This window comes from Aquarana catesbeiana, linkage group LG09, assembly GCF_042186555.1.
Source record: "Aquarana catesbeiana isolate 2022-GZ linkage group LG09, ASM4218655v1, whole genome shotgun sequence".
Lineage (NCBI taxonomy): Eukaryota > Metazoa > Chordata > Amphibia > Anura > Ranidae > Aquarana > Aquarana catesbeiana.
This window is the reverse complement of record NC_133332.1, coordinates 35,934,564-36,006,652: the sequence shown is the minus strand read 5'-3', so window position 1 is coordinate 36,006,652 and position 72,089 is coordinate 35,934,564. Positions and strand designations below refer to the sequence as shown.

The window sequence follows — 72,089 nt, the reverse complement described above, 5'->3', positions numbered from 1 at the left end:
TTAAAGGCTTAAATGCAAGTTATTGTCATAAAAAGTGTTTGGGGACCCGGGTCCTGCCACAAGGAAAAAAAGCCATTTAAAACTACTCGCGGCTATTGCATTGCTGGTCCGACAATACACATAAAAGTTCATTGATAAAAACGGCATGGGAATTCCCCAAAGGGGAACCCCACGCCAAAATTAAAAAAAAAAAAAAAACGGCGTGGTGTCCCCCCAAAAATCCATACTAGACCCTTATTCGAGCACGCAACCTGGCAGGCCGCAGGAAAAGAGGGGGGATGAGAGAGTGCCCCCCCTCCTGAACTGTACCAGGCCACATGCCCTCAACATTGGGAGGGTGCTTTGGGGTAGCCCCCCAAAACACCTTGTCCCCATGTTGATGAGGACAAGGGCCTCATCCCCACAACCCTGGCCGGTGGTTGTGGGGGTCTGCGGGCGGGGGGCTTATCGGAATCTGGAAGCCCCTTTTAACAAGGGGACCCCCAGATCCCGGCCCCCTCCTGTGTGAAATGGTAAGGGGGTACAAGTACCCCTACCATTTCACTAAAAAAAAATTCAAAATTGTTAAAAATGACAAGAGACAGTTTTTGACAATTCCTTTATTTAAATGCTTCTTCTTTCTTCTATCTTCCTTCATCTTGTGGTTCTTCCTCCGGTGTTCTCATCCAGCATCTCCTCCGCGGCGGGCCGCTCCGCACCCATGGCATGGGGGAGGCTCCCGCTGTGTGACGCGTCTCCTCTTCTGACGGTTCTTAAATAATGGGGGTCGGGCCACCCGGTGACCCTGCCCCCCTCTGACGCACGGGACATGATGAGACTTCCCTGTAGCATTCCCCGTGACATCACAGGGAAGTCCCGTCAAGTCACTGTGCGTCAGAGGGGGGCAGGGTCACCAGGTGGCCCCCCGTTATTTAAGAACCGTCAGAAGAGGAGACGCGTCACACAGCGGGAGCCTCCCACCATGGATGCGGAGCGGCCCGGAGAAGAAGAAAGAAGAATTTAAATAAAGGAATTGTCAAAAACGGTCTCTTGTCATTTTTAACATTTTTGACAGTTTTTTAGTGAAATGGTAGGGATACTTTTGTACCCCCTTACCATTTAACACAGGGGGGGCCAGGATCTGGGGGTCCCCTTGTTAAAGGGGGCTTCCAGATTCCGATAAGCCCCAAGCCCACAGACCCCCACAACCACCGGCCAGGGTTGTGGGGATGAGGCCCTTGTCCTCATCAACATGGGGACAAGGTGTTTTGGGGGGATACCCCAAAGCACCCTCCCAATGTTGAGGGCATGTGGCCTGGTACGGTTCAGGAGGGGGGGCGGTCTCTCGCCCCCCCCCCCTCTTTTCCTGCGGCCTGCCAGGTTGCGTGCTCGGATAAGGGTCTGGTATGGATTTTTGGGGGGACCCCACGCTGTTTTGTTTTTTCATTTTGGCCGGGGGTTCCCCTTAATATCCATACCAGACCTGAAGGGCCACGTCTTTTTTTTAAAATTTTGGTTTGGTTATGTGTATTGTCAGACCGGCAATGCAATAGCCGCGAGTAGTTTTAACTGACTTTTTTTCCTTTGAAATGTCATTTTGCTGTCAGACTGTTCTAAACATGGGATACATGCGCCCCTTTACAGGCATACTATAGACACCCCCCAGCTACGAAATTTAAAGGGATATTACACTTTTATTGTTTGACTTTAAGCATTATTAAAATCACTGCTCCTGAAAAAACGTCTGTTTTTAAAACTTTTTTTTGCATTGATCCATGTCCCCTGGGGCAGGACCCAGGTCCCCAAACACTTTTTATGACAATAACTTGCATATAAGCCTTTAAAATTAGCACATTTGATTATTCATGTTCGTGTCCCATAGACTTTAACGCTGTTCGCGTGTTCTTTCCTGTTCGCATGTTCTGGTGCGAACCGAACAGGGGGGTGTTCGGCTCATCCCTAGTGTCCATATTTTAAATGTCAGCAGCTGCAGTATTTGCAGCTGCTGACTTTTAAAAAATAAAATAAAAATTGGCGGAACTCTGCTTCAAAGCTGTGGTTGATCCAGGGGAAGGCAAAAAAAAAAAAAAAGTTTATGCCCCTGTCTTATCCTCTAAGTAAGGTCTCATTCAGATGAGTGAATGAGGGTAGATAGACTGCTGCTTTCAGGTGCAATTAAATGAAGCATCACTCTGAGCCATGGATGCATACAAACTAAACATTGAGCTGCAGCCAGTTTGTATACATCCAGAAATGCCAACCCTGGACGCAAACTGTTTCCAGCACCAGTCCTCAGTTGATTGGCAATTTGTGAATAGCCCCAGCAATTCATTTGTACAGGGTACAAATCTGACCTTAGGCGTTCACATAACCCGAGTTATCAATCTATCATGCTATTCATTATGAAAAAATTAGCAGCCAGTTACATTGTTGTGCATTTAGGCCTCATTCGCACAGGCAATGAGGCCTATAGTCCGTGAATGGGTCATGTGTTTATGCAGATATAACCTTATGGTGCTGTATGCAGGCAGCCCATTTGTCTACGGGGACGCAGCGTCTGCACAGACAAGCCACTAGTCCAAATGTGACAAGCATGTTGGATATGGTTGAGGGGCCCCAAACATGGACAGTGTGCATCTGACTTGAATGGGCTACCTGCAAGCAGCACCTGGCTGAACACACATACAGTAAACACATGGCCCATTCACGGATAACGGCCTCAGCACCCGTGTGAAATAGGCCTTGGAAACACACCCAGCCAAAACAATCTACCGAGTTGGCTACAGTAGAACTAAATCTTTGTGGAAAACTGTTGCACATTCACAGCTCTTACTTTAAAGAACCCATGACATACATATACTGTATGTAAACTGTTCTACCTGCCATTTGTGATTTACACATTTGTCTTGATTAGTTCCACCATGGTAATATCAAGTATTTGCAAATTTTGCAGTTTTAACTGATGCGGTTTCAGCTATAGAATTGAAGGTGGGTGTAAATTAGCCAGGTGTGAATGTTCCAGCTTGTTCTAAGAACTGTCTGATGATGTACGTAGCATACTGATCCATGACATGTTCAAGTTGAAATATTTGCAAAGCAACCAGTGTCATACACATGTTATGGAGGTATCAGTTTTTTGCAATCTGTAAGAAAAGAAAATGCTGTGATTAATGAAATACATTTTTGTTTGGTTGGTACGTACGTTGGTAAGGCCGTAAGTGGTCAGCCCACAACCTCCCACTGTACTGATACTTTGCAACAAATTTAGATAATTTAATTTAGATCATTTTCATTTAATCTCATTACTTAACTATACCTTAGTTTTTCAGGGTTTCTGTGCCAGTTGCTGGTTATGCGGTGATTAGCCTGTGCAAAGTTTACTGTGGGATAAGGGCTTTTTCTCTAGTCATCTTCCAGGACGGCATAACCTGAGAGATGACTGGTCCACCTGACAGGAAACACAATCAACATACAAGGTTAAAAGGCCCCTCCCTTCCCCCTGCACCTCAGTTCTTGATTGTGTTTCCCGGCAGCGAAACGTTTGTTGTTTTTTCTCAGACCTGAAGCTAGGAGCGGATGGTCCCCCCCCCTGAGGGCTGGACGCCAAAGCCGGGGAGGGTGGCGGGTCCAGCCATGGCCCTGTCCTTCTCAGGGGGTCCCCCCAATGTCCGGGGGAGAGAGTCTTCCCCGGCAAGGAGCCTCCCGGGTACAGAGGGGTAGCCCGGAACTCCTGTGAGCACATACCTCATGCTTTTTCCTTCCACCCAGCCAGGTACTGAGGTGATGAAGGAACTGGAGCTCAGGCTGGTGTCTAGGCCACAGAGGGGGTAGAGGACGCCAGCCAGGTCGGTACCTTGGTGCCTTGTAGGGCTGGTGGAGGTCCTGGACTTCATAGGGAATGCAGAAGCTTCTGTGTTTGGAGCAGGCTTCCCAGGGTGGAGTAAGATGGCGGCATTTCCGGTTCCAGGCGCTGTAACTTCCGACTTCCGGTCTATGCCAAAATGGCGGATTCAGACACTAGAGGCCAAAATCCTCCCTCAGACAGTGGCTCTCCAACAAAATGGCGCCGATCATCGGTGTATAGGAGAAGACACTCAGCGCTCCAGGGAAAAGCAGGAGGCCTCACGATACTCCTCTCTTGAGGTCGGAAAACCTCACAAAGCAGCAGATATGGATGGAGAGGAGGTAACAGCTGCAACCTTAGCCCAGGAAGAGGCCAGTGGTGGTGAGTCCTCTTCCGTTTTTTTTGTGGTGAAGTAAGAGGGGTCTTACCTACACCATAGGGGGGGGAGTGAGAAAGAGAGAGACACGTTTGGACTTTGTCTTTTTTGTCTCCCTAGATCCTGGCAGCTCTGCTCAATGGGGCTCACAAGATGAAGGGCAAAAATCCCCCCCCTCCCAGGTCAAAAAGATGTGGGAATTGTAATGATAAGCTCCCACAGGACCATGGGAAACCTTTTTGCTATAGGTGCATACAAAAACTGTCTAGTAAGGAAACCTCACAGGTTATGAGGGACTTCCTTGCGGTACAGTCGGAGATGCTTTCTACCCTCCAGTCTATTAAGACTGCTATAGCACCTAAAGCGGAGGATAGAGAAATCCTGTCCTCTAGAGAAGGCACTTCCTCTCAGGAAGGTTTTTCAGACAGGGGTTAGAAAACCTTGCAAGGACCCCCTTCCTCTGTCACTTCAAGAGTTGAGGAGTTTGAGGACCCAGAGGAGTCAGAGGAGGATTCATTAGAGGAAGGTGTAGACACAGACGCTGACAGCCAGGATAGTGACACTCCTAGAGCTAGTAGCCACTTCTTTCCCGTGGAAGACATGGGGCAGTTACTTAGGGCGATCTATGCCTCTGAGGATATCCCAGAACCTCTGGTTCAGGCGTCGGCCCGGGACAAGATGTACAGGGGGTTGGGAAAGCCTCAGTCCAGGGTGTTTCCAGTTCATCAGGCTCTAAAGGAGGTGATTTTGAGAGAGTGGAAAGACCCGGAAAGAAAGGTTCTTAGACTCAAAACTTGGAAGAGAAGGTTTCCTTTTGGGGAGGAAGAAGAGCAGAAATTCTTTAAAACCCCTAAGTTGGACGCAGCCCTGTCGCAGGTTTCAAAAAAATCTGACTTGTCTTTTGAGGATTCAGGGAACCTAAAAGACCAAATGGACAGAAGGGCGGAGGCGCTTTTGCGCAGAGCATGGGATTCCAATGCGGCTGCCATGGCTCCTGCTTTGGCATCAGCATGCGTGGCAGGAAACGTGGACGCATGGTTAGGCAGACTTTCTAACCATGTTTCTAATGGCAGTGATTCCAAAGAAATCACAGACTCCTTAGAAATAATAGGTAAGGCTGTGGCATATTTGGCAGATGCGGCTGTGGAGTCTGTCAGGAACACAGCCAAATCTGCGGCCCTTCTTAACTCCGCAAGAAGGGCAGTCTGGGTCAAATCATGGGAAGGGGACCATATGTCTAGATCAAGGCTATGTGGTTTGCCCTTTGAAGGTTCACAACACTTTGGACCTGGCCTGGATCAGGTGCTGTCAAGGTCAGCAGAAAAGAGAAAAAAGTTCCCGGTCAAAGCTAAAGGAGCAAGGGGCAGGAAGTTTTTTCGTCCCTCCGTTAACCAGGGTCAATTCAAAGGAAAAAAGGATGCGAATAGGAGGTGGGGAAAGGGAAAGAGCGCACAAAAAGGTAGTCTGTTCTTTTCTGGACCTAAAGACGCCACCAAACAGTCTAAGTGACGCCAGCATCAGGGTAGGGGGGAGATTATCCCACTTTGTCCCTCAGTGGAAGAGAATCTCCGAAAGCCCCTATATCTTGCAGATTGTAACAGAGGGATATCGTTTGGAGTTGCTGTCCCCTCCCCCTCAAAACTTTTTTCTGACCCGTCTCCCCAAGGAAACTTCAAAAGCTGCAGGGCTGTTGGACAGCTTGCAGGGATTGGTGTTCCAGGAGGTGATCATCCCCGTTCCACCGGAAGAGCTTTACCAAGGGTTTTATTTCCATATATTTGTCGTTCAAAAACCGTCAGGGAAATTTCGCCTGATGTTAAATCTCAGGAAGTTGAACAGGTTTTTGCGACAAAAGAGCTTCCGGATGGAGAGTATATACACGGTGCGCAGGCACCTATTAAGGGGTGTGTTCTTAGCCACGATAGATCTAAGGGATGCTTACCTTCATATCCCGATCACCAGGGAACACAAGTCCCTGCTGAGATTCGCAGTCCTTACGAGCGAAGGGATTCAGCATTGGCAATTCCGAGCTCTTCCCTTTGGATTAGCTGCAAGCCCAAGGATCTTCACAAAGGTCCTGGCAGAGGTTGTAGCTTACCTACAGGGGGTGTCCCTTATACCCTACCTAGACGACCTTTTGGTATACGGGCAATCCCTAGAGCAGGTGGAGATAGACGTAGGCAGAGTGATTTTCACTCTGGAGTCCTTGGGCTGGATAGTAAACAGAGAGAAATCTTCTCTGGCACCGTCCCAAATAAAAGTGTTCCTGGGATATCTGGTGGATACAGAGGTTCAGAAACTTTTTCTTCCAGAGGAAAAACGATTAAAGGTGGTTACAGCAGTATCCTATTTAAAAGAAACCAGGGAGTGCTCTCGCAGGCATATCATGAGGGTCCTAGGTCTAATGACCTCGTGTATTCCAGCGGTTCCTTGGGCTCAGCTCCACTCCAGGGAGCTGCAGTTCTTCCTTTTGTCCTCCTGGGACAAAAGGAGAGAGTCATTGGATGCAAGGGTGTCTATTCCAACAAGAGTAAGGACCTCCCTAGATTGGTGGCTGGATCAGGACAAGCTCAGGGTGGGCTTACCCTGGAACCAGTGGAATCCCACAAGAATCACTACCGATGCAAGCGCTTGGGGTTGGGGCGCTCACCTGGGGGACATCCAGGCACAGGGGGCCTGGACGCCTTCTCAGGCAGGGGCATCCTCCAACCACAGAGAACTCTTGGCGGTGGGCCAGGCGTTAGTATCCTTTGGAGACAGGATTCAGGGCTTAGAGATCCAAGTCCTGTCAGACAATGTGACAACGGTCTCTTACCTGAATCGTCAGGGGGGCACCAGATCCAGGAAACTACTGAGTCTAGTCCTGAACATCCTAAACTGGGCCGAAGAGAATCTTCAGTCCATATCGGCGGTTCACATAAGAGGAACCGCCAATGTGGTAGCAGACTTCTTAAGCCGGCAACCCATCCTTCAAGGGGAATGGGAGTTAAATCAGGAGGTCTTTCTCCAGATAAGTCAGATGTTCGGGACGCCGGATATAGATCTTTTTGCCCACAGAGGGAACAAAAAAGTGGATCGTTTTTTCTCTCTCAACAGAGAAGGGGGATCCCAGGGAGTGGACGCTCTGTCTCAGGACTGGGACTTCCATTTAGCATACGCCTTTCCCCCACTAGTCTTAATTCCACGGGTCTTACAAAAATTGGCCCGCTCAGATTGCGGACTGATCCTTATAGCCCCATGGTGGCCAAAAAGGACCTGGTTTGCCACTCTGAAAAAGTGGTCAATTTCTCCTCCGCTGAGGATTCCGGGATTCCTCAAACTGACGGCATGGTTCTTGAAGAGGAGATCCTTAGGGGTAAGGGGTGCTCTGATAGGGTAATTGAGACCCTCTTGGGCAGCAGGAAGCTGGTCACCAGGAGGATCTACTCCAAGGTGTGGAATTGCTTCTCACAGTGGTGCCGTGATAAGGAGGTGTCTTACCCTTCAGTACCAGTGGTACTGGAATTTTTGCAAGCAGGGGTGGATCAGGGGATTTCCCCGAACACCTTGAGAATACAGATAGCAGCGTTATCTGTATTTTTGGATCAGAGGCTAGCACTAGAACCTCTGATTAAGAGATTTCTTCTGGCAAGGGAGAGGGTAACCCCTGTCAGAATGAATGTATTTCCTCCATGGAATTTATCTCTGGTTTTGGAGGCGCTGACGAAAGCGCCCTTCGAACCAGCACAAGAGATTTCAGTTAAGTTTTTGACTCTTAAGTTAGCGTTTCTGTTGGCCATAACCACGGCCAGAAGGGTGAGCGACCTACAGGCCCTGTCAGTTAAGGAGCCTTTTCTGTTGATTCTGGAGGATAGAGTGGTTCTTAGACAGGACCCACTATATCTTCCCAAGGTCGCATCTAAGTTTAATAGATCTCAGGAGATCACTTTACCCTCCTTCTGTGATAATCCTAAAAATGAGAAGGAGAGGAAATTTAATTTATTAGATGTCAGGAAATGTTTATTGACATATCTAGAGTAAAGGACTACAGAAAGTCGAATCATCTTTTAGTTTTATTTAGCGGCCCTAGAAAGGGAGGGCAGGCATCTAAATCTACTGTGGCTAGGTGGATTAGGCAGACAATAACATTGGCCTATGAGCAGACCGGTTCCCCAGTACCAGGGAACCTTAAGGCCCACTCAACAAGATCCTTGGCGGCCTCTTGGGCAGAGAGAGCTGGGGCCTCGATAGAACAGGTCTGTCGCACAGCCACTTGGGTGAAGCAGGATACCTTTTTGAAACACTATAGAGTGGAACTGCTGTCGCCCCAGGATCTGACATTTGGAAGGAAGGTGCTACAAGCGGTGGTCCCGCCCTGAGGTAGGCCTTGAACTCCTTGTCCATCCTCTCAGGTTATGCCGTCCTGGAAGATGACTAGAGAAAATTGACAGTTACTTACCGATAACTGTTTTTCTAGGATATCTTCCAGGACGGCAGGCCTACTTCCCACCCATGTTTTAATATAAGTACTACGGGAAGAGTTTCTCTCTGTCACCCGGATAACCTATTACTTTGGGAGAACTGAGGTGCAGGGGGAAGGGAGGGGCCTTTTAACCTTGTATGTTGATTGTGTTTCCTGTCAGGTGGACCAGTCATCTCTCAGGTTATGCCGTCCTGGAAGATATCCTAGAAAAACAGTTATCGGTAAGTAACTGTCAATTTTTGTGCTATGTCCAATAAACACTGTGCTCTCCTTCTCATTTTGATCTTTGTATTTTGAAAGCATTATTAATATGTACTTTTTGTTTGTTGTTTATATTTTCATGTCTCTATCTCCAGAATTGTAGAGCGTTTGATATTAATTCTCGGCCTGCACATCCCTTAAGGAAGCATTTCAGCGAAACATGTCGGGCTAATGTGCGGCCTTATCATCTGAAATATATCTGCGCTTTATGTGAACACCGTAACTGTAAAAACACTGCAATACCTGTGAAATATTTGTTTTTCATGTGTCTTTTAACCTTGAATGTATATTAAAAATTATATTTTTTTATTTATTACCATTCCTTTTTTGTGGATTCTTCTGCACCGTTAACCACTTGACCACTGGGCACTTAAACCCCCTTAATAACCAGACCAATTTTGAGCTTTTGGTGCTCTCACATTTTGAATGACAATTACTCAGTCATGCAACACTGTATCTATATGAAATTTTTGTTCTTTTTTTCACACAAATAGAACTTTCTTTTGGTTGTATTTAATCACCGCTGGGCTCTTTATTTTTTGCGCTATAAAAAGAAAAAATACCGAAAAATCTGTAAAAAAATGCATTTTTCTTCATTTCTGATATAAAATTTTGCAAATTAGTAGTTTTTCTTCATATATTTTGGCCAAAATTTATACCGCTACATATCTTTGGTAAAAATAACCCAAATCGGTGGATATTATTTGGTCTTTGTGAAAGTTATAGAGTCCAAAAGCTATGGTGCCAATATCTGAAAACTGATCACACCTGAAGTACTGACGGCCTATCTAATTTCTCTTAAGTACAAATACCCCCCAAATGACCCCTTTTTGGAAAGAAGACATTACAAGGTATTTAGAAAGATGCATGGTGAGTTTTTTGAAGTTGTCATTTTTTCCCCACAATTCTTTGCAAAATCAAGTTTTTTTTACTTTTTTTTTTTCACAAAATTTTCATATTAGCAGGGTACTTCTCACACACAGCATATGCATACCACAAATTACACCCCAAAACACATTCTGCTATTACTCCCGAGTATGGCGATATCACATGTGTGAGACTTTTACACAGCGTGGCCACATACAGAGGCCCAACATGCACGGAGCACCTAGGCCAATTCTGACATTTCTCTCCTACATGTAAAAATCATCATTTATTAGCTAGAAAATTACATAGAACCCCAAAACATTATATATGTTTTTTTAGCAAAGACCCTAGAGAATACAATGGTGGTCATTGCAACTTTTTATCCCGCACGGTATTTGCGCAGAAATTTTTTGAACGCTTTAATTTAAAAAAAAAAAACAGTTTTGTGCTTTAAAAAACCCAAAACAGTAAAGTTAGTCCAATGTTTTTGCATAATGTGAAAGATGAAGTTACATCGAGTAAATAGATACCCAACATGTCACCTTTCAAAATTGCACGCGCTTGTGGAATGACACCAAACTTCGCTACTCAAAAATCCCCATAGGCGACTCTTTAAAATTTTTTACTGGTTACATGTTTTGAGTTACAGAGGAGGTCTAGGGCCAAAATTATTGCACTCGCTCTACCGATCGCAGCGATACTTCACATGTGGTTTGAACACCGTTTTCATATGTGGGCGGGACTTACGTATGCGTTCGCTTCTGCATGCGAGCACACAGGGACAGGGGCACTTTAAAAATTATTTTTTATTTATTGTTCATTTTACTTTATTTATTTTAGTTTGATGCTTTTTTCCGAGTATTGCAGAGTATGGCTGGGTATGGCAGAGTATTGCGGGGTATTGCAGAGTATTGCAGGGTATTGCGGGGTATTGCACAGTATTGCGGGGCATTGCAGAGTATTGTGGGGCATTGCAGAGTATTGCAGAGTATTGTGGGGTATTGCAGAGTATTGCACAGTATTGTGGGGGTATTGCAGAGTATTGCACAGTGTTGCGGGGAATTGCACAGTATTGTGGGGGTTTTGCACAGTATTCTGGGGCATTGCAGAGTAGTGCAGGGCATTGCAGAGCATTAGGGATGGCTGAGCATGAATGGATGGATGGCTGGATGTCACTAAGCAGCGCTGTGGGCACTACACATCCAGCCCACAGCGCTACTGCCATCCATCCATCCCCCTCTCCACTCACAGTGTACCGATCGGTACAGAGAGGGGAGGAGAGGAACCGGCGTCATGAGATGACGCCGGTTTGTTTACATGTGATCGCTCCGTCATTTGACAGAGCGATCACATGGTAAATGGCCGCGATCAGCGGCCATTTACCGGGATCCGTGATGCGCCGGGTCCTCTGGACCCGACGGTCACGGATGTGTTCGGGTGCGCGACCCAGGGGGCGTGCGAGAGGGGAATTCTGGGAGGACGTCATAGTACGCCCTCCCAGAGTTAAGCAACCGCCCTGCAGCCGTCATTCAGCTATGGGCCGGTTGTTAAGTGGTTAAAATCCCTCGCTTCTCGCCACTTATGCCCCGTACACACGATCGGACATTGTTTGGACATTCCGACAACAAAATCCACGGATGTTGGCTCAAACTTGTCTTGCATACACACGGTCACACAAAGTTGTCGGAAAATCCGATCGTTCTGAACGCGGTGATGTAATACACGTACGTCGGGACTAAACTGGGCAGTAGCCAATAGCTTTCGGCTCTTATTTTTTCTGAGCATGCATGGCACTATGTGCATCGGATTTGTATACACACGATCGGAATTTCCGACAACGGATTTTGTTGTCGGAAAATTTTATAGCAAGCTCTCAAACTTTGTGTGTCAGAAATTCCGATGGAAAATGTGTGATGAAGCCTACACACGGTCGGAATTTCCAACAAGGTCCTATCACACATTTTCCGTCGGAAAATCCGATCGTGTGTACAGGGCATTATTAATTTTTCTTTAGTAATGCGGTGCCAACTATTTTGGGCATTTCACCATTAATCGGGACCAATTTTCTGTAGTGATAAAAGGACTGGTGTTTGGGTTGTTGTCATGCATTTCCAGCCTATTCAAAATGATGGTCAATAATAATGTACAGTACACGTTAATGCTGTAAGGTTCTGCAATGGATCACAAAGAACTGAAGGAAATCTGTCAAGAGAGGAATGAGTAGGGTACGGAGACTGACAGAAAAGTTCTTAGTTTCTGTTAAAAAAATTTTGCAAATAAGTAATTTTTCTTCCTCACTGATGGACGATAATAAGGCTTCACTGATGGGCGATGATGAGACTACACTGATGGGCACTGCTAATCTGCACTGATTAGCAGTGATGGGGCTTCACTGATAATCAGGGCACTAGGCCACAACACCACTTATGTTTTTTTCTGCACGCCTACTGTATTTTTCGCTCCATAAGACGCACTTTTTTCCCCCCAAAAAATGGGGGGAAATGTCTCTGCGTCTTATGGAGTGAATACTGGCCAGGCCCGACTCCATGTTACAATACCATGCCGGCGGCCGTCTCCTGCGAGCGCCAGCCAATCTCCCACTGGGCCTGTCACTCACTCACAGAAGACAGAGCAGCCAAATGGAGTACGGCCACGGCGGCCACTCAGTCTTCAGAGAGACAGGCGGATGCATAAGAAATGTCAGCCTGTGCGAGGTGGCACAGGTAGGGCTGCATTTCATGGCATTAATCAGGCTGCATTTTATTGGAACATTTCAGGCTGCATTTCATGGCATTGATCAGCCTGCATTTTATGACACTGATCAGGCATTTTATTGGCACAGGTCAGGCTGCATTTTATTGGAGAATTTCATGGCACTGATCAGGTTGCATTTTATTGGAGCATTTCATGGCACTGATCAGGCTGCATTTTATCGGCACTGGACAGGCTGCATTTTATTGGGACTGGTAAATATTTTAGTACACCATTTGGTTCAGAATATTGTTTTTCTTGTTTTCCTCCTCTAAAACCTATGTGCGTCTTATGGAGTGAAATATACGGTAATAGGCTAGGCCTTTTGGCCAAGATCATGGTAATTTCTATTACCAGGCTGCAAGGCTTAGCCAATGCACATGCACTGGCACCTTTATTATTTTCTCTTTCAATATTTTTCTCTCCACATGATTTGTCACTTGTACTTATATATGTGTCTTTTTCATGTGGGTGTGGGTCTTTGGGCCTGCCATGAAGTCTAGGGGGAGGAGGCGTAGCCCTTAAGTTTCTTCGACCCCTGCCTCTTTTTGGGAGAGCCCCTCACACAGTACCCATTGGTCGGCTGTAGCAGGGTCTGCAGGGCCTTTTTACTAGACTAAAGTGTGCCTTGCAGCCCCATCAGGAGTCTTATGCTTCGCAGACATCAGGGAAAGGTTCTTACTCTTTGGGAAGGGTTTGCATGACACACCGCAAGTGTATGCTTTTCTATCTGCTCATATGTACTTTTTGGATCACTTCTGGTGTTTTGGAAAATGGCTATAGAGCAAGGGGGTAGTGATGTGTGTGCCTGACAAAGGAAGAACAATAAATTGGATTTTAAGGCACATAAGAAAATCTATGGATTGGAAAAAGCTGCGCTAAAAATAAAGTCCAAAACAGTTGACATCAAAACAAATGCGTGTTCTTAAAAGTATGAAGGGTCATGATAACACCACAGTGTGCATCCACAAATAAAGTGCCCGACCACCGTAGCTGTAGATTAAGCTTACTGGACGGCAAGCTTTAAAGGGCAGGTGGCTTTAGCCCAGCCTAGGCCTTTAAGCTTACTGATGACCACAATAGGAGCCGTATTCAGATGGTGAAGATCGCTCCCCTGCTGACAAGGCGTGTTGCTTGCTGGACCATGGACGGGATCTGATAGCCACAGGGAAGATGGCAAGATGCTGCTGTGACCTGCTGCTTACTAGACGGATCTAATGGCTCGGGCTCTCAGCTTCAGCTGGGGAGGTCTGGATTCTGGAAGACTGTGTGGACACAGTGTGTAACAGCAGCCGCCCCCACACTGTATGATGACACAGCCCAATTGCCAGCTGGCACTGACCCCTGTGTGGGTCTTGTCCCAATGCTGTGGCAGGTTTACTGATGTTTGTCTGTTTGTATGTCTTATACTCAATAAAAAGATTTTCAAAAAAAAGAAGAGGTACAGTGGTATAGGATAAAGTGAACCAACATACCATGTCATAAACAGAGTTGTTATATACAAGTAAGCATAGCATGTCATGCACTTCCTTAGTTCTTCACATGTAACATCATCCTGTTGAAAAGTCAGTGAAAAAGTGGTTGAAAGCCTCTACAGCTGAGCAATTAAACATCTATTTCACCGGGATTCAGTGCACTGCAATGGGTGGTTCCGTGTATCCTGCCCCAACTTTTTCAAACATTGTAGAACAGTGGAAAAATATAGATCTATAGTGAATATACAATGACATAGCAATAGAAAAAGGAAATTCATAGAAACATGAAAAAGAAAAGAAGGGAGAGGGGAGAGTGAGAGGGATGGGAAGGGAAGGGAAAGGAGGAGTGGTGGGGGGAGGGTTGGGGGAGAGGAGTGAGGGTGGGTCACAATACAAGCAGGAAGGGTAGGTGGGCAGCGTCAACAGGCCACTGACGTCAATCATGGCCATACTAGGGTTGCATTAGTCTACAGTGTTGCTTTCAAAGAGGGCACGTCCCTCGTCAGAGAGCGCAAACATGTTTCAAATTGTCCACGTCTTAGTGTAGCGTTCACGTTGATGGCGGGCCGTGAGGATAAGATCCTCCATTTTACTGATTTCCTCCACTTTTTTGAACCATAGGCCTATGGATGGGGGTTGTGTGGATTTCCAGCATAGGGGAATGCACGCCTTGGCCGCGTCAAGGAGATGGCAGATTATTGATTCTTTACAGGTTTTGATGGAAATGTTTGAGGCGTGGAGCAGGAAGAAGGCCAGATCATCGGGGATGGGACGTTCGGTAAACTTTTGGGCAGTGTGCTGGATTGTCTTCCAGAACTGCTCCAGCTTGGGACAGGACCAGAAGATTTGGAAAATTGTTCCCCGGTCCTCATGGCACCTCCAGCAGCGGTCTGAGGACGAGGGGAAGAACTTTTGGATTTTTGCGGGAGTATTGTACCATCGGATGACAATTTTAAAGCTTGTTTCAAGTATCCTCGTACATATGGAGGATTTATAAGTGAAGTAGAGAATGTTTTGTCTTTGATGTGGGGTAAGTGTACACTGTAGATCCTTCTCCCATGTGCTGAGACAGCGCAGATGGTAGCTAACTGGTGGCGTTATTAACAATTGATAGGTGGCCAAGAGGGTGTGAGGCATGGTGCCTTCCTCTGAACAGAAAGTCTAGAGAGTGATAAGGTTTGGAAGAAGCTGTCCAGGGGAGGTAGAGACTTTAAGAAGTGGTTAATTTGAAGGGCCCTCCAGTGGTCCAAAGGAAACGAACCGTCTGGGTTTGTGAGCTCAGATAGAGACAGCCATCTACTGTGAGTAAGGAAGTGGGATACTTGGAAACAGCCAGAATTCTTCAGGGAACGAAAGACAGGATCTTGAGATCCTGGGGAAAATAGTGTGTTTCTGAGTATTGGGTAAAGTGGGGAACGGGCTGATGTAAGAGAGGATCGGGTGAAAAGGAATGAGCAAATCTGGGTAGTTAGACCAACCAAAGGGTGGTTTTTCATAGCGTGTGGAAGCGACTGGTGACACCAAGGTGCTCTGTCTAGTGGTATGGTGCACTGGGACTGTTCCAGGCGGGACCACAGTTTAGTAGCCTGGTGGCGATTCCAGTTGATAAGTCTGGTTAGGTGGGTTGCTTGATGGTATTTACGCAGATCTGGTACCGCTAGGCCTCCATATGATTTGGGTAGCGAGAGCTGTTGTCTGCTCAGTCTTGGTCATTTATGTGCCCAGATAAAGTCGGAGAACAGAGCCCGTACTTGGTCAAAGTAGTTAGACGGTATATGGATTGGCAGGGCTTGGAGGAGGTACAGGAATTTGGGAAGAATGCTCATCTTGAGAATATTGCACCTGCCGAGCCATGAATGTAGGCCCGTGTGCCATGTGCAGTTTTCGAACAGTTTTCAGCAGTGGTGGGAAGATCAGGACAAATGTTTTGGACAATTTAGGGGGGGGATGTATGTTCCTAGATATTTTAAAGCTAATTTTGTCCATTTAAAATTAAAACTAGCCTGGAGGTAGGCAAGAAGGGTCTGTGTTATACCCACTCCCATCGCTTCGGATTTGGTGAAGTTAATCTTCAAGTTTCGACAGAGAAGATTTGGAAGAGAGATTGCAGGGTTTGTGAGTGAGAACAGCATGTTGTCCGCGTGCGCAGAGACCTTCTGCTGAGTATCGCCGATCACCACCCCTGTTCTATCCGGGTTTAAGCGTACAGTGCACAGGAACGGTTCCAGTTACAGGGCGAAGAGGAGACATTCCTGTCACGTCGCATTCGTGACCGTGAAGGGTTCTGACAGGACTCTGACTCCTGACTCCTTTAGCTCTGACTCGAGCCAAAGGATCAGAGTAAAGTGTAGTTATCCAGTTAAACATAGTGTTGCCAAATCCCGTATATCTTAGGACAGAGGACATGAAATGCCAGTTCACCCTGTCAAAGGCCTTCTCTGCGTCCATACTCAGGAACACGCAGGGAGTACCGTTCTTATTGACCACATGTAGCAGGTTCAGGACTTTGATTGTGTTCTCCCTGGCGTCCTGAGTCGGAACAAAGCCAACTTGATCCAGGTTGATCAAAGTTGGTAGATGTTGTTGGATTCTGGTGGCCAAGAGTGTTGTAAATATTTACGAAATATTTGAGTGTTGAGCAACTAAATCAGTTGGTAACTTCCACAAGAGGTGGGATCTTTGCCTTCTTTGGGAATCACTGCTATGTGTGCTGAAAGAGTGTCTCCTGGGAACGTTGTATTGGATCCTAGGGCATTAAAGAATTTGTGCATGAATTTACAGAGGGATGGCAGCAGGGTCTTGTAGTATTCAATGGTAAACCCATCTAGACCTGTGCTTTCCATAATTTAGTGGTTCCTATCGCGCTTTGAATCTCATCTAACCGAATAGGTTCATCTAGTAGTTTGCTTACCTCAGAAGGTATTTTTGGCATTTGAGAGTTGGATAAGTAGTCCGTCACTTGTTTCTGTGAGGGAAAGTCCCTTTGAAGGTTATATAGGGATGCATAGAACCCTTGAAATTCCCTCGCTATATGTTTGGGTAGTGTCCTGAGGGTGACATTATGTGTGGTATGTAGCTCGCAAGCATCTATTCTCTCAGGGATCTGGCCAGGAACTTACCGCATTTGTTGCCATGTGATAGGTACGATCAAGGCGACTCGGACTGAATGTAATTGGGCGTGGGGGATTAGAAAATAGTCAATCTTAGAGTATTGTTTGTGAGACAAAGGGTAGAAAGTGTAATCTTTTTCAGAGGGGTGAAGGAGACGCCAAGCATCTATTAGTTGTGCTTTGTGCAGAGATTGCGCAATTTGTTTCCGAGGATCAGGAGATAACGAGGAGCATCCTGAGGAAGTGTCCTCAGAAGGGTTCAACAGGGTGTTGAAGTAGCCCCCAAGTATTAGTTGGCCTCTCGAAAACTCGAGCAGTGAGTCTAGGGTCTTGTTGATAAAAAGGTCGGTGGTGGGTATTGGGAGCGTATAGGCTCGCCAGAGTAACCTCAACGCTGTCAACCATGCCCCTAAGAAACAAGAATCGTCCCTCTGGGTCTGCTTTTACGTCCACACAACTCCATGGTACAGTTCTTGAAATGAGTATAGATATGCCCCGTGACTTAGTGGACGCGTTGGTGGAATGATATGCCACCGGGAAGAATTTGTTTTTCAGAACAGGTAGTTTGCCGTCTCTAAAATGAGTTTCCTGAACGAAAGCAACATCTGTCTCAAGGCAACGCAGGTCTTGTAGTAACATGCGTCTCTTTTCAGGGACATTGAGGCCCTTTGCATTTCCATAGCCCCTAGGTAAAAGGGGGGAGGGGAAGGAGAGGGAGGGTAGGGAGGGCAAGAAGGGAATAAGGGAGGGAAGAAGGAAGAAAGGGTGGGGGGAAAAAAAAAAAGGAAGGGAGAGAGAGAGGAGCACGAGTGATGGGAGAAAGAGAGTGTGGGGATAAGAGTAGAGGAGAGGAGAAATACCCCTGAGAATGGTATTCCCAGAGAGGAGAGTCAAGAAAGCAGGTCACTGCTGAGAGGAGCAACCTGAGAAGAAGAAAAGAAAACTACAAAACTAAAACGATAGCAAAATAATGCTAACACGCTCCCCAGTTCTAAACTGGTGATCGAGCGCAGGCCTATGAGGGAATGTGGTTATAAATAGCCTAGAGGGGACTCACCAGCCACCCCTGACCACTCCGACTATAGTGAGCAGTTAAAATGTGAATTAAACAAGAACAGGTATAACTGACTGGCATGTGTGAGTAGAAAACAAGTGTTACATAGAATACACAGGTTGAAATGAACAACAACAATAGGAAACAAGAGGCCCCCCTATGAGTTACAGATACCTCCGGCCCCTACCTTGGATCTCCAGGTATAGGGTCACTTAGTAGCAGGAGTAGCCTGAGTGCGGAGGGTGTGGGATCCACCGGGACAAAGGAGAGCCCTCCTGTAGCGGGGGATTGCCCCCCCGAAGTTTGGAGGGTGAGAAGCGCACCCCTGTCTACTCCACGGGATCCGGCCCCACCATCCCTCCCCCGTACCAGGAGCGCTTGTCCTCCCGTCTCCACCAGAATATGGTGCGTTTCACAGGGGGGACCCTCCAGAATGCAAGATAACGGTGTCAACAGTAGCTGTCGCTCAAGTACAGGTGCGCCTCCTGCAGACATTTCACTCACCGCAGTGCTTGGAAACATTAAGGCCCAAAATCCTTTAGAAAATTAGGAGATACCCCCGCAGCCCCCTGGGGAGTCTGGATTTAACCAGCCCCCCCCCCATGAGCCCCACGGGAGCACCCTCAGTGTAAGTAAAAAGAGGCGCCTGCGCCAGGGCATATCCGAGCTGAGGGCCATCAGTATATATAGCTCAAACATAATATGTGCCCAGCATCAGAGAGATAAACATTAAGGCTCTAAGACTATGAGGATATATAAATCTTGTAGTCTTATCCGGGTATTTCCTATACTAGAAATCTGCTATCAGGAGATATGTGTCATTTAGCTACCCTGCAGGCACCGGGAAGAAGACATTTACAAGTATGGTTAAGCTCTCACAATCGGTCATGTCACTTGTTGCTGGGTCATGCAAGATGATTATCACAGAGCTCCCGGCCACGAGGAATCAGTAGCAGGGACCTCTGCCATGACATACATGAAAAAACATTAGAGAGCAAAGCCACTGCAAACGTCAGTGGATAATCCTATGAGGTGAGGCAAGCACTCAGGTAATCAGGGAGAGACCCTGTAACGTTAGTGTAAAGCAAGGAGGTGGATCTGATTGTTCTGCAGGCTGAGAGATCCAAGATCAGTGTCACTAAGCAGTTCAGTGGGGAGGCCCTCAACATCTGCAGGCATGTTAGGCAAGGGGGGCAACATGAAATAACAACTGGGGGGATAAACAGGTAACCTGTGTGGTTTAACAACATGGAGCAGCAGCAGTAAAGGACATTCAGGACTCACGTGACCCTTCCATAGAGGGTGCCCGATTGGGATTGTCTGGAGCCAGTTTTTCACCTGCACGGGATCCGCATCCATGAATGTAAAAGAAAGCAGGTAGATCTGCCGGGGAGCGTAGGGTGAAGGATGTGAGGGCTTTCCGGAACGTGACAGCCAATGGATATCCCCATCTGTAGGTGCAATTGTGTTGTCTAGCCATGTCCAAGACAGGGCGTAGTAGGGCTCTCCTATGCAGCGTTGCTCTTGAGAGGTCTGGAAGTATTTTGACAGTGGCTCCATCGAATTTCACATCTCCATGTTCCCAGGCTCTGCGGATGAGAAGCTCCTTTTGTGAATAGTGGTACAGTCTGCAGAGGATGCCTTGCGGTCTTACAGGATCAGACAATTTATGCTCAAGGGCCCTATGGCCCAGATCAAATTCCATTGACGGTGGTGGGGTTTCCAGTAATTTGTGAAAGATGCCGGTAACCGTCGCTGCCAGGTCTTCTGCTCCAGTAGCCTCTGGGAGGCCCAGCAGCTGCAGGTTGTTGCAGCGGCTGCAGTCCTTCAAGTCCTCCAGGGAGGTCTGGGATCGCTCCAAGGCAAACACCATGTGTTCCAGGGAGGAGAGCGAGGCCTCACCGGAGTCCATTCAGGTCGAGAGAGAGTGCACCTCCGCCTTCACTTCATGCATGTCACGGCTATGTGCTTCCTCTATACGAAGGATAAGGGCTTCGATGTCCGACTTAGTGGGAAGCGCCTGCAGCATGGAGTGGAGGTCTTCGTCCAGGCGGCCAGAGTATTGTGGGGGCCCAGCCATGAGAAAGGCAGCTGGTGTCCCTGGAGAGAGGTCCAGTCCTGTAGAGGGAGTAGGGGAGAGATGCAGGGTCAGAGTGGTGCTGTCCTCCATGCGGGTTGCACGTGAAGCGGCTACGATGGTGCCAGGCGAGGCACGTTGTGGATCTCGGAAATAGCGCTGAATTCCACTCTGGGGTGTAGGGGGTCCGTTCCTGTGAGTTGCCGATCTGGTTCTGTATCTTTTAGTCGATAGCATGCCGTTTAAACATGGACAAAAGTCTGTTGGTTTGTTGAGGTAGGGATGAATGTCTGGAATGTAAGAGGTCTGTGCTCCAGGCATTCATTGTATACTGCCCTAAACGCTGGACCCACTCGGTGCACCATCCAGCCACAGCAGCTTTCAGCCTCTCTAAAAGTCTTACAGGCTGCTGGCAGTGTGGATGGATGGGGCACCTGTGCCTTCTGCCCACACCATGAGGCCTTAATGATTCCAAACTGATAGGAGGGACTCCTGATTAGGTGACTACAGACAATCACAGCACTCACATTTTAAGAAACTCCACTTCCCCCCACCCCGTATTCAAAAACGGAGGGGAGCTCAGCAAGAGGTTAACAAAAAAAAAACTGGCTGGGATTGGGGTTTAGATGTTTATGGATTGTGTGAATAGGAAAATAGTGAGTCCTTTCTTTAAAAATATTGCACTAAAAACTATCCTTTTCCTGCCTCTACATTAATAGTAGAAAAAATGTAGCGCATGTAAATCAAGTGTGAACGAAGCACAGACAGTACTCCTAAATTGTGCCTCAATCAATGAAATAAATGACTCATAAATCAAATAACATGAGATATGTGTATAAAGTAAATTAAATAAAGGATTATAATGTCCCACTGGATAAAGATGGATGAAATAGAAAGAAGCTGATCTTCTAACATAGGCAGAAGATTAAATCAGCAGGGAGGGCACATCAACCAGATGTAGAAATCATGGTAAAGGTGGTGTGTAGAAAACTCTTACCAGATCATGTAGATTCCCTTGTCAGCGACAGGGAACCACATGAGCAGGGTGCCACTCAGGGCATTAGAAAGGATGTCCAGACACTCGAACCCTCTAGGCTGGACTCTGCGTGGATCTCCGGGGGCCACCGGGTAGGTCCTCACAGTGGATAACCAAGACACGGATCAGAGGAGCCAAGACATCTCACGTAAAACTGGAGTAAGAACTGGATTCTCATTCAGATGGTATGTGGAAAGAGAAAAATAGGCCTCCACATAGTGTAGGATGCTAGAAAAGTCTGACGCATTTCGACCAAAAGGTCTTCTACTGGGGCATGAAACATCCACTCCAGGTTGCCTTATATTTATAAATAAAATGCTTAATACAGACCAATTACAATAGATAACAATCAGACTATCTCATTGGATAAATGGGGTCACCTGATCGTACCTTACTTAACATAACCAGGAAGTAATCATCTAGTTTTCATTGGGTGTATGTAGTCAGATGGTTCCATACTAGCTGACATAATTATAACTGAACCAATCATCACAGACTGTGGAGTTGACTAACGAGCCACGACCGCACATGATAGGTGGATTGAACACTTGAAACATCGCACTGGGGTTCCCCACTGCTGACACTAAAAGATGGCTTATTTATATTGTGATCACATTTTTATTGTAATAAGGCTTTTTTAGAAATAAAAAACAACCCTATTTTCATCTACACTATGTGGAGGCCTATTTTTCTCTTTCCACATACCATCTGAACGAGAATCCAGTTCTTACTCCAGTTTTACGTGAGATGTCTTGGCTCCTCTGATCCGTGTCTTGGTTATCCACTGTGAGGACCTACCCGGTGGCCCCCGGAGATCCACGCAGAGTCCAGCCTGGAGGGTTCGAGTGTCGGCACATCTTTCCAATGCCCTGAGTGGCACCCTGCTCATGTGATTCCGTCGCTGACAAGGGAATCTACAAGATCTGGTAAGAGTTTTCTACACACTACCTTTACCATGATTTCTACATCTGGTTGATGTGCCCTCCCTGCTGATTTAATCTTCTGCCTACGTTAGAAGATCAGCTTCTTTCTATTTCATCCATCTTTATCCAGTGGGACATTATAAACCTTTATTTAATTTACTTTATACACATATCTCATGTTATTTGATTTATGAGTCACTCATTTCATTGATTGAGGCACAATTTAGGAGTACTGTCTGTGCTTCGTTCACACTTGATTTACATGCGCTACATTTCTTCTACTATGGATATATTGTTGTTGTCACATCGTAAGTAGCTGCTTTTTCTTTGTTTTGCATTTTTGATAGTGCAGTGTTTACTTTCACTATTTGTTCTCTGCCTCTACATTAGATGATTGATAGGAATACAAAAATGGAAAATTCAAATGTTATCTTATATTATACTACTTATGTATCTTGTCTGATATGTACCTTCAAGATCCTTCTCTTTTAGATTCACAATTAGTGTCTTCTCCAGGCTCTTGTGTTCCACATGACAGGAGTATGTATCGTTGCTGGCCAGAACTTTCACACTGACTCTGATCTGATAGGTGCCATCAGGATGGGGGAGAATTGGAGTCATTTCATCTGAAGGAACATCGTCCTCCCCATTCCTCACCCACTTCACATCCACAAGTCGGGGGTGAAACCCATACACCAGGCACTGAAGTCTGGTCATCCCGTCTGAACAATGGCGACCCCACACTTTCACCTCTGGCTGGACTGACATTAAAATTTACAAAACAATAGATCATCTTCCCAGGTCAACAGAACAATGAGGATACAATAATAAGATAAATAAAAAAAGAAATGTGACTTTCATAGTTGTTTAAAATAGGTCTAACTCTTATGCCCTGAACACACGACCAGATTTCCCGTCGGAATAAACTCTGAAGGTTTTTCCAACGGAGTTCCAACGGAATTCCGCTGAAACTGTCTTGAGTACACACGATCACATGAAAGCCCGAACGACTAGAAAAAGGAAGTTCAATAGCCAGTAGCCAATAGCTTCCGTCTCATACTTGCTTCAGAGCATGCGTCGTTTTTGGTCAATCGGAACAGCATACAGACAAGCGTTTTTTCCGATAGGAAATGGTTCCGTCTGAAATATGTAGAACATGTTCCATTTCTGGGTCCGTCAGGATTTTAGAAAAAAAAAAGTCAGATGAGGCATACACACAATCAGAATAGACTATGAAAAGCTTCCGTCTGACTTTTTCTGTCTGACATTCCGCTCGTGTGTATGCGGCATTACATAAAACTGGCACATATGGACTTGGAAACTCCTTGTTTATCACTATCCCTGTCTCTGTTGGGGAAAGTTTGACTTTACTTCTTGTGTGGGTGATGCTCCCTAATGGTACAACCTGTATGAGCACAGCTTCACAAATAAGAACTGAACCTGCTGTCCTTTGATAAATAGCCCCGACACCCTGTTGAGTACAGCCCCATCCTCCCTCATCCAGCAATCTTTCCTCTGTCATGGTCCCAGCTGGTTCCTCTTCATACTGCGCATGGACACTGAGTTCCTATATATTTCTAGGGGTAAGCCGAACTCCAAAAGACTGCTAGAGGTGGCCTTGGTATGACTACCAAGGAAAGAATAGGGCCAAGGTGCACATACACAGATGGAGAGGGAAGGGAGGTAAGTATTATGCCAGGTGGGCTGCACTCAGGAGGGTGGGGACTTATTAAAAGGGAACATCACTAAGAAGATAAATTATAATACAGAGAGGATAATGCCACTGGTAATGTTATATTCTGATTTCTACCCGCATTTTACAGCCCACTCATAAAATGCAGTCACCCATAAGAGAGCTCTGTGATTGGAGGAACTCTCCACCCTACCGCAGGACAGCTCTTACCGCTGCTGTGAAAGTTATGATTCCCTGCATGTCTTGAATGTAACGGTTTTGGAAAAATAAATCAATGCATTTAGTTCCACCTAAAAGGAGAAGTCATCTTTTAACCACTTCAATACAGGGCACCTTCCTGCCCAGACCAATTTTCAGCTTTCAGCACTTTCACATTTTAAATGACAATTGCGCGGCCATCCATCACTGTACTCAAACTAAGTTTTTATCATTTTGTTCCCACAAATAGAGCTTTCTTTTGGTGGTATTTGATCACCTCTGGGATTTTTATTTTCTGCTAAACAAATAAAAAAAAAATCCAAAAAAATTTGAAAAACTATTTTTTTTTTTGTTACAAAACTTTGTAAATAAGTAAGTTTTCTCCTTCACTGTTGGGCATTGATAAGGCAGCACTGATGGGCATCAATGAGGTGGCACTGATGAAGGGCAATAATATACGGCACTGATAGGTGGCACTAATATGCAGCACTGATGGGCACTGAAAGGCGGAACAGGTGGGCACTGATAGGCGGCACGGATGGGCACTGATAGGCAGCACGGATTGGCACTGATAGACGGCACGGATGGGCACTGATAGGCGGCACTGTACACTAATAAATGGTACTGATGGATGCCAATCAGTGCCAAACAATAATGCCTGCCAATCAGTGATGTCCATTGTGGGCACTGATTGACATCAATTGTGGGCACGGATTGGCATCAATTGTGGGCACGGATTGGCATCAATTGTGGGCACGGATTGGCATCCCTGGTGGTCTAGGGTGGAATACTTGGGGATGACATCCCTGGTGGTCCAGTGTGGGCATCCTCAGGGGGGGGGGCTGCGCTGATAATCGATCAGCACAGACCCCCCCCCCGGTCAGAGGAGCTGCCAATCAGCTCTCCTCGCGTCTGGCAGATGCGAGTGAGGATAAGCCGATCACTGGCTCTTCCTGTTTACACTGTGATCAGCCGTGATTGGACACAGCTGATCATGTGGTAAAGAGTCTCTGTCAGAGACTCTTTACCTAGATCGGAGTTGCGGTGTGTCAGACTGACACACCTCAATAACGATCACCGCAATGCGCGCCCCAGCGGCTTGATATCCTGCTGGACGTCATATGACAGGATATTGAAACCACTTTGCCGCCGTCATTTTGCTATATGGATGGGCGACAAGTGGTTAATGAAATAGTTTAGCTATATCCTGGAATTCCCCTTAAGGCAGTGCTTACCATTTGTTTTCAGCTCCTCTTCCACAAGTTCCCTGTACTTGTTAATCCATTCAATGCAGCGTTCCTCTGAAAACTCTTTATCTGCCCGAGTGGTTTGCTGATCCCTGTTCCATTCCTGTGTTAATATCTGTGCTTTCTCCACTGCTGGAAAATATTTTAATGCCTGCTTATCAAAGAAGACGAGATCTCTCCCATTGTATCCAAACTCAGTGTGTCCGCCGATGCTGCAGTCCTCATAATACACGCACTCAAATTTTATTTGGTATGTGTGAAAGTCTGCAAGAGAAAAATGAAACTTTAGTACTCACTGTAAAATCCTTTTCATTGAAGGACACAGCCAGATCAGTAGTTTGTGACCAGTAAGTATTGTGCCACCTGCAGAAGTAGGATGCTAGGTACAACAAAATAAACAGCACACCTCAGGGGTAGCCCCAGTTGGTGGTCACACCAACCCCCCCTCCCTCCCCATTTGCAACACACATATCAGTTGTTACTTAGCAGTATTAGAGAATACCACAGAGACAAAATACCCACTTACAAGGGCAGGTGCTATATCCCTCGATGAACTCTCAGAAAATAATTTTTCAGTAATCACATTTTCTCTTTCGTTCTTTGAAGAGCACAGCCGGATCAGTAGCTCATGACCAGTGGGACATCATAAAACAGTGCCAGATATCTGGGTGGGGATATATCACAACTATCCAACATGCAAGGAGGCACTATTTCCAACAGAACTCTAGACACTGCCGGCAAATCCTTGCAACCAAAACTAGCTTTGTCAGAAGTGGCAATGTCAACCTTGTAAAACCTGATGTGAACAGACAACCAGGCAGCCGCTTGCAACCTGAGAGGCAGAGGCACAATGATAAAAAAGGCCAGGATGAGCTCAGAGTCCTGGTGAAATAAGCAATAAAGGGGAACAGGTCAATAAAGGTCTACTCTATCTAAAAATAGAGTAGACCTAAACCATAGTCTGACTAATCTAACCAGAAATAGTAGATGGTGAAGCTGGCTGGCTATTTTGGCTAAGATCAAGTGCAGTATCTGTTCTTACAGTTTTTGGGAAGCAGGCAGGGCCGGACAGGTAATAAAAAACAGCCCGGGAAAAAATATACCAGCCCCATAGCATTATTATACCAGCCCAACATCATAAAGTCATTATTTCCTTGTTCATGAAAAGGGAAAACCATGCATTTTAAAGCACAATTGAAGAGTGTATTTTATATATATATATATGCAAATTCCAGTTAAAAGTGGTAAAATTGGTCCATCATCAAGGGGCACCCCAGGAACGTGGGGGGGACTCTGGTTTCCAGAGGCCACCTTTCGCAGAAAGAATGGGGGGGGTTACTGATATAAGGGGGAAACCTTTATATTAGTGCCCCCTTATATTATTGTATTCACTCCCCCCTTAGACTTGCCTGGCAGCGCTGTCATTGACCTCCTCTCAGGTGCACTGTGCAGGGCTCAGTTAGATGGCTCCAGGTTGGTGGCTCTGGTTTTATCTTATAGTCTCCTCTCCAAAGTCCACACACATCTAACTTCTCCCATGACCCCCATCCTGGTGGCACTCCCACTCTTAACTCCTCTCCAGACTCCCCCTCAGACTGCAGACATGATATAAGACAAGAGATGGTCAGAGGTTGCGGACATGATACAAGTGATGTTTAGAGACTGAGGACAGAATACAAGAGATGGTTAGAGACTGAGGACAGGATACAAGAGATGGCTAGAGACTGAGGACAGGATACGAGAGGATACAAGAGATGGGTAGAGACTGAAAACATGATACACGAGATGGTCAGAGGCTGCGGACATGATACAGTAGATGTCAGAGGCTGCAGACATGATACGGGAGGTGTCGGAGGCTGCGGGCAGGAGATGGTTAGGGACTGAGGACATCATACTAAAGATGGCCAGAGACTGCAGACATGATACAAGAGATCAATGCAGCCTCATCAGTGCCCATCAAATGCAGCCTCGTCGTGCCCATCAAATGCAGCCTCGCCGTGCCCATCAAATGCAGTCTCGCCGTGCCCACCAATGCAGCCTCACCGTGCCCACCAATGCAGCCTCACCGTGCCCACCAATTGCAGCCTCACTGTGCCCACCAATTGCAGCCTCACTGTGCCCACCAATTGCAGCCTCACCGTGCCCACCAATTGCAGCCTCACCGTGCCCACCAATTGCAGCCTCACCGTGTCCACCAATTGCAGCCTCACCGTGTCCACCAATTGCAGCCTCACCGTGTCCACCAATTGCAGCCTCACCGTGTCCACCAATTGCAGCCTCACCGTGTCCACCAATTGCAGCCTCACTGTACCCACCAATTGCAGCCTCACTGTGCCCACCAATTGCAGCCTCACTGTGCCCATCAATGCAGCCTCACTGTGCCCATCATTGCAGCCTCACGGTGCCCATCATTGTAGCTTCACGGTGCCCACCAATTGCAGCCTTGCTGTGCCCACCTATTGCAGCCTCGCTGTGCCCACCAATTGCAGCCTCGCTGTGCCCACCAATTGCAGCCTCGCTGTGCCCACCAATTGCAGCCTCGCTGTGCCCACCAATTGCAGCCTCGCTGTGCCCACCAATTGCAGCCTCGCTGTGCCCACCAACTGCAGCCTCGCTGTGCCCACCAATTGCAGCCTCTCTGTGCCCAATTTCAGCCTCTCTGTGCCCAATTGCAGCCTCTCTGTGCCCAATTGCAGCCTCTGTGTCCACCATTTGCAGCCTTACCTTTTTCTGGATAACAGCGCTCTCCTCCCTCTGTCCTCCAGCGCTCGTGTCACGGAGCTGGGTCTGTATGCAAGGTCCCGCCCCCCTAGATCGGCTCGTGTGATAGGCTGAACACTGATTCAATCTACTATCACACAAGCCAGTCTAGGGGGGTGGGACCTTGCACAAAGACCCAGCTCCGTGACATACGAGTGCCGGAAGACAGAGGGAGGAGAGTGCTGCAGTCGCCGCTCAAAGCTGCCCCAGGGCAGGCGACCTGCCGGGAAATTTCCATGTAGGTCAGCTCGGCCCTGGAGGCAGGTTGCTGGTGCCTCTTATAGGAGGGGACACGGGTTAGTACTCCTCCTGATGTTATTAGGTAAGGAACTGTGGAGGTGTCAGAAACCATGAATCAGACTGAGACAGAAGTACAGTTAAATCACACTTGTCTAATAATAATAAAAAAAGGTAAACAGAGTAAACTTAGTCAAAACATAGCCAGAGTTCAGGAACCGGGATAGTCAGACAAGTCAAAATGTCAGGGAGCCAGAGAATAGCGTAGTAGAACAGCAAGCAGGATCTGGAGCCAGAAGGAATGTCAGCCAAGCAAGTCTTTAACAGGAACACAGGAGAGCGTCTCTAGAGTTGTGATCAAGGCGGAGATCATCTGGACTGGATGGCTTAAGTAGGCAGGAAAGACAAGCAGGATATCATCAACAAGTCACTGTGGAGAGATAGGAGCTGGCAATTAGCCGACAGCTGAGCGGCCAGCTCAGAGAAGGAAGGGCTGAGTCCAGCCCTGACAGGAAGGGAACCTTTTCCTCCTGGGTTGAAGCCAGTCTGAGTCCCACTGGCTTGTCTCAGGTGATGGCAGGGCTTTCCTTAAGTTCTGAGATCTTTCTGGTAGGGATGTGGCCGCATGTGCCTGGCTAGGGCTGGGAGGTGCAAGGAGCTACTGATGATGTGCCCCCTGGTGCTGGGGAAAACACTTTTTGACTGCACACCATTGGTGTTTCACCAGCACAAGGACATGTCACCTATGCTCTTTTTGCACAACGCCTTTTGGCTAGCCAGGGAAAAATTTTATACTGACCAAAAGGCCCGCTGTATACTGCACGGCACTTTTTATGATTGTTTTGTCACTTATTTACTAATGGGCACTTGTGCACATGTGTTGGGGGGGGGGGGGACTATGGCCTTTGGGTCTTTTGCCTATCCCCATCCGGAGGAGTCTCTCTTGGGGTGAGCCCCTTACCAACTACTTGGAGGACTGGCCTTGGCTGGTCCCTATGGAGTGAGGTCCATCTGGCTTTGGCCTAGGTAGACCATGGTGTACCTTGCCTCTAACAGAAGCCCTGCGCCCAAAAGGTTCAGGGTTAGAGGCCCTTTCTCTTGGCAATTCTGTACGCTCTGTGCACTCCTTTGTGTGCTGTGATTTCACGGTTCACTTTTTTTGTTCACAGGGGTTTTTTAATAAAGCACTGCACCCAGGAGCTTCTGTGGGGAAAGAAAATTAACACAGAATCCATCTTCTCAATGGAGGCAGTAGCATTCAATTACACTCCAATAGCCTACAACAAATCCAGACAATGAAGAGACACTTCTTTAGGATGGAAGGGTTATAACAGAGAATGCAGAAAGCATAGTTGCCAACAGTCCCGGTTTTCCCAGGACAATCCCGATTTTGGGACCCTCATCCTGATCGGAGGCTGTCCCGAATCTGGATTTTCGGGAAAATCGGGAATGTTTGATTTTTAAATCTCTAGCAGCTGGCTCCAGCAAAATGGCCGCCGGCGCCGCCACTAGATCTTCCCCCTAGTGTTCAGTGAAGAGAGGAAGGGGGCTCGATCCGTGCAGCCAATGAATCGGCTTCTTTAGCTGCACGGATCGGCCCCTCCCCTCTCCAGTGAACACACGGCACCGGTGTCTATCAAGGCCTGCGCAGTACGAAGCGCTCAGATGGGGGGACAGTCACTTTTTGCCAGAACACCGCCGGCCGCTCCTGGAGTTCCTGCCTGGAAATGTGCTGGGGTGCGTTATGTGCTGGCTTCTCCTCATGCGGCTCCGCTCGATGGATGTCACAGGGGGGCTGGTCTGGATGTCACAGGGGGGGCGGTCTGGATGTCACGGGGGGGCTGGTCTGGATGTCACAGGGGGGGGGCTGGTCTGGATGTCACAGGGGGGGGGCTGGTCTGGATGTCACAGGGGGGGGGGCTGGTCTGGATGTCACAGGGGGGGGCTGGTCTGGATGTCACAGGGGGGGGGCTGGTCTGGATGTCACAGGGGGGGCTGGTCTGGATGTCACAGGGGGGGCTGGTCTGGATGTCACAGGGGGGGGGCTGGTCTGGATGTCACAGGGGGGGCTGGTCTGGATGTCACGGGGGGGGGCTGGTCTGGATGTCACAGGGGGGGCTGGTCTGGATGTCACAGAGGGGGGGCTGGTCTGGATGTCACAGGGGGGGGCTGGTCTGGATGTCACAGGGGGGGGCTGGTCTGGATGTCACAGGGGGGGGCTGGTCTGGATGAAACAGGGGGGGGGCTGGTCTGGATGTCACAGGGGGGGGCTGGTCTGGATGTCACAGGGGGGGACTGGTCTAGATGTCACAGGGGGGGGCTGGTCTGGATGTCACAGGGGGGGGGCTGGTCTGGATGTCACAGGGGGGCTGGTCTGGATGTCACAGGGGGGGGTCTGGATGTCACAGGGGGGGTCTGGATGTCACGGGGGGGACCATATAGTCTGGGTGCCATAGGGAGAGGGACCATATAGTCTGGGTGCCACAGGGAGAGGGACCATATAATCTGGATGTCACGGGGGGGGGGCTGGTCTGGATGTCACAGGGGGGGCTGGTCTGGGAGACAACTCTAGTAACACCTTGAATAAAAGGTATGGACAATAAAAATGTACAGGCCAAGGGAAGAGAGGCCATGGGATATTGAAGGAGCAAATACAAGGCAGAAACTTGGCCCTTTATGGTGCTAAGGGCCATCTGGTGGTCCGCCTTACATTGGAAGAAGGCTTGTTTTTGTTATACCCAGCATCCTACTCCTGCAGGTGGTGCAATAAGCACTGGTCCCAATATATTCATCCACATCCAGGGCCAGGACAGGGGCATATACGATTGGGGAGGTGGCTGACAGGCAACATAGAGTATCTGCAAGGGACCCACAGTTACAATATTTTGGGATGGGAGAGGAATGTGCACATGTGCTCAAACCTAGCATTTTTTTCAGAAGGCTGTAGAGGGTACTAGCTTAAAAAGCTATAGGCTTTACTTTTTAGTCAAGTTACATATGCTTAACTGTTCCACTCAGATCAGAGAGGAGAATAAAGTCTTGCAATTGCGTAAGTGCAGCACTGTCCAGGAGTAAGGCCTATCCACCCCCGCGGCCAAGGAAATAGGAAGGGCTCAAGACATTAGATCAGAAGACTGCAAAAGAAAAAAGGTATGTATAACAGAATTGTTTATAAAGTAGAAGGGATAGGGACTTCAGGGAGGAAGGGGAGAGGTATGAGGGAAACAGAGTTGGGCTTTAAGTCAAATCTATGTTTAAAATATACTGGTCTTGAGGGAAATACGGGGGTGTCACTGCTGACCCCCTTATAAAAATGCTTGTTGCCTGAATGGTAGGCTGACTTTGAGTCACTGGCCTTAAATAAGTAAAAAGGCAAAGATAAGTCAGAAGTCTTCCTCTGAATCTTTGTTTTGAATCAAGTATTGGGGCCAGAGGTTCTGCATGTCAACCCATCAACAAGTGTTTTTCGGAAGGAAAGTTCAGCAATGGCAGCTTCCCCATCTCTCTCATTATTGATTAACAAATACATATGGCATAAAGATACATCTGCAGTGTCTTGCTGCCAAAAGTAATTGAACTGCTGTGCCTAGCTCGACCATTTCATCGCCATGATTACATATAAAACAAAGGAAGGACTTTTTAAATGGTTCATTTGAGTTTTTTTCTGAGCTTAGAGAAGACAAAAATAATTTACTACTACTTCCACGTACACAACTGTAAGGCCTTATTCACATGGGTGTACTTAAAGGGGTTGTAAAGCTTTGTGTTTTTTTTTTTTTAATAACAAACATGTCATACTTACCTCCTCTGTGCAAGGGTTTTGCAATGGCCCCCGATCCTCCTCTTCTGGGGTCCCCCTGCGGCGCAACCTGCCTCCTCCCCACCTCGAGTGCCCCCATAGAGAAGTACTTTCCCTGGAGGCATTCATGCAGGTGCCCTCCCGTGTCCTGCTGATGCGTCCAATGACGCAGACAGCAGGACTCAGCAGCAGGAGCCATTGGCTGCGGGGCCATCAATCAATCCAATGAGGACCCTAGACACCAACTGGAGCTGGTGTGTTCGTCGCTGTCACTGGAAAGATCAGGCTCAGGTAAGTAAAAGGGGGGAGCTGCAGCACAGGAGGTTTTTCACCTTAATGCATAGAATGCATTAAAGTGAAAAACCTTGAGGGTTTTTTTAAGATAAAAAGCCTTCTGTGTGCAGCAGCTTCCCTCAGCCCCCCTAACATTTATCTGAGGTCCCTCTCTATCCAGCGATGTCTATGAGCATCTTAGCCATCCAGATCCTCCTTCCTGATTGGCTGGGACACAGAAGCAGCGTCACTGGCTCTCGGTGCTGTCAATCAAAGTCAGCTAGCCAATCAGGGGAGGGAGGGGGCAGGGCCAGGGCTCTGTGTCTGAATGGACACAAGGACCTTTGACTCAGCTCGGGTGCCCCCATAACAAGCTGCTTGCTGTGGGGGCACTAAATAAGAGGGAGGGGCCAGGAGTGCCGAAGAGGGACCCGAGAAGGAGGATCTGGGCTGCTCTGTGCAAATCCACTGCAACAGAGCAAGTAAGTATAACGTGTTTGTTATTTTTATAGGGAAACACAAGACTTTACAATCACTTTAAGCTTGCTGAAGCCATGCTTACCCATGGGAGCATCCATGTGAAGGCAGTCCCACTGATGTCTATTGAAAGGGTGTGAAATTGGGAGCAGCAGCTGTGTCCCAATTGCCATGAATGGAATGGAGCACCTGTGCATCCTCAGGCATGCAAACCTGGCCATCACATAGACGTAATTTTAAAGTGGAAGTAAACCCTCCTATCGTTTTCAGCCAAGGAAGCTGCCATCTTGGCCTCTAATCTTCAACTGCCATGATACTGCACATGTGATCAGTCAGACAGACACAGAAAACGGAGCTGACAGGCGGGGAGGAGGGGGTGAGAGGGAGAGCAGAGCAGGGCTGCAGATGATGGAGGGACGTACACTGACCACAGTGGTCAGGGCTCAGCGGCCCTGATTATCGTGGTCAGCGCAGAGAGGGGGATACAGGAAGTGGCAGGTTCAGCCAGGTTTTTTACCTTCTAGAGGGGGGCAGATTACACAAGCACTGTGCTCTTTAATCTGCTATAAAGGGACCAGGGTCTCTATTTTTTTTTTATGGGGTTAACAAACACTTAAAGGCAAATATACTGAGACGAAAAAGCTTAGCAAATGAGGTAAAGCTTCGCTTTGCAAATAGTTCCCAATCATGTGCAAGGAAAATAAGAAAAGACTGCATTTTTGCTTGCACGTGATTGGATGATGGAAGTCAGCAGAGCTTTTGCTCATTTACTAATTTCTGGAGCAACTGCTCTTGCAGATTACAACTGCACTTTGCAAAGTGCACAGTCTATTTGCCTTTAGTAAATCAACCCCTATGTGTCCATGCACACTAATGCCCTGTACACACGATAGGATTTTCCTACGGAAAATGTAATAGGACCTTGTTGTCAGAAATTCCGACCGTGTGTAGGCTCCATCACACATTTTCCATAGGAATTTCCGTCACACAAAATTTTAGAGCTTGTTCTCAAATTTTCCGTCAACAAAATCCGTTGTCGGAAACAATTCCGACGCATAAAGGGCCACGCATGCTCGGAATCAAGCAGAAGAGCAGCACTGGCTATTGAACTTCATTTTTCTCGGCTCGTCGTACGTCACCGCATGACCGTGTGTAGGCAAGACAAGTTTGAGCCAACATCCGTCGGAAAAAAAACATGGATTTTGTTGTCGGAAAATCCTATCGTGTGTACAGGGCAATAGGCTTTTACTAGAGTTTAGAGGCAGTCAAAGCTCCTTTCCTGAACGAAGAACAATTGCATTCAGGAAAGGAGCCTTTGGGCATAAAAAACACTAAACGTGCATAAACGCGCCTAAACACTAGGTGCGTTTAGCACTTCGGCATTTACTCATTTCAATGGCAAGAATAAATTAAAATTCTGGCCAATGAAATAAATAAACTCTTAAAATCCAAATGCTGCTAAACGCGCCTAAACTGGTTTGAAAAAAAATGTAGCTTAGGTGAGTTTATAACAGGGTGGATAAAAATCAATTAAAAAAAAAAAAAAATCTGATTTTTTTTTAACTTAAATCTGTTTTTTTTTTTTATTTAAAATCGATTTTTTTTTAAATTTTATCAAATTTATTTTAATAAAATGCTTTTGGAGTAAAAATCTATCTAAAGATAGTTTTCTATTTAAGATACATTAATAATTTAGTTTATTCAGCATGAAATGGAGCTTCGTTATGTAGCATGAGGCTGTATATTCTGCAATATTTACATTTTTGGTAAACTCATTCAATAAATCCAAACTCTGCACGCTAAGATAACATGCACTGCATTGATGCATTCAAACAATTTCACAGTAACCATGAGATAAAACAAAGTTCAGGAATATTCCTTTATCCCATTGTTTCATTGTCTATGTACACTACAAACTGTATGATTGAATCGGTTCCACTGTTTTACTAACCTGACAGCTTATTATTCTAAACAGGAAACCTTCATTTTGTTTGAAAATATTAAAGATTCTAACTACCAGCAAGAATAAGTCCTTACATTTAAAGAGTACCTGTCTGGTTACCCTGGATTGAACAATTCTAATTCTTTACTGAAGTAGGTTTAGGGTGGTATCCCCAGGTGAAGAGATGCTGGGGTGGTTGTTCCTTTCCCTTTTCCTTCATCATTCGGGTGGGGGGTATTGTTTTACATTACTGCTCTGTAATATAAGTACATGGAAAGTTGGCTGTAACTCCCTAGACATTTTCTTTTTATTTTTCTATTTTTTCATTTTATTCTTTGTGTCTTTTGATTGACTATATCTGGAATTTTTGTGCACAACCAATGTATGACTGCTTATTGTTTTACTATGTCTTCTCAATAAAGACCAACCTTGTTGTTAAAAAAAAAAAAAAAAAAAAAGGAGTACCTGTCATTTCAGATCCATCATGGCAGCGCCTGTTAGCAGGCATCCACTCACCTGCTACCGCCACCTCCCTCACCTTGTTGTGTCACTGCCGCATCACCAGCCGTCCCATTAAAATGAATGAGACTGTCGGGGAGTCAACAGCGGGTCAGAGGAGGAGCAAACAGCGGGTCAGAGGAGGAGCAAACAGCGGGTCAGAGGAGGAGCAAACAGCGGGTCAGAGGAGGAGCCAACAGCGGGTCAGAGGAGGAGCCAACAGCGGGTCAGAGGAGGAGCCAACAGCGGGTCAGAGGAGGAGCCAACAGCGGGTCAGAGGAGGAGCAAACAGCGGGTCAGAGGAGGAGCAAACAGCGGGTCAGAGATGACAGTTGCTCTTTAAAAATTATGGTTTAAATCAAGCCTTTTTACTAGTGATTTAAAAAAAAAAAAAACACCCTGGTTTATAACGATTATTTTCTCCTGTCAGGAAAAACAGTGTTTACAACAAACCCGTGCACATTTCATTCTGCTGTTTTTTGCATTTGAAACCTGGTTCAAAATGAACATTTGTATGTAAACCAAAATTGAGGATATTAGGATCCTAAAAACAGAAATGGCTGATTATGAATCTGTATCCTTCACGCCATTTCCTTACCGACAGACTAGTTGAACATTCTCTCAATGCCTGGCAGTGTGCTGTGGTGTGTGCGTTCATATTTGTTGGCCAGCTGGGTGACGTTCTTCTCCCACATCTGTGGCTCCCAGGGGTTCTTCATCCAAACATATCGGCTGTCAGCCTTGTGGGTGTCACTGTTATACCGAGCAATGTGTAGGCCGTCCATTACTACTACAATGGAGTACCAATGAAGGGGTTCCCCACTCTTTTTTAAGGCTGTGAAATAATACTGAAGGACCTTGCTGTCTGTGGATACAAGAGACATTGGATCTGATTAATTAAAACAAATAGGGGTTGGTGCTGCACTGTTTCTCCAATTACTTGGTTCTCTTTTAAAGAATACTGCTAAAGGTAGCAGTACAAATAAATCAACAGTGTAACTAATAACCACAGTGTGTTGTAAAGTGACTAGTAACAAAGTGCAAAATAGATCATGTGAAAACACAACAATAATTCTTCAGTAGAAAAAAAAAAAAAAAGTGTACTGCTAAAAAGGTAGCAGTGCATATGAATAAATAAATGAACAAAAATAGATCAATAATGTAAACAATATCCACAGTGGGTTGTAAAGGGACTGATTTCAGAGTGAAAAGTGCAAAATAAATGATGCTGAAACACTACAATATTTCTTCTGTAAATACGATGAGTGCAAATATAAATGTGCAAAATGAACTGTGCAAAAACCAGCAAACAGTCTCTCAGTGCAGAGTGCAAATAAGTTAGTGCAAAACAGCAATACAGTCTTTTCTTCTGTGTGCAAAGGACGTCAAGGTGCAAACACAAGGTGCCAAGGAATAGTAAACTCCTCTTCGTGCAAAACACACACTGGTAACAATGACCTCTTACCTTGTGGTAATGAGGTAACCGCGTGTGTATACAAATCTGAAAGATTCACTTCTACCATAGTGCTGGGCCACTGGAGATCTAGAAATGTCTGTCTCTCAGTGGATGCAAGGGAGATATCAGAAAAGAGAGGGGGGTCCGGATTGTGTAGTGTTTTTAATAAATGGAGCTTTTATTGATAACAATGAGGGTACTAACCAGTGTTAATTGTGGCAGCAAATTTTAATTTAGTTTTAGTCTTAGAACTAAAATAGCATTTTAGTTTTGGTCCCATTTTAGTCTTCTTCAATTGTTTTAGTTTTAGTCGTATTTAGTCGACTAAATCTCCAGTACATTTTAGTTGACTAAATCTCTAAAATCTAATGGGTGTAATTAAATTGTAATGCATTAGTTACTGTATATACTCGAGTATAAGCTGAGTTTTTCAGCACATTTTTTTTGTGCTGAAAGTGCCCCCCTCGGCTTATACTCGAGTCAAGCACTTTTCTGCAGCAGAGAATGACATTTTCTGAACCGACTTTGGGGCCCCGTATCTTGGGGCCACTTAGTGCTAGGAACCCCAAATCTGGTGTGCAAACCCAGTGGAATTAGGACTACAACATATCCAAAGCTGGGGTTCCTAGCACCAAGTGGCCCTGAGATACGGGGCCCCAAATTTGGTTTGGAAAATGTCATTCTCTGCTGCAGAAAAGTGCTTGACATTTTCCGAACCGACTTTGGGGCCCCGTATCTTGGGGCCACTTGGTGCTAAGAACCCCAGCTCTGGATATGTAGTGCCAGTTCCACTGGGTTTGCACACCAAATTTGGGGTTCCTAGCACCAAGTGGCCCCGAGATACGGGGCCCCAAATTCGGTCAACTGTGTCCATCTGCAGCAATGTCATTTTGGGACCCTTTGGGTCCAGAGACCCCAAATTTTGGCTGCAGCTAGGAGGCATCTAGGAACCCTTAACTACTGAGTTTGAGGTTCGGGGGACCTATGGCTGCCAAATGGGCACAGTGAGGCTGCAAATGGGCATTGTTGACCCTCTTTTCCACTTACAGTAGCTGCGCATTTCTCACCCTAGGCTTATACTCGAGTCAATACGTTTTCCCAGTTTTTTGTGGTAAAATTAGGTGCCTCGGCTTATATTCTGGTTGGCTTATACTCGAGTATGTTTTAGTTGACTAAATTAAAGCTGATACTCACATATAATCATAGGATAATGCACAGAACTCCATGAGCGGCGAGCTCGCCTGCCAGCGTCAATACAGGTGCCTTTCCGTCCCTACATGTGGCGTCACGGTCACGTGACTTCATCAGGGATTCTGATTTATTACATGTTCCACAAGGGGGAAAAAAAAAGGCTTCTTATTTTTTGTATTTTTCATTGGAATACAATGCGATGGTGTCCATCTTGGGACCGGACAGGCACTCAATGTTTGTTTTTGCATTACGAGCTCACTGCTTGTCGGATCTCCGCCCACCACTGTCGTTTTTAATGTGAGTACATGAGAATTTTAATAAAGATTTGCACATTTGCCATACAATATTACACCATTATGGGATCTTCCTTTTCTGGTTTATCTGGGTGACTCCGGGACACTACTTGAAGGAATATACGCCCGCAGAGGAGATAAACGAGGATAGGATTGCATCACTACCATCCCCCACTGTTGGTTGATTCCATGGTTCTTACAATGAAAGGTTGTCATGCCTAAAAGCGAGTACCCCATTACCTCCAGGTAAGGGGCCACTGCCCACCAATGCGTGCTGTGTTGCATGAAGAATAACCACCATTGTCACGTTTGGCACTAAACGGATCACTTACATATACATTCTGTGGACTTTGAATAGATGATTATTTCCAAGTGGAGCACTGTCATTTTATATTTGCTCTGCATGTATATTGATGAACTTTTTATCATTCAGTTTAACCGATACTGTCACTTTATGTTATGCACTATGAGCACTACTCACGTTGTATATATACACCTGGTTGTGTGTTGAGTTACACCAGATGTACACTAGTCTGGTCAGCGACCAGTAATTTTAGAGTTGGTTGCCATTTTTATTTTATTTATATATAGTTGGGTGTATAAGGATTTGTCTGTGAGCACCAGTCACTTTTTATATATTTGTTTGTTTACCTTAATGACAGGTATATAGCCATAATTTTGTTAGAAGTTATATTATCATGTTTGGTGTTACAGAGCCACACTTAGGCAGTAATGTTTTAATTTAATACGTGCACACTATAGAGACACCCACCATCACTGTGTTATCACACACAGAGTCATTCCTCACTTTATGTAAAGGATTAGCGCAGCACCACAATTTTCCCACTTCTACTGTAGCCAGGGGCAGGCTGTACCCTACCCGGTGTAGGCTGCTTTTCCTTATTTTACATATACTCTGTCTTTCCTCCCCCCCCATTTCACAATAGCGCAGGAGTACTTTCTATCTTTTTTTGATACATCTCAGGATCTCAGCTATGTTCACAATAGCTAAAGGATGTAGAAATTACATTATTTTACCACATTGCTTTATGACTAAAAATGGATTTTCAGATAACTAAAAGCATTACTATACAAAGAGCAGCTGAATTTACCTCACATGTATTATTCTCTTAATTTACCAGGTATATGGACTGTAGCAATGAATTGACACTGGAGTATTGCATGCATTATGAAAAATCAACTTCCTCTTACCTTCCTTCTAGGCAATAACTCTGTGTGCCAATTAACCACTTCATGCTAACCGCCGTACCGGTACATCATTAGGAGGAAGTGGATGTATCAGGGTATAGCTTACAGCTGCAGACTATACCCTGGTACTATTTTTTCAGAGCAGGCATTCGGCTATCTGGTGACAACGGCCGTTTCAGCTCAGCCATTATCCCAGGCAGCGGGAGGGGACGTCCCCCCCCCCTCCCGTCACTCTTCACGAATCTCCTGTCCCACCGGGAGACATGATCCACGACCCGGCGCATCCGCAGGCTAGGCTGTGACCCAAACAAAGCTGGATTTGGCTTTGATCGTGTCTCAATAGTAAAATTCCGTAAGCGACGTCACAAGTCACTTCTGGTTTACTCAGCTGCCAATGGCGCCCATTTAAAAAAAAAAATGACAGTATTCAGAATCGCAGATTTTGGCGATCTGAACACTTTGAAGTGCAAAAGAGGGATTTTAGACCCCTGATGCCTCTATAAAGAGTACCTGTCACCACCTATTACTGTCAAAAGGGATGCTTACATTCCTTGTGACATCAATAAAAGTGATCAGATTTTTTTTAAAGGGACAGTGTTAAAAAAAAAATTTATAAAATAAAGAGAATAAAATGTTTACAGCGCCCAGTCCCCGCGTGCTCGCACAGCAAAGAAAATGCGTACGTAAGTCGCGCGCGTAAATGTAAACCACACAATTGAGGTATCGCCGCAGTCGTAAGAGTGTGAGCAATAATTCTAGCACTAGACCTCCTCTAACTCTAAACTGGTAACTGTTAAAAATTTTTAAAGCGTCGCCTATGGAGATTTTTAAATACCGTTGTTTGTCGCCATTCCACAAGTGTGCGCAATTTTCCATTACATGTTTGGTATCTATTTACTCAGCGTAACATCCTCTTTCAAAATATACAATATATAATTTTAGTGTTTTCTTTTTTTAATTCAAAAAAGTGTATTTTTTCCCAAAAAATAGTGTTTGAAAGACCGCTGTGCATCTTTCTTTAAAATGGATGTAAACATTTTATTTTTTTTAACATGTTATGCTTACTTGCTCTGTGTAATGGTTTTGCACAGAGCAGCCCTGATGCTCCTCTTTTGGGGTCCCCCTCTGGCGCTCCAGGCTCTGCCTCTTCTGCCCCCATGGAAAGCCGCTTTCCCTGGAGGCACCCAAGCAGGCTCGCTCCCGAGTCCCGCTGCTGCGTCCATTGACACAGACAGCAGGACTCGGCCCCACCCCCTGCTCCCGTGTTCTGTGCTGCAGCTGCCCCCCAGACCCCCTCTTTTTCTTACCTGAGCCCATCTGATCCAGCGATGTGCATGAGCGCTGCCTCCAGCCACTGTCGCTCTCCTCATTGGACAGATTGATGGCCGCAAGAGCCATTGCTGTCTTTTCTCTGGCATATTTCTTTGCCTCTATGATTAGGGTGGTTTGTTGAGCCCAAATTTCAGACCCCATGTTTTATGAAGAATCAATTTGTATGTATTGAGGACCTTGAGACTAAACATTTAGGGGTTGATTTACTAAAGGCAACTAGACTGTGCAGGTGTCAAAGTGCAGTTGCTCCAGAGATTAGTAAATGAGGTAAGGCTTCACTTTCCAAAGAATACCCAATCACATGCAAGGGAAAAACAAAAAAAACAAAAAAAAAAAACAGCATTTTTGCTTGCACATGATTGGATGATGGAAGTCAGCAGAGCGTCTGCTCATTTACTAAGCTCTGGAGCAATTGCACTTTGTAAAGTGCACAGTCTATTTGTCTTTAGTAAATCAACCCCTATGTGTGTATGTAAAATAGCAAGCTTAGATTGTAAGCCTCTAGAGAGCAGGGACTGATGTGGTTGTACAATGTATAAGGTGCTGCATAAAGTGTTGGCATTATATAAATACTTGAACTAAAATACATTGTCTGATGTTGTTAGTATGGTGCTAGGAGACAGGAAGTATGTATTTGGTTCTGTGGGGCCATCTGAGTAAGAATGTATAACAAAAAAAATGCTTCTGGGGTCATAAACAACACATACAGTTGTATGAGGAAATGGCGATTGTAAATACTAAAAGGAAAAGCTTGTTTTCTGTAGCCATGTGAACATTTAAAGCGTCATGTTGACAATGACGGTTATCAATCTTGCAAACTTGTAATTATGTCACAAGGATTGTTACAATGTATTCACAACCAGCATTATAAGGGCAATACACAGCAACAATCAGTTTCTATCTTAAAATGTCTGAGGCCAGGTTCACACTAGGGGTGCGCATCTTCACTGGTCTCACGATTCGATTCGATTAGATTACGATTATCTGGTCAACGATTCGATTTGATTTGATTCCGCGATGCATCACGATTACCAACGAGCTCCCACACCCTGCAATCTTCTGGGACACATCACAGTTCCCAAAAGATTGCCCGGCTATGCAGGACAGTGCAGTGAGACATGCGCACCTGGCTGTGAAGCTGCAAGCTGTCACAGCCGGATGCCCACAGTAGTATTGCCAGCGCTGTGGACAGGCGGGGGAGAGAAGGGAGGGTTTGGGTGGCCACGTCGCTGGATTGTGGGACAGGTGAGTGTCTTTTTATTAAAAGTCAGAAGATGCACTTTTTTGTAGCTGCTGACTTCTAATAAACAAAAAATTGACTGGAACTCCGCTTTGAATTAAAAATAACCTCACTCCCTAAAAAGTGCAGTAATCCGGTGTACTACAGGGTACAGACATTCACACACATGGCTGCTGGGAGGTCAAAAGGGATATAATCCACAGATGACAAACAGCCCTGTGAAGTTCCCTGTACTGTCTCTGTGCTGACCAGTGGCGGCTGGTGCTCAAAATTTTTTTGGGGGGCGCAAACAAACTGAAAAATACTGAACCTCCCCCATCAAACGCAGCCACCTGTGCCCGCCAAACGCAGCCACCTGTGCCCGCCAAACTCAGCCACCTGTGCCCGCCAAACGCAGCCACCTGTGCCCGCCAAACTCAGCCACCTGTGCCCGCCAAACTCAGCCACCTGTGCCCGCCAAACTCAGCCACTTGTGCCCGCCAAACTCAGCCACTTGTGCCCGCCAAACTCAGCCACTTGTGCCCGCCAAACTCAGCCACCAGTGCCCAAACGCAGCCACTTGTGCCCGCCAAACGCAGCCACTTGTGCCCGCCAAACGCAGCCACCTGTGCCCAAATGCAGCCACCTGTGCCCATTAAATGCAGCCATCACTAACCCCCCACAATTACTTTCTTTTAATAAATATATTACAATGGATGGTGTGCCCCCGCTGTATGTGCTTTTAAAAAACGATGTCACTTCATACCAAATTTCGCCGGTATACGATCATGTGACTCCCGGCCGTCCCGTCCCGCCCCTCTCCGCTCTCCTCTTCCCTCTCCGCTCACATGTCTCCTGAGTCCTGACGTCAGCGGGGAATTCTCAGTCCCGCCCGCTGACTATAGTTATCGTATCAGAAGAGAGGCGGGCGGGACTGAGAAATCCCCGCTGACGTCAGGACTCAGGAGACAGAAGCAGAGAGCGAAGAGGAGAGCGGAGAGGGGCGGGGCGGGCCGGGAGTCACATGATCGTATACCGGCGAAGTTCGGTATGAAGTGACATTGTTTTTTAAAAAGCACATACAGCGGGGGCACAGCATCCATTGTAACACATTTATTAAAATAAAGACATTTTAAAAATATGCTCGAGCGCTTTCCCGGGAGGGACGGGGCTACTAATGACCTCACCGGACATCGATTTTCGGGTTTTTATGCATCGTTGCCGCATCGGGGACACCCGAATCGCGATGCATCGATGCAACGATTAATTTCAGCATCCCTAGTTCACACTATTGAGGCTCTGTGAGCCGCGTTTGAATTGGCTGCTGTGCCTGCGTTTTATTTACCATTTTTAAAATGCAGCGGCAGGGAAATCGTAGGATGCTTTTGCACTATGCGATTTGCCGGCGGTTTTCACACCTGCAAACTGTTTTTAGATGCATGGGGGGTGCCATTAAGAATGCATGGCAGCCTCACACATTTTAAAAGAGCTGTGGACGGGAGGGAAGCAGAGGTGAGCTGTGGACGGGAGGGAAGCAGAGGTGAGCTGTGGACGGGAGGGAAGCAGAGGTGAGCTGTGGACGGGAGGGAAGCAGAGGTGAGCTGTGGACGGGAGGGAAGCAGAGGTGAGCTGTGGACGGGAGGGAAGCAGAGGTGAGCTGTGGACGGGAGGGAAGCAGAGGTGAGCTGTGGACGGGAGGGAAGCAGAGGTGAGCTGTGGACGGGAGGGAAGCAGAGGTGAGCTGTGGACGGGAGGGATGCAGAGGTGAGCTGTGGACGGGGGGGATGCAGAGGTGAGCTGTGGACGGGGGGGATGCAGAGGTGAGCTGTGTACGGAAGGCATGCAGAGGTGAGACTTTTATTTATTTGTTATTGTTTTCACTGGTAATGGTGGCAATCTGCGATTTTTAGCAGGACGGCGATATTGCGGCGGACAAATAGTGTGGATAGCAATCGCGGTACAGAGAGGCAGAATGGGGATCTGCCTATGTAAATAAGGTGGATCCCCGTTCTGACAGGGGACAACATGGAGATCTGCTAGCCTGAATTGCTGCATCTCCTTATTTAGGTGGGCAGCCAGGGGTAATAAAACTGTCTGTTTTACCCCCCCCCCTATCGTTTTACCAGGTAGCATTGCCTGCAATGTGCCATGTAGACATTTGATTTTTACATACTACTGACTAACGTGATATTGACATTCAGCTTTCCTGCAGGTGCTTGCCCATTAAAGTGCACTTTTACTCAATAAAAAAAAAAAAAAAAAGATATCCACCTATTTCCTTCTCCCATAATTAGATTTTGTGGATGGAGGGGGGGTCTCTGAACACCCTAGGAGGCAGTCTAGTAGGGCTGCAACTAACGATTATTTTCATAATCGATTAGTTGGCTGATTATTGTTTCAATTAATCGGTTAATAACCTTAAAAAAAAAAAAAAATGTGGTGTATAATTTAGTTAATATGTAAAGTTTTAAAATGCTATTTATTCTTAAATATCTATATGCAATGGTAAATATAAATAACCAACTATATGGTTAGGGAGCAAAATATCTAATCCACTCTGAGAATAACAGACAGAAGAGATATACTGTATATACTATTAGAGGAGATATACTATTAGAGGAGATATACTGAATATACTATTAGAGGAGATACTGAATATACTATTAGAGGAGATATACTGTGTATATACTATTAGAGGAGAGATATACTGTATATACTATTAGAGGATATATACTATTAAAGGGTGAATCTGGTAAATATCAGACTCAGGGATCAAATTTTTTTTATTTAAAGAACAAACCATGTCTTCCTTTAAAAAAAAAAATGTAATTTTAAGAATGTTTGTTCGATTTTCTCATCGTTAGTGGGGTCAAATCGACGTTCATTTTCAACCACAAAGATGGGGAAATTTGGAAATTGAAAATTCCTTTCACCAAGAAGTTTTCCGACAGTGGATGTGGTTTTTGTTCAGAAATTACATTCGTTTTAAAAACAGAATGTTAAAAACAAGTGAAAATTTCAAACATTCTTTCATTCAGCGAATATACAAAGATTTTTCGTCTGAATACCTTTCCAAATACGCAGCGGCTGAAAAAAAGCATGGATGTGAACCTGTCCCATAGGAAACCATGTAAATGAACTGTAGTCCGTTTCTGCAAAAGCACCAAAGAAACACATAGATGTGAACCAGGCCTAAGATGTTTAGTAACATAATGGGGTTAAAAAAAAAAAATTAGCCCTTTATAGTACAAAAAAGCAGATAATCACTACTGTAAGGGGTTAATTTTTTTACTGTAGAACTGTGAAAGTAATATTTACACTAGCTATTTGCTCTTTTTTTGTACTATAAAGGGCTCATTTTAGTTTTTTTTTAACCCCATTATGTTACTGGCCGATTAAACGGTTAATTTCATAATCGATTAGTTGTCGATTAATCGATTAGTTGTTTTAGCCCTACAGTCTAGTGACTGGTGCATGGGTGCTGCATGATTCTGTGTGTTTGTGCAGATGTGCTGGCACCAAATTTCCAGATACCAGTGTTGCATGCGCATGCATGGGGATGTGACACTGGTCTCTGTCAGTCCTCGAATACCTGAGAGGTCTTTGCCACATTGGCGCATGCACAAGACATTCGATATGGTGGTGCAGGTGAGGAGGGGCAGGGCCAAAATAATGGGGGCTGAAGTTCCTCTTTATGCTGGCTATACCATAAGTTTCTACCACTTTTTAAAAAGTGATTTTTCATAGATCTCTTTTCAGAGAACGGTAGAGGAGCATCTTGCAGGTGTTCAGGGAGCGACCTTGCTGCCTCCCGAATGCCTTTTTTTTGGCTATTTTATAGTCAGCAGAGATTTTTAATGGGATGTCGATGCTGGTCTGTGGTTGTGGTGCAGTTTCATTGATTTCAATGGGGGGGGCTTGGCAAGCTGAGTTAAATTTGCTGTGGCCATGAAGCAAAGCATCACAGCATGTGTAAAATCCTCTTCAGCTGCATGTTAGCTTTTAGGTGGGCAGTAAAAATGTTTTTAGTTTACCACCAGCCCTTGCCACGTGAGCCCCAATGGCTTTATTTTGTTTAACCTTTGGGCTGATGGAAGGAAACCCAGCAGATTTCTCCATTCACACAATCGGCAATTGATGTACGAAATCCCCCCCTACTGAGCTATCAGAATACTGATCAGTGTCAGCAGCTGACCAGCTGCAGGTGCTGTTTGGATATCAATTTTTGTGCAGTTGACTGAACAATCTTCTTTCGTAAAGCCAGTAGAGCCCCCTACTGATATACAGTGGGGAAGGAAAGTATTCAGACCCCCTTAAAGCGGGATTCCGTACCTGAAAACAAAAATGCAAAAGTCAGCAGCTACAAACACTGTAGCTGCTGACTTTAAATAAGTACTTACCTGTCCTGGGTGCCCGCGATGTCGGCTGCCCGAGGCTGACCCATCCCTCGGCTCTCGGGTCCCGGCACCACCATCCTAAGGGAAACAGGCAGTGGAGCCTTACGTTTCCTACTGCGAGCGGCGCGGCGCTCTGTGAATGGACCCGTGGTGTTCTGGGAACACATACAGTTCCCAGAAGGCAATGGGGCCGCTCACCACGGAGCAGAACACGCCGCGGAATAGGAAGAGGCAGATTAGGAAGACTGCCTAGCAACAAGGGTTTAGGTAAGTTTAAAAAAAAAATTTCTTCAAATGTTTTTTAGGATTTTTCATGCAATTTTTTTTTTTTTTTTTTTTTAGGGTGGCCCTCCACTTTAAATTTTTCACTCTTTGTTATATTGTAGCTATTTGCTAAAATCATTTGAGTTCATTTTTTTCCTCATTAATGTATACACAGCACCCCATATTGACAGAAAAACACAGAATTGTTGACATTTTTGCAGATTTATTAAAAAAAAATGAAAACTGAAAATATCACATGGTCCTAAGTATTCAGACCCTTTGCTCAGTATTTAGTAGATGAGACCAAGATAGAACTTTTTGGCCTTAATTCTAAGCGGTAGGTGTGGAGAAAACCAGGCACTACTCATCACCTGTCCAATACAGTCCCAACAGTGAAGCATGGTGGTGGCAGCATCATGCTGTGGGGGTGTTTTTCAGCTGCAGGGACAGGATAACTGGTTGCAATCGAGGGAAAGATGAATGTGGCCAAGTACAGGGATATCCTGGACGAAAACCTTCTCCAGAGTGCTCAGGACCTCAGACTGGGCCGAAGGTTTACCTTCCAACAAGACAATGACCTTAAGCACACGGCTAAAATAATGAAGGAGTGGCTTCACAACAACTCTGTGACTGTTGTTGAATGGCCCAGCCAGAGCCCTGACCTAAACCCAATTGAGCATCTCTGGAGAGACCTAAAAATGGTTGTCCACCAACGTTTACCATCCAACCTGACAGAACTGGAGAGGATCTGCAAGGAGGAATGGCAGAGGATCCCCAAATCCAGGTGTGAAAAACTTGTTGCATCTTTCCCAAAAAGACTCATGGCTGTATTAGATCAAAAGGGGCTTCTACTAAATACGGAGCAAAGGGTCTGAATACTTAGGACCATGTGATATTTCAGTTTTTCTTTTTTTAAATATCTGCAAAAATGTCAACAATTCTGTGTTTTTCTGTCAATATGGGGTGCTGTGTGTACATTAATGAGGAAAAAATGAACTTAAATGATTTTAGCAAATGGCTGCAATATAACAAAGAGTGAAAAATTTAAGGGGGTCTGAATACTTTCCGTCCCCACTGTAATTTGGTCCAATTCCTCTCAACAGTCACTGGAAAACTTAAGGATATGTTCACCTTTTGTAACATGTTAAGAGATGCACCGGCCCCTGCACCTCCCCGATCCCCTGTTCTGACAGCTGTCACAATCTACAAAAAAAGTGGCCGTGTAGAGCTCCGCCCACCCACCCGACAGCATCATCACAGCATTCTGTGAATGCAGAAACTACAATGTCTGACAGCATTTGCGGCTGTTGGCCATTAGTTTTCAATGAACTACCACGGCACTGTTGGAGCTGTATCGGGGGTACGGCCAGACAGATACACAGACAGTCTGCAGGAGCGTGGCATTACACCGACAATCTGCTGATTGTGAGCGCAATGCTTTATAGGTCCATTACAAAAAATAATACATGCATATTAGAGCTGCACGATTCCGGATAAAATATGAGAATTACAATTTTTTTGCTTAGAAAAAAGATCACGATTCTGAAGAACTTTACAACCCCTGAACATAACAGGTTATCAAGCAAAATGGCAATAAAATAAGACATAATACTCTTTGTTTCAATCAAATTTAACCACTTAAGCCCCGGACCATTTGGCTGGCCAAAGACCAGAGCACTTTTTGCGATTCGGCACTGTGCCACTTTAACTGACAACTGCGCAGTTGTGCGACGTGGCTCCCAAACAAAATTGACATCCTTTTTTTCCCACAAATAGAGCTTTCTTTTGGTGGTATTTGATCACCTCTGCGGTTTTTATTTTTTGCGCTATAAACAAAAAAAGGTGACAATTTTGAAAAAAAAAAAAAAAAAAACGCATTCGTTTTTACTTTTTGCTATAACAAATATCCCCAAAAAATATATATAAAAAAATATTTTTTCCTCAGTTTAGGCCGATACGTATTCTTCCACATGTTTTTGGATAAAAAAAAAAAATTGCACATCTAATTCGCATAGGTGTGAACCCAGGCTAAAGAAATATAAAAAAAGCTGCACAACTAATCCTTAAGAATCGAAATTGTGATCTTTTTTCCCATCCCGATGTTCAAAACAGCATGTCACGATCTTTCCAGCAAGTGCAGAGAGTTCTCACAGCTGGAAAAAAAAAAAATCCAGGCAACCTGCCAAGTGGCATGTAGACGAGGGAAGTTTAACCATTTAAAGGCTAAACCTTTTCTGACATTTGTTGCTTACAATTAATGATTATTTTCTGCTAGAAAATTACTTGGAGCACCCAAACATGATTTTTTTTTTTTTAGCAGAGACCCTAGAGAATAAAATGGTGGTTGTTGCAATATTTTATGTCACACTGCATTTTTTTTTTTAAATACACTTTAATTAAATTAAAAAAAAAAAATAAACAGTAAAGTTAGCCCAATTTATTTGTATAATGTGAAAGAAGATGCTACACTGCGAGAATCGTGAGAGAATCATGCTCTTTATGCTAAGCAAAAAAAAAAAAAAATCTAGATTCTCATTTTAGCCAGAATCGTGCAGCTCTAATATATATATATATATATATATATATATATATATATATATATATATATATATATATATATATATATATATACACATACATATACACACACTATTAAATTATATTATGGTCTTTTTGAAGTACCAGTACCAATTACGATACATACCGCAACTTCTTTGTTTACACTTCAGCTGTCAGCAATGGTACAACGCATTGAAAAGTTATTTCAGGCTGAATTCACACCTATGCACATTGGATGAGGGTTTCCCTGCATACAATTTGCATAACAGGAGAATGTGACCAGCTCTCTATGGAGCCAGCTCACAAATCTCCAGGGAAGCTGCGGAGCGCACTGCACAGAAATTCTGTGCGACTTTGGCTTAGTTTCAGGGCTGAATTCAGGCAAAGATTCATCCCTGAATAGGAGAACAGGGGCGCACAGCATTACTGTGTGATCCGCAGCCAGTTCCAGTGTGAACCAAGCCTTACAAATGAAATACTTTTTTTTTTGTTAATTTTGCATTTTGTGAAACGTGTAAATATATGTTAAAGGTGTAAAAATATTAATTGAACAAAGCAAACAAAAAAAAAGTTTATAAAATAGAAGTAAAAAATAAAAAAATATCAGCAGGAAAATAATAATTAAATGGAGAAGGAGAATAAGGAGTTAAAGAGGAGTTCCACCCAGGGTGTCCAGTAAAAAAAAAAAAGTCAGCAGCTACAAATACTGCAGCTGGTGACTTTTTTTTTTAAAGGTAAATTTTTATTTGGTTTTTGGGTACAAAACAAACAAACAGTCATACATACACATATTTTTGAGCGAACGTCGCTCATTCCAATACAGGATACATGACACTGGTATACATTTGGTAAACATATTTTCATATTCTACAGTTGCATATGTCTGCTGAATTTCTATGAAACTTTGTAACATTGACCGGAATTTCTTTATGAGCTCATATGGCAGGTGTAATAGTATTTTCAGAACTAGTCCACAAACCCCATATTTTTTGAATTTTTTTTGGGCATGCAGCTGCTGACTTTTAATTGGACACTTACCTCTCCCAGGGTGCAGCGATGCGGGGGGATCGAAGCCCAGCTCGTCTCCCCCTCCGTTCAGCGGCGCTGGCATAGCAACTGTGGGCGCTGGGCTTCACAGCCTGGCACTCACCGCACATGCGCGAGCGGCGCTGCGCGCCGTGATCGGCCGCTCAGTCACCTGGGACCTGTAATGGGTCCCAGATGATTGACAAGAGGGAGGGAGCAGAGCTGAGCCCTTCCTGTGCCGAGGGGTAAGTGACGTCACCAGCCCAGGCACTGGAAGGGGCAGACTTAGAGGGACCCCCTAGCAACAGGCATTTAGAGGTAAGTTTTTTTAAAAAAAAATATCGAAATTTTTTTTGTTTTTTTTTTTAGGATTTTTCATGTATGTTTGTTTTTTTTGGGTGGAACCCCACTTTAATAAGGCTGATTAGAGTAAATTAAGGGTTAATAGGGGTTAAACAGAGGAACAATTTTAACCACTTCAATACTGGGCACTTATACACCTTCCTGTCCAGACCAATTTTCAGCTTTCAGCTCTGTTGCATTTTGAATGACAATTGCACGGTCATACCACACTGTACACAAACAAAATTTTTATCATTTTGTTCCCACAAATAGAGGTTTCTTTTGGTGGTATTTGATCACCTCTGGGGTTTTTATTTTCTGCTAAACAAATAAAAAAAAAAAAAAAAGACAGAAAATTTTGATACAAAAATGTTTTTTTTGTTTCTGTTACAAAACTTTTTAAATAAGTTTTCTCCTTCACTGACGGGCACCGATGAGGTGGCACTGATGAGCTTTAATATGCGGCACTGATGAGTGGCACAGATGGGCACTGATAGGCGGCTAGGGCTGGGAGATTTTCTTAAAAAAAAAAAAACCTCGATTCACGATTTGAAGCAAGTTTTTTTTTGTAGACACCGCACTGGTCCCGGGGGGCTGCGGGTAGGAGTTTTTAGGCGAGGCCGCGGCTTCGGCCTAGTCCACGGCGTCCGGTCTCGCTGACTAGGCCAAAGCCGCGGCCTCGCCTAAAAACTCCTACCCGCAGCTCCTCGGGACCGGCGTGGTGGGGGGAAAAAAAAAAATGTCGGAAAAAATCGATTTGCTTAAATTTTGAATCTATTTGACCTCTCAACTCGATTCAAGATTTAAATCGATTTTTTCCCCAGCCCTATAGGCGGCACAAATGGGTGCTGATAGGTGGCACTGTACACTAATAAATGGTATGGATGGATGCCAGTGCCAAACAATAACGCCTGCCAATCAGTGATTGTGGGCACTGATTGGCATCCCTGGTGGTCTAGGGTGGCATACCTGGTGGTGACTAGTGGCGTCCCCGGTGGTCCAGTGTGGGCATCCTCGGGGGGCTGCACTGATAATCGATCAGCACAAACCCCCCCTGTAAGAGGAGCAGCCGATCGGCTCTCCTCTACTTGTGTCTGACAGACGCGGGTGAGGAAAAGCCAATCACCGGCTCTTCCTGTTTACACTGTGATCAGCCGTGATTGGACACGGCTGATCATATGGTAAAGCGTCTCCGTCAGAGACTCTTTACCTAGATTGGTGTTGTGGGGTGTTAGATTGACACCCTGCAACAACGATCGGCTTGATATCCTGCTGGATGTCATACGACATCCGGTCAGGATAATGAAACCACTTTGCCGCCGTCATTTTGCTATATGGCGGGCGGCAAGTGGTTAATAAAAACAAAACAAAAAAATTTTATTGGACAAGGTTGCTTTAAACTGACTTTGTTTGCAGACCAAAGTTCATCCCTTTCATCTGTAAGGGCCCTTTCACACTGGGGCGGGGGCGGCAGTAAAATGCCGCTATTATTAGCGGCGTTTTACCAGCAGTATTCGGCCGCTAGCGGGGCGGTTTTACCCCCGCTAGCGGCTGAGAATGGGTTAAAAACCACCGCAAAGCGCCTCTGCAGAGGCGCTTTGCAGGCGGTATAGCCGCGCTGTCCCATTGATTTCAATGGGCAAGAGCGGTGAAGGAGCGGTATACACTCCGAAGATGCTGCTTGCAGGACTTTTTTTCCTGTCCTGCCAGTGCACCGCTCCAATGAGAAAGCCCTCGGGGCTTTCACACTGGATACAAAGCAGCGGGACTTTCGGGTCGGTTTGCAGGCGCTATTATTAGCGCAATAGCGCCTGCAAACCGCCCCAGTGTGAAAGGGCTCTAAATGAATAAACAGAAGGACAGATGAGAAGATACAATCTTTCTTTTTGCAATGTTGTTGATAAACATTACCAGCCGCTTAATCGTGCAGCTCTGATCCATATTTTTTTTACCTACAAAAAAATTTGCACGTTTTAATTTTATTTTTTGTAAAGGTGAACTTATCCTTTAAGCCAAATTTCGATCTGTGTGTAGCCCTCCCTGTGCAACAGAAGCCCATCGGACAATCTGGAAAGACCTTATTCAATCAGTGGCTTGCAGCCAATCAGCTTCAGCACTGATCAGTGTATTCTGATAACAGAGAGTCCTGCTGTCAGCATACAGTGCCCACACCTGTGGATGGAGGAATCTGCCAACTGAACGAAAAAAAAAAAAAAAAGCTGTGTATCCTGTTTTAGGCCTCATGCACACGAGACGCCGGTGCAAACTCTGCTGAACACATTTTTAAAAGCTGAAACGCCTGTTTTGCCGCGTTTGCGTCTAGAAGCGTTAAGTTAAGATAACAAAGACCCTCCCCAAGCTCAGAAAGCATGATAAATTTGAACTATTTCTGCCATTTTGATCAGAGTGAGCAGCAGCAGAGAGAGTAGTTGTATACTTGCATTTGCCTCTCTTTCTGTGGTTTTTTTTTTGGAAATGGATCCCATATTGAACATATTGCAGAGCAGAGAATGACATTTTGCGACCCGACTTTGGGGCCCGTATCTCGGGGCCACTTGGTGCTAGGAACCCCAACTTTGGATATGTTGTAGTGCTAGTTCCACTGTTTGCAGGCCAAATTCCTAGCCCCAAATTCGGGTCGCAAAATGTCATTCTCTGCTGCAGTTTACCATCATATTTCTGTGTTTTCTGGTCCAAAAAATAGGGTTACTTTAAAAACACTTATAAACGCTAAACGCGGGTACTGGCATTTAGCCGCATTTGCCATCTGAAACGTGGATAACTTTTGCATCTGAACCCATTTTTTTGCTTCTGGAAAAAACGAGGTTAAACACAACTGCCTAAAAACAAGACTGTGTACATTTTGCGACCCGATTTTGGGGTCCCATATCTCGGGGCCACTTGGTGCTAGGAACCCCAAATTTGGTGTGCAAACACAGTGGAATTACTACAACATATCCAAATTTGGGGTTCCTAGCACCAAGTGGTCCCGAAATACGGGGCCCCAAAGTTGGGTCACAAAATGTCAAGCACTTTTCTGCAGCAGAGAATGACATTTTGTGACCCGACTTTGGGGCCCCATATCTCTGGGCCACTTGGTGCTAGAAACCCAAATTTGTAGTGCTAATTCCACTGTGTTTACACACCAAATTTGGGGTTCCTAGCACCAAGTGGCCCCGAGATATGGGGCCCCAAATTCAGGACAGAAAATGTCATTCTCTGCTGCAGATGTGCTTGACATTTTAAGACCCGAATTTGGGGCCCCGTATCTCTGGACCACTTGGAGCTAGGAACCCCAGCTTTGGATATGTTGTAGTACTAGTTCCACTGTGTTTGCACACCAAAGTTGGGGTTCCTAGCACCAAGTGGCCCCGAGATACGGGCCCCAAAGTCGGGTCGGAAAATGTCATTCTCTGCTCTGCAGACACTCTTCTAGACGTAAACGCGGTAAAACAGGCTAAACGCGGCATGCAAACGCGGCAAAATGGGCGTTTCTAAACGCCGGTTCCAGCTGTTAAAAACATGTGTTCAGCAGAGTTTGCACTGACACCTCGTGTGCATGAGGCCTTAGACATCAATTATTTAGAATGCACCATATACATATACCATTCTAACATATAGAATGTACCATATACCATCCTACCATATATATATACCATTCTAACATATAGAATGTACCATATACCATCCTACCATATATATATACCATTCTAACATATAGAATGTACCATGTACAATACACCATCCTACCATATAAAATGTACCATATACCATCCTACCATATAGAATATACCATATACCATCCTACCATATTGAAATATACCAACCTACCATATACAATGTACCATATAGAATGCATCATAGATTATATGGAATATACCATCCTCGGATATAGAATGTACCATATAGAATGTATTATCCTACCATACAGAATGTACCATATACCATATAGAATGCATCATAGCTTATATGGAATATACCATCCTACCAAACAGAATGTATTATCCTATCATATAGAATGTACTATGTACATATACCATACAGAACAGTGATGCCAAACCTTTGGCACACGTGCCACAGCTGGCACGCAGAGCCATCTCAGTGGGCACGTGAGCAATACTTGGAAGAAGAGCGCACACTGACTGACCATCGCCAGTGCCAGTGCCAGGGGTGACGTGGTCAGGGTGGGTGTGGACGAGATGAGCCAAGGCCGCCAGGCTGCATGTATACTGAGACCCGCACCAAAATAGACCTCTGCTCAGGTAACATGGCAATCTGAGCGGGACCGAGTGCATCACCTGACCGGGAGAGTGAGCAGAGCGCAACACCTGTGAGGAGGGAGGACGTATATGTACACGGAGCGGCATCAGAGCTTTACACAATGGTAAGGGGGGGAGGGTACAGCATGTGTTGCTATGGATGAATCTGTAGTCTCTGACCATTTTCTGTATCATGTCTGCAGTCTCTGACCATCTTCTGTATCATGTCTGCAGTCTCTGACCGTCCCTTGTACCATGCCTGATGTTTTTTTTTTTTCAATAAAATACTGTATGATTGAAAGCTCCCTTATTGTGTTTTTCTTTTAAGGGTCCTTTCACACGGGAGGGATCCGTGATGATCCACCCCGTGAACATCCGCTTGCTCAGCGGGGATTTCTCTGTTGATCCCCGCTGAGCCGGCGGATGACAGGGCGATGCCCTGCCAGATCTCCGCTCTCCCCTATGGGGGATCGGATGAACATGGACCGCCTGTCCGTGTTCATCCGATCTGCTCTGCAGATGGAAAGAAAAATAGGATTTTCCTCCATCTGCAGAATCGGACCATAGTGGGGATGGATGATATCGGGTGTCAGTGGATGTTCATCTGCTGACACCCGCTACCCTAAAGGGATGCATGTATGTCCGTATTTCATCCGAAAATGGATGGATGAAATACGGACATACGGTCTGCATGTGTGAAAGGGACCTTTGACAAAAGAGGTTAATTAGTTTGGACAACTATATGAATTGTTTTTCTAAACTAAAACCTCAGTATTCAGGTTAATTGCAGTGCTGGCACTTTGAAATAAATACATTGCCTTTGTGTTGCAGTATGGGCACTCGACCTCAAAAAGGTTCGCCATCGCTGATATGGAATGTACGATATGGAATGTACCATATACATATACCATCCTACCATATACATATACCATATACATACACTACATATACCATACAGAATGAATCATAGATTATTATAGACTGTACCATATAGAATGTACCATCTACAATATAGAATGCATCATTGGTTATATGGAATGTTCCATCCTACCATATAAAATGTAGGGACAATCCAACCATACAGAATGTACCATATACATATACCATATAGAATGCATCAAAGATTATATGGAATATACCATCCTACTATATAGAATGTAGCATCCTACCATATACAATGTACAATCCAACCATATAGAATGTACCATATAGAATGCATCATAGATGATAGAGAATGTACCATCCTACAATATAGAATGTAACATATACATACACCATATATAGTAGCTTATATGGAATATATCATCCTACCATACAGAATTTACCATATAGAATGCATCATAGATTATATAGAATATACCATCCTACTATTTACAGTAAAATGTAGCTACGAACACTATATAATAATAGGAGGGAGGAGAGGAGGATATCCTCTCTCCGGTTGCAGTAATAGTGAATGGGATAAAAGATTTTATGATTGTTATAGTGACCATATAAAACAAACATAATATACTGCATATAAAGCAGAGCACTTACCTGCATGGACTGTACAGATGGTGAGATAGGAGAGCAGCACGAGGATCCCCACATGGCACCATATGAATGATCGAATCATCTGCACAGAGATCCGCACAGATCGGAGAGAGTTTGAATCGCCCGCTCTGTACTGCCCGCTAAAACCGAGACTTGGACGGCGCACTGATCAGCTATCGCTTTCAGAACCTCTTTGACACTGACTCCTCCCTTAACGGATGGTGGCGCTGAGTACAATGCCAAGCAGTAGTGGGAGATTATAACAGCACACCGGTGTTTTGCCGAGAATGGTTTCCCCGTGTCTCTCGCCCTCTGCACTGCCTCTCCCCCTACTCTCCCCCGAATGCTAATCATCCTTCTACCGTCCCCGCCCCAGTGCGCGTCCCCTGTACAATATTAGTCCATCCACACAAATATATATGTATATATTATCACTCCTTATAATATATATATATGGTACAATATTATTACTCCTTCCATATATATATATATATATATATATATATATATATATATATATATATATATATATATATATATAGATGTATATATATAGATAGATAGATAAAATATCTATATATATAAAAAATATCTATATGTGTGTGTATATATATATATATATATATATATATACACACACATATATATACACACACACATATAGATTTTATATATATATATATATATATATATATATATATACATATATATATATATTTATATACATATATATAAACTATAAACACGTCATCATTATTATCCCCTCCTATTATTTAATATTATTTATTGAACACTGGAAATTCTCCCCACAGTCCCTATTATTATTATTATTATTATTATTCCTACCACCTATTATATATCTATCAGTATACACGTCATCATTATCATCTCTTCCTATTATTTTATCTAATTTTTTATTGCCCCTGCTATTATTTTATTTATTATTACACCTCCTATTATTTTATATTCATTGTTAATCCTTCTATTATTTTATATTATTGTTACACCTCCTATTCATTTTATCTAATTTATTATTACCCCCTCCCGGTGGCAGATGGTGCTGAAATTTTTTTTTTTTCGGGAGGGGGGGCGCAAACAAACTGAAAAAATCTGAAAAAAAAATCTTTAAACGCAGCCACTGTGCACATCTGTTTCTCTGACTGCTCTACTCTTTGTATCGATCACCCTCACTCTTCTTTCTTACCCCAGACCCTTTATGTCCAGGGGGAGCGGATTTTGATAGCAAGCTGACTATTGCTATTGAATCTGGTTCCCCCTCCCAATATAGCTTCCACAGCATTTCAAGGGTTAAAAACACTTGTATATGGCTTCTCTGACTGCTCTACTCTTTGTATCAATCATCCTCACTCTTCTTTCTTACCCCAGACCCTTTCTGTCCAGGTGAAACAGATTCTGGTAGCAAGCTGACTGTGTGTTAAATTTGGTGTTATCGCTCTTACTTTCTCATTCTGGTCACTGGAAGTTCAACATGGCACCTCATGGCTAGGGATGAGCCGAACACCCCCCGGTTTGGTTCGCATCCAGAACATGCGAACAGGCAAAAAATTAGTGCGAACACCGTTAAAGTCTATGGGACACGAACATGAATAATCAAAAGTGCTCATTTTAAAGGCTTATATGTGAGTTATTGTCATAAAAAGTGTTTGGGGACCTGGGTCCTGCCCCAGGGGACATGTATCAATGCAAAAAGAAGTTTTAAAAACTGACATTTTTTCAGGAGCAGTGATTTTAATAATGCTTAAAGTGAAACAATAAAAGTGTAATATTACTTTAAATTTCGTACCTGGGGGGTGTCTATAGTATGCCTGTAAAGTGGCACATGTTTCCTGTGTTTAGAACAGTCTGACAGCAAAATGACATTTCTAAAGGAAAAAAAGTCATGTAAAACTACTATCGCTAGCGCCAGCTATAATGAATTGTCCAGCAATACACATAAAAGTTCATTGCTAAAAACGGCATGGAATTTCCCCACAGGTGAACCCCGAAACAAAATTAAAAAAAAAAAAAATCCATTCCAGACCCTTATCCGAGCACGCAACCTGGCAGGCCGCAGGAAAAGAGGGGGGGACGAGAGAGTGCCCCCCCTCCTGAACCATACCAGGCCACATGCCCTCAACATTGAGAGGGTGCTTTGGGGTAGCCCCCCAAAGCACCTTGTCCCCATGTTGATGGGGAGAAGGGCCTCATCCCCACAACCCTTGCCCGGTGGTTTTGGGGGTCTGCGGGCGGGGGGCTTATCAGAATCTGGAAGCCCCCTTTAACAAGGGGACCCCCAGATCCCGCCCCCCCTGTGTGAACCCCTACCATTTCACAAAAAAAGTGTCAAAAAGGTTAAAAAACACAAAACAGTTTTTGACAAGTCCATTATTAATTTCTTCTTCTTTCCACTTCTTCTTCCATCTTCTTTCTTCTGGTCTTCCTTCGGTGTTCTTCTACTTCCTCCATCTTCTTCTTCTCCATCTTCTTCTTCCTCCGCTCTTCTCGTCCCGCATCTTCCTCCGGCTTCTTCTCCGCTCCGTCTGCACGATCCGCCTCAGTGGGAGTCTTCCGCTGTGTGACGCTTCGGTTCTTCTGACACTTCTTATATAACGGAGGGCGGGGCGTGGAAAGCCATAGGAAAGTCCCAGGAAGTCCCCGTGCATCACTGGGTGGCCCCGCCCTCCGTTATGTAAGAAGTGTCAGAAGAACCGAAGCGTCACACGGTGGAAGACTCCCACTGAGGCGGATCATGCGGACGGAGCGGAGAAGAAGCCGCAGGAAGATGCAGGACGAGAAGAGCGGAGGAAGAAGAAGATGGAGAAGAAGAAGATGGAGAAGAATAAGATGGAGGAAGAAGAAAAAGAACACCGAAGGAAAACCAGAAGAAAGAAGATGGAAGAAGAAGCGGAAAGAAGAAGAAACTAAAAAAGGACTTCTCAAAAACCGTCTCTTGTGTTTTTTAACCTTTTTGACACATTTTTTGTGAAATGGTAGTGGTACATTTTTACCCCATTACCAATTCACACGGGGGGGGCGGGATCTGGGGGTCCCCTTGTTAAAGTGGGCTTCCAGATTCCGCTAAGGCCCCCACCCGCAGACCCCCACAACCACCGGGCAAGGCTTGTGGGGATGAGGTCCTTCTCCCCAAAGCACCCTCCCAATGTTGAGGGCATGTGGCCTGGTATAGTTAAGGAGGGGGGGCGCTCTCTCGTTCCCCCCTCTTTTCCTGCGGCCTGCCAGGTTGCGTGCTCGTATAAGGGTCTTGTATGGATTTATGTGGGGACCCCACGCCATTTTTTTTTAATTTTGGCGCGGGGTTCCCCTTAATATCCATACCAGACCTGAAGGGCCTGGTATGGAATTTAGGGGGACCCCTACGCAGGTTTTTTTTTAAATTTTGGTTCGGGGTTCCCCTGTGGGGAAACTCCATGCCGTTTTTATCAATGAACTTTTATGTGTATTGCCGGACCGACAATTTACTATCGCTAGCGCCAGCTATAATGATTTTACATGACTTTTTTTCCTTTAGAAATGTCATTTTGTTGTCAGACTGTTCTAATTATGGGTAACATGCCCTCCTTTACAGGTATACTAAAGACACATACTATAGAAGCCTGAGGAGCCGAGCGGACACAGGGGCCACAGCCGCCGCTACAGAAGAGGAGGAAGCCCGTCACTCAGTAAGTGCCACTAGACCAGCCGCGCGGGGGGGTTAGTGAAGTAACAGCCGAGTTGGGGGACACGCCTGGCTGCATTTGATGGGCACAAGTGGCTGCATATACTGGGCACAAGTGGCTGCATATGATGGGCACAAGTGGCTGCATATGATGGGCACAAGTGGCTCCATTTGAATGGCAGAAGTGGCTGCGTATGAGGGGCACAAGTGGCTGCGTATGAGGGGCACAAGTGGCTGCGTATGAGGGGCACAAGTGGCTGCGTATGACGGGCACAAGTGGCTGCATTTGACTGGCACAGTGGCTGCATTTGACAGGCACAAATTGCTGCATTTGACAGGTTGCAATTGATTGGGGGGGGGGGCTGGGGTGGTTTCAGTATTTTTCAGTTTGTTTGCGCCCCCCCAAAATTTTTGAGCACCAACCGCCACTGTCACAGACACTGCTCTATAATTTTCCTTGACCTCCCTTTTATGTATTTTGAAGGGCTGTGCACAGACAGATTAGTGTAAGCGGAGGCTCCATGTGTCAGGCTGCTGTTTTCGTTCCTGAACAGATTGAACAGCCCTTCACATTATGTACATCATGCAGTGTGGATGCTCATATTGATGAGGAATGTCTTCTATGTAAAGGCTTGGCCCCTCCCACAGGCACAGCTCTATATTTTTCCTGGACCTGCCATTGTTATACACAGTGCTATTATGCATTGGGCACGCCCCCCTTCAGCAGAGCAGGCTAGGGGTGAGGGCAGAGCTGGAGGCGGTGCAGCTCGATATTTTCCCTTGACCTTGGTCCCATTGATATACACAGTGCTAAGTTGCAAGGGGGCCCGCCCCCCTTCTCCAGAGCAGGCTAGGGGCGGGGCTGGAGGCGGTGCTGCCGATGATGTAATTAAGCAACTCGCACCGCCTCCGCCTACCCACTCGAGTCTATAATTTTTCTCAATTAAAATGAGCGTCTGCGCATGCGCGGTATAGGCATGGTGAAGCAGCGCATGTGCAGTGGAGCCCCACGATCAGCTGTTTTGTGATGTAGCCGCACCGGAAGTGATGCGGTCGAACTTCTGCACGAGTCAAGGTTTTTTTTTAGCACATCGGCAGCACTCATGCAGCCCCAGACCATGACACTCCCACCACCATGCTTGACTGTAGGCAAGACACACTTGTCTTTGTACTCCTCACCTGGTTGCCTCCACACACACTTGTCACCATCTGAACCAAATACGTTTATCTTGGACTCATCAGACCAGCGGACATGGTTCCAGTAATCCATGTCCTTAGTCTGCTAGTCTTCAGCAAACTGTTTGTGGGCTTTCTTGTGCATCATCTTTAGAAGAGGCTTCCTTCTGGGATGACAGCCATGCAGACCAATTTGATGAAGTGTGCGACATATGGTCCGAGCACTTACAGGCTGACCCCTTTAACCTCTGCAGCAATGCTGGCAGCACCTATACATCTATTTCCAAAAGACAACCTCTGGATATGATGCTAAGCACTCAACTTCTTTGGTTGACCATGGCGAGGCCTGTTCTGAGTGGAACCTGTCCTTTTATACCGCTGTATGGTCTTGGCCACTGTGCTGCAGCTCAGTTTCAGGGTCTTGGCAATCTTCTTATAGCCTAGGCCATCTTTATGTAGAGCATCAATTCTTTTTTTCAGATCCTCAGAGAGTTCTTTCCCATCAGGTGCCATGTTGAACTTCAAGTGACCAGAATGAGAAAGTAAGAGCGATAACACCAAATTTAACACACAGTCAGCTTGCTACCAGAATCCGTTCCCCCTGGACAGAAAGGGTCTGGGGTAAGAAGAAAGAATGAGGATGATTGATACAAAGAGTAGAGCAGTGAGAGAAGCCATATACAAGTGTTTTTAACCCTTGAAATGCTGTGGAAGCTATATTGGGAGGGGGGACCAGATTCAATAGCAATAGTCAGCTTGCTATCAAAATCGGCTTCCCCTGGACAGAAAGGGTCTGGGGTAAGAAAGAAGAGTGAGGATGATTTATAGAAAGAGTAGAGCAGTCAGAAAAGCCATATACAAGTGTTTTTAAACCTTGAAATGCTGTGGAGGCTATACTGGGAGGGGGTACCAGATTCGATAGCAATAGTCAGCTTGCTATCAAAATCCGCTTCCCCTGGACAGAAAGGGTCTGGGGTAAGAAAGAAGAGTGAAGATGATTTATAGAAAGAGTAGAGCAATCAGAAAAGCCATATACAAGTGTTTTTAACCCTTGAAATGCTGTGGAAGCTATACTGGGAGGGGGTACCAGATTCAATAGCAATAGTCAGCTTGCTATCAAAATCCGCTTCCCCTGGACAGAAAGGGTCTGGGGTAAGAAAGAAGAGTGAGGATGATTTATAGAAAGAGTAGAGCAATCAGAAAAGCCATATACAAGTGTTTTTAACCCTTGAAATGCTGTGGAAGCTATATTGGGAGGGGGAACCAGATTCGATAGCAATAGTCAGCTTGCTATCAAAATTCGCTTCCTCTGGACAGAAAGGGTCTGGGGTAAGAAAGAAGAGTGAGGATGATCGATACAAAGAGCAGAGCAGTCAGAGAAACAGATGTGCACAGTGGCTGCGTTTAAAGATTTTTTTTCAGATTTTTTCAGTTTGTTTGCCCCCCCCCCCAAAAAAAAAATTTTCAGTACCATCTGCCACTGGGAGGGGGTAATAATAAATTAGATAAAATGAATAGGAGGTGTAACAATAATATAAAATAATAGAAGGATTAACAATGAATATAAAATAATAGGAGGTGTAATAATAAATAAAATAATAGGAGGGGCAATAAAAAATTAGATAAAATAATAGGAAGAGATGATAATAATGATGTGTATACTGATAGATATATAATAGGTGGTAGGAATAATAATAATAATAATAATAGTAATAATAGGGACTGTGGGGAGAATTTCCAGTGTTCAATAAATAATATTAAATAATAGGAGGGGATAATAATGAAGACGTAGGAGGGGTAAGAATAAATTAGACACATTAATATGAAGGGATAATAATGATGACATGTGTATAGTTTATATATATATTTATATTTTATTTATTTATTTTATATATATATATATACACACATATAGATATTTTTTATATATATAGATATTTTATCTATATATATATATATATATATATATATATATATATATATGGAAGGGGTAATAATATTGTACCATATATATATTTTATAAGGAGTGATAATATATACATATATATTTGTGTGGATGGACTAATATTGTACAGGGAAGGGGCATGGCCAAGATGGCGCTGTGAGTGGACGCATGTCTGAGAGCTCCGCTGCAATCCGGGACTATCTCAGCCTTTAAAGCAGCATCAGCAGATCCCTGAGCCAGCGAAACTCATCCACATGCACCGCCGATCATCCCGGCCTACAAGCGGAAGGGGTAAGAAGCTTAAATTCCCCCTCGAGCCGGTGGAGACAGAGAAGGCCTGTGCAGGCCGTGTGGGGCCCGGGAGGCGCGCTCTCAGTAACATGGCGTCCCAGACAGAGCAGCCTGAGCAGCCCTCCACTGCACAGCCAGGCCTGGCTGATATACTGGCTGCTATAGGAAACTGCCAAGCCTCCCTCACCATCCTTACATCCAAGGTAGATGCTGTACAATTAGATGTTGGTCTAATAAGGCTGGACATGGACAAAATACGTGGCCGACTGACTGCTGTTGAACAGCGTCTGGGGCACATGGAGGACACTGTAGAGACTCGTGGTGCTGATCTCCGGTCCCTGCAAACCAAAATTAGAGCACTTGAATACAAATCCGAAGATGCGGAAAACCGTAATAGGAGAAACAATCTCCGCATTGTAGGTTTGGAGGAGGGAGCTGAGGGGAAACGTCCTACAGAATTTATTAAGGGCCTACTACGTTCCCTCCTTCCTGGGGCTCAATTTTCACCATTTTATGCGGTGGAGCGGGCTCACCGGATCCCCCCTAAGCCGGGCCCCCCTGGAGCGCCGCCGCGCACTTTTATTCTAAAGTTCCTGAACTTCCGCGACAGGGATGAAGTGCTTAGGTCTGCCAGAGTGCAGGGAGAGCTGCATCATCAAAATATCAAGCTACTTATCTTCCCTGACTACTCTGTTGAGACTCAAAAACTCAGACGATCGTTTGACCAGGTGAAGGCAGCCATGCGTCTTAAGGGCATTCGGTACAGTGTTCTATTCCCAGCACGGTTAAGGGTTCAGGACAGGGAAACTGTCAAATTTTTTACATCCCCCAGGGATGCTAATGCATGGCTGGAATCACTGGCCCCCAACCGCTGAACGCTGTAGAATGATCTAATACAGACCTGCTCTGAGTATTGACCGCTGGTTGATTAATCTTGACAAATGAATAACTTTGCACCTGTTGTGCCTTCTGTAAATCCCTGTTGGATTACAATGCAAGTACTGTGCTCCTGGCTATGCCAGGTGATGCCTACTTCCAAGCCTGCCACTTTTTGAATCTACTGTGGGATAAACCTTTGCCTGCTACAAAAGGTTCCTGAGAGGATGGAATTTATGAGATGGAAGGATATTTCATACCACACTGACTCACTGCAGCAATATTTTTTTTCCAAGAAAAAGTTTATTGAAGGATGTATATCAGAATACAAGCTTATTAAGTGAAATTACATCAAGTTACAGTACATGGATAGCAAATGTATAAAGCAATAACTAGTAAGTAGAATCATATAAAATAAATAAATAAATAAATAAAAATAAGATATTAGATAAAAGTAGTAAGATAAAATAGAGAACAATAGATAATAACCATAAAGACATGGTATTTTAAATTATAATGAAAGCTTAGCCTTCCACATGAAAAAACAGATCTAATCTATAATAAATTTAGAATGATTCCAATACATTAATACATTTGTGATTAATAATAGAGCGGAAAACAAATAAGGTTAATTTTCTCTATAAATCGGAGTATGACCTGTGTAATATTTAATAAAGAAGTCGGGTATATTCAGAAGTTGTTTGAAATTGTTGCCAGCAAGCCCATGTGTTTCTAAATTTTGTAGAGGAGTCATGAGCTTGGTGTATGAGTTCTTCCATTAAAGCTATTTTGTTTACTCTGGCAATCCAATTTGTAATTGTGGGTGGATTGGGAGATTTCCAGAGGGCCGGAATACAAAGTTTTGCAGCATTAATGAGATGTTGAACTAATGATCTGTGGTAAATTTTCATCGGTAAATTAGAATGATGAAGTAAGGCTTGGGCTGGGGAGAATTCTAAGCGTATAGTTGTAATTTGGGTGATATATTGGAATACATCAGTCCAGAATTTCATAATCGAGGGACATTCCCACCAAGTGTGAAGAAGTGAACCATCCTCCTGATTACATCTCCAGCAGATGGATGGGGTACTTGGATTAATTTTGTTTAATTTGAGTGGAGTGTTATACCATCTGGAAAACAATTTAAAACCGTTCTCTTGTACATTCACATTAATTGAACCTTTATGTATTATTGTGTATATTTTTCCCCATTCTCTGTCAGAAAGGTTGATAGAAAGATCTCTTTCCCATTTTGAACTTGCAAGATTCGATTTAGGCTTTTGGTCATCAAAAAGAATGGAGTAGATAGTTGATATGAGATGACGTTGTGGTTCTAATTGAGAACAAATGGATTCGAAATGTGTTCGTTCCCTTGAGAAGGCTGATCGTGATTGTGGGGTGGTTAGATAATTTTTGAGTTGCATATATGACCATAAAGAAATCTGACTATCTGTCCTTCGAGTATTCAATGTAGATAAAGGAAGGAGAGTGTTTTGGTCAAAGAAGTCTTCTGCTTTTGGATTGTCATTAGGTCCTAATTCTGATAAAAAGGATCTAACAAAGTCTGGAGAAAATTCAGGATTATGTCTAATCAATGTGAGTGGACTTGGGATTGAAGAGATATAGTATTGACGACAAGTACTGGTAAAAACATGCAATGTATTGCTAATTAGTGGATGTTGTTTACATTGTTTAGGAATATTTCTAGTAGGTACCCAGGCTATATTTTGGAGTGGAAAATTTGAGAAGGCCTGTTCAATAGAAATCCAAGCTTTGGTGGTAGTATGTACATTCCAATCTACTACTCTGGCCAATTGACATGCCAGATAGTATTTTCGAATGTCCGGCAATCCCAATCCACCTTTCAATTTAGGTAAGGATAATCTGTCAAAGCTTAATCTAGCTCTTTTTCCACTCCAGATAAATTTAGAACAAGCTTTACGGAAAGATGTGAAAAATGATTGTGGTAATTTTATTGGAATCGTTTGAAGCAAATAAAGAATTTTTGGTAAGATGTTCATTTTAATAATAGAGGATCTACCAAACCAAGAAAATAAACCAGAGGACCAAGCCTCAAGATCCTTCTGGATATTTTTTAAAAATTGGTACATAGTTTTTACTATAAAGATCATAAAGATTGGTCGGTATATGTATTCCAAGATATTTAATGGAATTTGCGCTCCATTTGAAAGGAAAATTTGTCTGGCATAGGGTTTTAGTCTCATGTGGTAAAGATACATTAAGAGCTTCAGATTTTTCTAAATTAATTTTGAGATTAGATAGATTTTCAAAAAGAGATAGATCTTTAAGGAGATTGGGGAGTGAAAAGTGAGGATCTTGTAAAAATAGTAGTATATCATCAGCAAATGCTGCTAGCTTGTATGTGGAATGATCTATGGATATACCTTTGATATCTTGGTTGTCTCTCAAACGTTGAAGACAAGGTTCTAATGTTAGGATAAAAATTAGTGGGGAAAGAGGGCAACCTTGACGTGTCCAATTGGACACAGAGAAGGCATCCGACAGGTGTCCGTTAATTCTAACCCTAGCCGTAGGCCTTGAGTAAAGTGCAAGTATGAATTGTAACATGCGATCCCACATGCCTATCTGTTTAAGTACTTCAGTTAGATAATCCCATGCAACCCTGTCGACTGCCTTCTCTGCGTCCAAGGAGAGAAAGAAACCACCCTGCTTCTTTGAGGTTAACCATTTATGAATATTGAGAGCTTTCAGAGTATTATCTCTTGCCTCTCTACCGGGAACAAAACCCACTTGATCCAAAGAAACAAGGTGTGGTAAAAGAGGCAAGAGTCTCTTAGCTAGGATTTTCGCATACATTTTTAGATCAACATTTAATAAAGAAATCGGCCTGTAGTTGGAAACTAGAGTCTGGTCTTTATCAGGTTTTGGAAGGACAGCTATATGTGCAGTAAAGAGATCTCTAGGAGGAGATTTATCTGTAGAGAGGTAATTAGAACCATTCAAGAAGGGTGTATACAATACATTAGTAAACGCTTTATAGTATCCTACTGTTAAGCCGTCTGGTCCTGGGCTCTTACCAGGTTTCATTTGTTTGATTACAATATCTAATTCATCTTTAGACAATGGTCTTTCCAAGTTCATTGCTTCAGTGTGTGAGATTGGTTTAGGACCATATTGTGCAAGAAAGTTTTTGATTAGATGTATTCTGTTTTCTGTGTTATGTTGGGTGGGTGTGTTTTTAATATTGTATAGTTGTGTATAATATTTGACAAATTGTTCTGCTATTTGATCATTAGAAGAAAATTTGGTTCCGTCAGGGAAATTAATAGAATGTATAATCGTAGTCGATTGTTTTGCCCGAAGTGCTCTAGCTAGTAATTTACCTAATTTGTTACCAAATTCATAAAATAGTTTTTGATAAAGTATATATTTACGTTTCGTTATTTTAGTAAGTTCCTCCATCATTTCGGTTCTAGCTAAAGTGAGTTCTTGGAGTGTCAAAATAGCTTGTGTTTTTTTGTGAGATTTTTCTAAATCATGAATACGGACAGCTAGATTGGATAATAATTTTTGTCTTTCACGTCGTCTTTTGGAAGCTATCGCCATTAATTCACCACGAATAGTGCATTTATGAGCTCCCATATTATCATTGGGGAAATTTCGGCAGAGTCGTTCTCATTGAAGAATTGAGAGAGCCTAAGTTGAATGTGTGACGCAATTTTATTATCCGTAAGTAGAGATGGATCAAGACGCCATATTTGTAAACGAGATTGAGTGATCTGAAATTCAATCAACATGGTGATAGGGTGATGATCCGATAAAAACATTGGTTCTATAGTTGCTTTAAGGAGCATGGGAAGATCTCTCTGTGTGATAAATAAAAAGTCAATCCTGGAATAACTTCCATGAGGATTAAAATAAAAAGTATAATCTTTAGTGGTAGGATGTAAAGTACGCCAGGAGTCATGCAAGGTGAGTTCTTGGAGGGATTTCTTAATATTACGTAATGCCTTAAATGGTAATTTAGATGAGCCTGAAGAGGTATCTTGAATAGGATTTAAAGGGACATTAAAATCTCCCCCTACTATTAACATTCCTTCTTGAAAAGAAGCGAGATCCTGCATTGTACTTGTGAAAAAGGAAACTTGTTTAACATTGGGGGCATAAATATTAGCCAGGGTTACGCGTTTGTTAAACAAGGATCCTTTAAGAAATAGGAAACGACCATCTTCGTCTATCTGTGAGTCTGTCATTTGGAATGGGCAATTTTTTGAAAAAAGAATTGAAACCCCTTTAGTTTTAGATTCCTTAGTGGTGGCATGTATTACCGTTGGAAAGTGGTGATTTGAAAATTTTGGTACATTATCGGTCTTGAAATGTGTTTCTTGGATGAACACAATATCCGCTTTTCATTTATGTAAAGAGTGAAGTATTTGCGAACGTTTTTCAGGAACATTAAGACCTTTAGCATTTAAAGAAATGATTTTGGCTGTAGCATTATGGTTAACCTTAGGAGGAGATGTAACCTTATTAGGCGGTATTGTGTGTTTTGACCCAGAAGTTTTTGTAGGCATGTTTTTAGATAATAAATAAATAAATAAATAAATAAATAAATAAACAAATAAATAGATTAATAAATAAATAAATGAATAAATAAATATTCCGGAGACTTGCAAGACCTGCTTGCTAGTCCAAATGCAGTAAATACGTAAATGTATATGCAGCCGGATTGAGTCAGTGGTTTTTGTATAAAGAGATGTGGGGAAAAAAAAAAAAAAGTAGTTCAGAAGAACCCAAAAAATCAGAGGAAACCACGGTGTGGGAGGATAGGTCAACACTGGAGTGTGGTGTAACTTTTGCAATAAGAAGTCAGTCTCGCTGACTTCGGGAGAATATTCTTATAATAATAATTCTGAAGAAGGTGTTTATAAGTTTGTTTGAATCTGATCAAATGAGTTTTATGAGGACGGCATGGAGTATAGAAATAGAATCAATATGATAATATATCTTAAACTAAATGGAAAGGATAACTGTTAGAATCATTTAGAATCCTAGATATATAGTATGTAATTTATATCCGAAGAATTGGTATATATTACCATAGAATAAGTTATATGACTATATTGTATTAAATGTAAACAACAACAAGCTAGTAAAGAGAAAAAAAAAACAATGGCCCTTAAATGTAGAGAAAGAGATATTATCAAAACAATCTCTCCCTTTAACTTTTGTCACTACCTTCTGCTCCCTCTTTTCCTTTCTCTGTATTGTATTTCTTTGCTCTCTCTTTCCTTTTCTTTTAGCAAAGAGATGACCTACTTTTAAACAATGTATCTCTATGTAACAGTTTTAACTGAGGAAATAATAAATAACTAAAAGTTGACCAATTTAATCCCAAAATATTTCTTACGTAAATCTCAAAGCTTTCAGCCCTCCAGTCGGTAGTTAGAAGACTTAGGGCTAAGATAAAAAATCAGGAGAATCCTTGCAATTAAATAAGAAAATTAATAAGTCAAATAAACAGGATAGTCCAAACCAAAACCAAGTTTAGCATCTTTGAAAAAAGAGAATCTCTGTGTTTTAGATTAATAGTGAAGATGAATTTGTGGAGAAATTGTGTAGCAAAGAAGTTATACCTATTAAACTGAAGAAAAAGGAGGAACAGAGATAGGATCAATATTGAAGCCATAAAGAAAACAGAATTAGACTGAATGAGAGTATCCCTCTAAGAATACAGTTTGAGGACCAGTCTTTCATCTATCTCAGCAGAGAAACAAAAGGGGGGATTTTCCGGCGCTCCGCAACATGTGATGTCTAAGGTAAATAGTACAATGGTAGCTATAATAGCACATTAAAATAAGGCAGGTAAATTCTAGAATGAGGAGGCAGCCATCTTCAGAGGGTGTCCATTGCCTCTGTTGATAATCAATGTTGAAAAAAGGAGGGGTGTGGAGGCGCCAACAAGTTGGCGCCTCCACACGCCTCCTTCTTTCAGCTATCTTGTCTGGCTTTACGGGTGCGCTTGGCTTTCATCGGGTTGTTGATTGAAGGAGATAGTGGTCCTTGCTGAGATGATCTGAGATGATCTGCGTTGTCTGCGGTATCAGACTTCCTGGGTTTCCATCAATTCATTCCTGAGGTGATGTAAGGATGCTAGTGAAGGAATTCTGCATACCAATCTGGTATCTCTGGGAGCGGGATATCCAATGTGTCACAGAAATAATTAAGATCTTCAGGAACTCTGAGAAGAGAAGAGCGTCCATGTACTGAGGCTGCCAAACCAAAAGGAAATTTCCAACGATATATTATGCCTTTAGTACGCAATATTTCCAACAAAGGTTTTAATTCTCTCCTGCGTTGTAAAGTAATGCTGGATAGATCTTGAAATATGCTGAATTCTTTACCATGGTATAATAGTGGTGTCATCGTACGTGCTCTTCTCAATATTTCCTCTTTAAGCTAGTAATTTACTATGCAGCAAATTACATCTCTTGGTGGGTCTAAATCTTTTCCCTTAGGTCTAAGGGCTCTATGTATACGTTCCATGGTGATTGGGGTATCCTTTGGTCTATTTAGCACACTATCCACAGATTCAGTCAGACCTCGTAAGCGAAGACTGTGGCGTCTACCGCGGTTATCCAAATCTTCTAAATGCCGATTCATATCTCTAAGTTGTCTTGTGTGGATATCAATTAAGAAATGATTTTTACGGAGCTCTGTGGAGTGTGATGCTGTTATCTTCTCAACCGCCATTACTCTGCCTGTAATAGCCTGAATGTCTATCCTCAGACCTGTAATAGCAGCTGTCAGGGTATTTTTAATATCTGCAGCCACCGACCTAAGATCATTCAAACTGGGCTGTTGTACAGCATCAGAGTGTGGAGACAGAACAATACCTCCTTTGTTGTTTTCTGAATGAGGAGAGGAGACAGCTTGATGTTTGGGGAACAATGCATTCCTAGGTTGGGGTGGGGGCTGCAGGGGGGGTGGGGGGGTGCTATGTTGGGATTGTTTTTGTTAACCTTTTTCTATTGTTTCAGGTGCTTTAGAGTTGACACATTTGTGAGCAGATCCCTGGGCATAATGCTGTACAGAATACTGTGGTTGTGGCTGGACTGGGACGCTACCTGCTTGGCATGGTATTTAACTGCAATTCCCCTATACTTCACTTCTAATGGCTGAGTTAAAGGTAATTTCATGGAATGTTCGGGGGCTCAATACCGCTGTTAAGCGCTCCCTGGTATTTTGCTTCCTTCTCTCCCACAACCCGCAGATCTGTCTCCTCCAAGAGACACATCTGAAGCAAAACAAAACGATATGCCTTAGGAAGGCCTGGGTGGGCCTTAATTACCACTCCACCTTTTCCAATTATGCCCGGGGGGTCAGCGTCCTGGTCCACAAGACACTACCGTTTAGGCTTATTGAGGTTAGAACCGACAAAGAAGGGAAATTTGTTGTTATACATGCTGATATATATGATAAAAAAGTGGTACTAGTTGGACTTTATGTTCCCCCGCCAGCATCTGGCATGGTCCTTCATGAGATTATGCAAATAGTGGTGCAATTTGATACCGCTTTGGTATATCTCTTGGGGGACTTTAACATGGTTCCACTGGTGGAACTTGATCGGCTGCAATCCTCGGCTCCGGACACTCCGGACCTCAGGCAGTGGGCGGAAACCTTTGCCCTCACTGACGTCTGGAGGCACCTGTACCCGACATTGA

At 44.4% G+C, this 72,089-nt stretch overlaps 1 pseudogene; it reads right to left on the bottom strand.

The window, feature by feature from the left end:
• Positions 1–22,498: 22,498 nt before the first annotated feature.
• Positions 22,499–56,731, bottom strand: LOC141107504 (major histocompatibility complex class I-related gene protein-like; annotated as a pseudogene).
• Between the last annotated feature and the right edge of the window lie 15,358 nt (positions 56,732–72,089).